Raw genomic sequence first — 72,089 nt, forward strand, 5'->3', positions numbered from 1 at the left:
TAACTGAAGAACAGTTGTCCTACGACAAGGACAGAATGTTGAGGTTAAATGGACGAATATGGGTTCCTGTATATGGAGGACTTCGGGATGTTATCCTCAAGGAAGCCCACATTTCCAAGTATTCCGTCCATCCTGGAGCTGATAAGATATACCAGGATTTAAAGGCAAATTATTGGTGGATAGGCTTGAAAAAGTCTATAGCTGCTTATGTAGCTAAATGCTTGACGTGTGCTAAAGTCAAAGCTGAACATCAGAAGCCGTCAGGTTTGCTGCAACAGCCTGAAATTCCCACTTGGAAATGGGAAATGATGACGATGGATTTCATCACCAAATTGCCTAAGACACCGAAGGGAAATGATACTATATGGGTCATAGTTGATAGACTGACTAAGTCAGCACATTTCCTGCCCATTAGAGAGACCTTCAGCTCTGACATGCTAGCCCAACTGTACGTGGATAAGATTGTGTCTTTGCATGGCGTACCAGTATCTATTATCTCAGATCGGGATACTAGATACACATCTCATTTCTGGAAGAGTTTCCAATAGTCTCTGGGCACTCAATTGAATTTCAGTACGGCTTACCATCCTCAGACGGATGGGCAGAGTGAGCGTACTATTCAAACGTTGGAAGACATGCTGCGTGCATGTGTAATTGATCTAGGAGGTAGTTGGGACAGGCATTTACCGTTGGTCGAGTTCTCCTACAATAATAGCTACCATACTAGCATTAAGGTTGCGCCTTTTGAGGCACTATATGGTAGAAAGTGCAGAACGCCCATTTGCTGGGCAGAAGTAGGAGATACGCAATTATCAGGTCCTGACTTAGTCTTCGAGACAACGGACAAGATTTTCCAAATTCACGACCGCCTGAAAGCTGCTCGAGACAGGCAGAAGAGCTATGCGGATGAAAGGCGAAAACCTCTCAAGTTTGAGGTTGGCGATAAAGTTTTGCTCAAAGTATCACCTTGGAAAGGGGTGATGCGATTTGGCAAGAAAGGTAAGTTAAGCCCAAGGTATATAGGACCATTCGAAATCATCAAATGTGTAGGATCAGTGGCTTACAAGTTAAACTTACTTGAGGAGCTCGATGGTATTCATAATGTATTTCACGTCTGCAATCTGAAGAAATGTCTGGCCGATGAGTCGCTAGTCATACCACACACAGATGTGCATATAGACGAGAGCTTAAAATTTGTGGAAAAACCTGTGTCGATTGAGGATCGACAGGTAAAGAAGCTTCGGAGAAAGCTTGTGCCTATTGTCAAGGTGAAGTGGGACGCCCGCAGAGGTCCTGAATACACGTGGGAGCTAGAATCCTCAATGAAAGAGAAATACCCTCATCTGTTCCCTTAAATCTCGAGGACGAGATTTCTTTTAAGGGGGTGAGGATGTAACACCTTGAAAATTTGTGTCCAATAAAGTATAAACACGTGTCATAAATTCTGAACGTGAGAAAGAATATTTTGGAGGAACTAAAGTTGACAAACAGGGAACTATGTGAATATAAGGGTCCAAAGTGTCAACAATGGATAAATATATTTTAAAATAGCCCTGCATAATGTTTATACCTTCCAACGAATAAATCATGGATCATACGAAGCGAAACATAAAGGAAAGTGAGGAATTACAAACTACAGGGGCTAAAAGTGTCAACATGTGCAAAGTATACCTCTGAGTGACCTTTTGGCAGACCCGAAGCTTTGTAACGGTAAAATATACTCACTAGAATATGTGGTTAAAATTTCATAAAGTTTCGTTATCGTATGAGAAAGTTATGATCAAATTCGTGTTCGAGGGGTTAAAAGCGTCAACATTGAATTCTATGGCCTTATGAGTGGTTACAAGGTTAGTCAAGGACTTAACTAAGTTAGTAAAAGTCCCAAGGCCCTTAAAAATCAAGTTAGAAGGCTGGAAATGCAATTTAAGGACTTAAAACCACGTTACAAAGGACCAGGGACTGAAATTGCAAAGTTTGAAAACTTGTTGACTGATCAGACAGGTCAAGTGGCCGGCATTAGAATCCCTGGTAACCCCAGGCGGGCCGCATCAGACTCCCAGCATCAGATTTCGTGGACAGCTGCCATTTCAGGCCTGTTAACCGACTTTGAGAGCTTGTTTTAAATACCAGGGGCTGCCCCAATGGTATTTCATGCATAGGGGGCACCTGTAATGATCTTGTATCATGTGTAGACTTGTTTGTCACCATCCTATGAGATCAAAATTAGTATATAAGGGACTTGAAGTTGTGAACAATTCATGCATTCATTTACAACTTTGCACAAGTTCACTTCTGGAGCTCTCTGGACAGCAAGCGCTCTTCCTTAGTCTCTCTAATCACAATTAGGACTCTTGTAAGTGTCCTTAACCCTTCCTAATTCGTTTTAGCTTAGTTAATTAGCTAAAAGTCAAATCGTCGTAATTAAGGTTTGACTTCGTGATTAATTAAAATGTGCTCTGTCAAATCACGAATTAAAAGTACCTTTAAGTAGGTAATTATGTGGGTAACAAACTCTTAAAAGGGTATTTCCAGATTCCCACTCTAACTATGTTAATTGTCGAGTCAAAGCTTGTTATAAAAAGTCAACAGAAAGGTTATTTGTGAATTAATACATAATTAGCAATGTAGGTTACATGCAACCTGTTTGATCATTAAAATAACTTGGTAATTAATGTAAGAACATGTTCCAACATGTTCAACTCGACAATTTTCAGTTTAGGCTCGGTTTGGAACCGAAAGTCACAAAGTTTGACTTCCGCTTTGACTTTCAGTTCTGACCCGTTTAAGCCAAGATTAGGATTGCCTTAGAGCTTCTTTTGAACCTATTTACATGTTAATATAACTCTCTGAGATTATACAACTTGGTTCATTAGATATCCTATTCACATGCATGTTTCCGTTAATCGCTTATATGTTGACCATTATGCCCATTTGACCTTAAAACGTGATTTTTGAAAATGTAAAAGGGTAGGCACCTTAGCTACTGATATATAAACTTGCACCCAAAATTTGAAGTCAGTTTGAGGTCTAGATTAAGAGTTATGTTCAATAGCGTAATTAAGAGCTTCTTTACTAATTAAATGGCGTAAATTACATATAGCCTATCAAAACCCAAATTTTTATACCAAACTTTTTACCCACTGTTATAAAATAATATTTTGGGATTTTTGGAGATTTTTATTTATTTTTAGGCTGAGCATAACTTAGTGTTCTAAGATTAATTCGGTTTATGCCGGTTTTGCCCTTTTGAGCCATAAAATGAGTTTTACAAAACCTTTTGACCTCAAACCAATTTCTACTGATTTGTTATGATAAATAAATTGTTTTAAGCCTTCTGGAATATTAAAAATATCAGCTTTTTACAGAAAACCCGGAAATGGCTCCAAATCGCCTTTTTAGGCATTTTTAACGCATAAGTGTGCACTAGAACCTTATTAAGCTTAAGGGATTGAACCTACTGATGTAATTAGTGAATTTTTATATTTTAATCAGTAGGCAAATGTTTTGAACTCAGAGTTCCAGAATTGACCTTTTAGGCACATGTGAAATTACCAAAATGCCCCTACGGTGCATAGTAAGGTTAAAGATAACAAATTTCACATAAATTTGATACCCTACTGTTATAACTTAGTAAATTAAGTATATTTACTAATTTAATCAGACCTGTAACTCAGGTTATCATTTTAACCCTTTTACACATTATAAAATGACCAAAACGCCCTTATAAGGCATAGTTTTGGTTTAAAATCATTTGGGGCATAATGGAAGGTATCATTCTGATATCACAACATATTTTAAGCATATTGACTTCAGAAACTTGTATTTGACTCTTATGGTTACTCGTTACGCATTATACGCGTTCGGATCGGCTTATGTGACTAGTTTGGCCATTTTAGCCGAAACGGGTCAAACCATATCTTTTTGGTCTCAAAATCCAGAATGTGATTATGTTACCCATTTAAAACAAGTGTGCAAGCTTGTTGGGACAAAATCACATTCTAAAACGGTCTTCGCCTTATTGTGCGCTTAAAACCGTAATCTTCCTTTATAACTAACCGGTCTAAGCTTAAGACCCGTTAGAATTCTAATAGGTTATTAAAACCTTAATTTCCAGATCTAGGAGCCCAGTAAAAGCTACGTGCATTCGCTGTTTTTGAATTATACTTTGCGCAGGTAAATACGTTTAACTTATTTTCCCTATACGGGCTTGGGGTACGGTATATAAAATACCGCTTGGTCGGGGAATTGACCTTAACCGGTCTTGGTTATGTGCAGTCAAATTAACCCGTTTGAAAATGCTGTTTTGTTTGTTAATGCCTTTGGGGGCTTAATGACCATGTCCCGGATATCCTTGGCATCATTCAACGAATGGCCACGACCTTAGCACTCGGGTGTAGGCGTACACCTGTAGTGTTGTACAACATGTATAATCGTCGGTACGAGAGAAGTCTCGCGGCGGAATTATATTAAGTGGTGTGTCTATTAATCTTTAACCCGGCATGACCCCGGGCTACCGAACGCAGAACGAACATGTAATTCTTTTACAAGATTATTAAGCAAATAATTATCCCAAGTTATAAAAAGTTATATGCCACGAGCATTTAAATCAATTTTAAACATTTTCAAAATGAGTCAGTTGAATTGTATTTACCAGTGTAAACTGACGTATTTTCCAAAAAGACTAAGTGCAGGTACTACGCGTAATAGGCTGGTCACTCCTTAAGCATCCATAGAAGTCTCGCAAGCTTAGGATGCAAGAAGTCTGTTGAAATGAAGTTTCCTTTTTATTTGATTCTGCCTGTGGATTCTATTTCGACATTTTGTGATACTCGAATATTACAATAAATTAAGTTGAAATAAATCTATCTTTGCTTCCGCTGTGCATTATAATTTGTGTTGTTTGACTATGATGATATCAACTACGTCACGGTAATCCCCCACCGGGCCCACCGGTGACACGTGGAAATTAGGGGTGTGACAGGATTCCACCCCATTTCTCTACATTTACAACAAACAAAAAATCAGTAACACAAAACAAACTCACGCTTAAAACTCGCGGTGACGGTTCACGGCGGCGCCGCCGCAAGCGGCGGCAGTGGGGGTTTTCCGGAGGTGGTTTTGTGGCGTACCCGCCCCCCCCCCCCGATCCTTGTTCTCCGACCAGACACCCCCCACCCCCGATCCTTGTTCTCCGACATTGTCTTTATCCGGCGAGTTAACCGGTTTGGGGTTCAACTTGGTTCAGGTTCGAGTCAGTTTTTGGGGGTTCGAGCAGCAGAGAGTGAGATGGAGACTCGGACCACCGGTTTTCGGTTCGTTTAACCGGCGGTCTTTGCCATTATCCGACGGATTCACGGTAACACCCCTCCCCCCCCCCCCCCGCTTATTTCTTGTATTCTTCTTTGAGATTTGATGAATTTGATGATGTCTTGTTTCTCAAAATGTGGAAGATGTTGATGTTTTGGCTTGGGTCTCGGTTCAGACTACTCGGTCAATAGAGCCAACTGGTCAGCAGGTTTGGTTGACTCGGTCAAACCGAGTCAACTCGCTGAGTCAACTCGGTCAACAGCGGTCAACTCGAAGAACCGGTAACAAACTAGAAGTAGCAAGTTAATATACGTTAGTTTAGTTTTTTCTTTTTTTTCTATAGTTATACGCGAACCGAGCTCGAACCGTCACATTTAGTAATTTGTTTTCATTTTGCAACTCGACAAAACATTATGTATATATATTGTTGAACTGTTGTGTTTTGATAAAAATATCGACGTTTTGATTGTCGGGATCGACCAAGAACAGAGGAAACTCTGTCCGTTTTTCGTAAAATCCGCTATACGAAACATTTATAATTCATAAACGACGTCTATCGATGGTTAAAGTGTATTTTTTTTAATAAATATAAAGTATATTTATTTTGGCAACATCATACGACTTGCGCGACGAATTTATAACATTCCGACAAACTTGATTTACTACCTAACAAAACTCGATAATTATTTAAAATGAACATGAATATTTGTGTTTATTTCAAAACGCCTTCGATTACACTAAACTATTATGCATAAATTTACCCAAAACATGAATTACATGAACAAAATCAAAGGTGTGTACACAAATACGATACTTTGAAAAGACTTGGATTTTTATAAAGTGTCAAAAAAAAACATTTTCTAAATATTATCAACATGTCATTAGAAAGGATGGATGTTCATGCTCATATTTTCAGCTAATATATTTGCATGGCATTTTTTTTATAAATTTATATTTGGCTTTGTCAAGAATTTTGCTAGTACTTTATTAAAAAGTTACTAGTTTGACAGCAGTGTAAGCATTAAAGTTTATGACATTTTATATGAGATAGTAAATCTTATATATTTTGCAGATATATATATATATATATATATATATATATATATATATATATATATATATATATATATATATATATATATATTTACTCAAGTTTGATTTTTTTAAACATAGTCTCTAATGGACTAAAACCTATTTTTAGGAGTTCCATTACAAAGGTAGATATAAACATGATATATGCAATTACGAGTACTGTTTTAAGATAAATACAATGTTTATATTCACTTCAAACGTCAAGATTACGAGTATATGTATATATATATATATTTACTTATTTATTTACGACTTATGAAAGCTAAAGAGAATCGAACTACTATTCATCTACGCCTACTATTCGTGACGACTAATGCGACTTCTCGGACGTATTTACAATTATATTCTGAGTCGCTTGGAAGCTAAGTCGTTTCCACGACTTAGTTTTTATCCCGATTATGAAACAGGATCAAATAACCATAGTTTGATTTTTGTCAATCAAAATAATAACACCTTTTTAGAATCGTTTAGTTAACGATTCGGTAGAGCTCGGACACGTAGTTTAGCTACGTTGTTTTATTTAGAAACTTATAAGATATTCCATGTTAGGAATATTGTAGAATGCACGCTAGCAAGTCAAGTCTTGGAAACGACATCACGAAGTCGTAATTAGCTAGCTTTGCACAAGGCAATCCAGGTGAGTTCATAACCCCACCTTTTTTACGGTTTTACATTTTTATGAATGTTTTCGGGGTGGAAAGACATGCACGTTTTTCAGAAACATGCAAGGTTTTCGATAAACAAAGACTGCATATTTTTTGACAAAGCACGTTGTGCAAGAACATACAAAGCTTTTGAACGAACGAAAACTCATATTTCTAAATCATATTACGAATGAATTATACTAAATATACCGATTTTTACAAAACAAATGTGTATTATCGAAATGTGAATGATTTTCATGACTAGGGGTGGATCGTCTGGTGATAATATAGAGAGACTATGGAGTTAGCCGTAGAGGCTGGGGAGGTTCAGCCTTAGAGGCTGGGGTAAAATACATGTTACAATTATACAAACATTTTTTTATATACATGGTATGGTTAGCCTAAGGAGGGTATACTACTTAGATTATGTGAGTGGTGGGTACAACACTTAAGGCCATTAATCCTCATTATAGGACCGAGGGACATGAGTGATAGATCTATTTGGGTGAAGCGAGCCCACACCCATGAGGCCGGGGCGGCCCATAGTGGTGACTGTGTCTTACAGCCGAGGCCCGGTAACAAATTTGCTAGGTTTGAGTTTTCCTGCATCACTTTATACATACCAGTGGCTTTGCAACCCATTGGTGATCTCTTTTTCCTTATTGCTACATACCAGGGACATACATACATACTTACAGAAATACTTGATTTATACAAATTAAATATCATGTTTTATACAAATTCAAGGAATAGGATTGTGCGGGCTTGGAGTCAAAGTCAGGGTGGGCATTGACGGTTATACGAACATTACAAATACGAGAATTTACAAATACATGGTTTTACGAACATAATGCGTTACAAATACAAAGTTTCCATATAACTTGGCAAGAAAATGATTTCTAAATTCGTTTTCTCAATCTTATTTCACAAACCGGTTATTTAAAAGATTTATTTCAAATCTTTTACAAACAAACTATGAACTCGCTCAACTTTATGTTGACTTTTTCGCATGTTTCTTTCTCATGTTGCTTTTCAGAAATCATGGCACGGTTGGAATAGGAGAACCATGTGGAGTCGAGTGATTAGTGGCGTTCATTTTCTAAAAGACTTAGATTATTTGCTTCCGCTGTGCAATGAAGATACCAGTCCAGACACGCCAGCTCTGATAATTTCGAGGTGTGACAGATTGGTATCAGAGCTATAGGTTACAGCGAATAAGGTTTTCTGTAGGAATACCTAGGCTCTAACCTCACCTTTATCTGGGACTTAGACTATTGAGACCTTGAACACATACAGAACGCCTAGTACTCGAATATGGTCTCCAACCGTTGCCGAAAAACAAACAGTCAAAATTTTGTTTTTAAACATACGCTATTGTGGTGTTTCATACACGGTGCATAAAACAATTACATACAGTACGCAAAACTCTGAGAGTTTAGGAAACATGCATTTAAGACCTTCGAAAACTTATGTTGAAGTTCATTAAAAGTCATCACGTAGGAACCACGAATATTAACTCGGGCACACACTATTATCCATATTATCTATGATATTTTAACTTCCCGAGCAGGCAGCCTACGCATAACAAAACGGTAGTGCACGAGAATACATGGAACTCAATCTTTACGTCAACAGATGTCGGGGTACATCACATTCTACGAGAAACGAAATGCTAGTGCACAAGAATACATGGAACTCAAATTTTACGTCAACGGATGTCGGGGTACATCACATCCTACGTGAAACAAAACGCTAGCACGCAAGTATACGTGAAACTTAAGCTATACATCAATGGGGGTTGAAGTACGTCACATACGACATTCGAGGTGAAGTCACTGCAAAGACACTATGGAGCAACTCAACGATGATGCTAATCCTGTCAGCACGAAAACTATCGATTAGGAAGTGGCGGTTTGGCACGCGGTCCTACAAACGATACGGGTCATGCTAAGGAGAATACGCATGCCTTCGTATTCCCCCTATCTTATTAACGACGAATACACTATGTTCGACATTCCATGGTAATGTCACCTAACAACCGGATATCACATGCAACCCCAGGTAAAGTCCTCAAATTTCTTTTATTGAAATTTCGACTTTCACATTTACTGAGTAGATTTTCGTATCTCTACTCCTCTTAATGGTCATTGTATCACGATTATTTCTTTCAGTATAGCGAACACTAATTGCTTCATTTCTTGGAAAATTTATATGTTACGCATGCATCGTTTGTTACGCATGTGGTTTCGTTTCGAATAAGCGTTTCATTAAAGTTAAAATATTTTTTCGCTAAATCTAATTATTGATTTGTGATTCGAATGACCCACATTATTGTAACTGTTGGCTCCTTTGTTATCAAGTCAACACATGGTTTTTCGTTGTGACCATGCCGAAAGTTTTCTTGTCGATACACGTATTTTGTCGAATTGCGCTAAAACCAAGTTCAATTGTTTGAACTTGTCTGTTACACATATTCAATTCAGAACATCATATGATGTATTGGGAGCATCATATTCAAAATTCGTTTTAACAAGTGTTTCATTTGTTCCGAGTCGAAGTAAACTTGTTTGGCATTCGACTCCATTAAATTGTTTGTTTATTTCGACACCTTATGGTGGTATTTTCACTTATTTGAAGCTTGCGCTAAACTCATTTACATATCTTATGCACGGATTTAATTATTTAATTATTGATTTAGATTAAATCCGCTTTGATTTATCACATTACAACAGTCTTAACACAATCGTGTGATAAGACAAGGGTACACAAAATTTATTTCATATTCCGGTGTACCTCCTAACAGTCCTTTCAACATCGATCAAATGTTTTGCGATATTCATTGCTTCTTCGTCTTCGATCAAAAACGTTATTTCTTTGATGATTCAAATTTCAATTGAAAATCCTATGATGTTGTTAGAAACAAATCTTCACATTTACTTCATTACGCTTTCAATTGACTGCAAAACACAGGTGATACTTGTTCGATCACCCCTATTATTGAATTGTTTCATTCATTGCGACACCTTGTGGCGTCGGTATAACTTGCAGCTTGTGCTGATCACGATCGAGTGTTTCATGCAAACTAGTACATTTGAGATTGTTGATTCTAAGTTCATCCAGTGGATGTTATTGCTTCTAGAACTCATTTACTTATTGTGAACGTGCATATGGAATTCGATTGGTCGAAGTTCCTGCTCATTGTTGGATCCCTGTTAACATAGTCACATTAGTGACTGTACTTATACGTCTTGTTTCCTTTGACATCGACTTTTGAAACACATTTCTTTTTAACTGTTTGGTTCCTATTGTGGAGGAATGTCCTTGAATTCACATGATTTGAATAAGTCTTGATCCGATTTCGTGGTCATCCACTTTGATACTATTCGTATTTACCAACACATAACGTAACTCAAAGGAGTTAACGTAGTCTAAATTTCGAGGACGAAATTTTTGTAACAGGGGGAGAATGTGACACCCGGTGATTTACGACTCTTAATTACGCGATTAACAAACATTAGGATGATAATAAATAGTGTTTAAGACGCAAATTAACTTAATTAGGCCTTTGGAGTGCCTAGAAACGGCTAACCGGCCTTACAAGGCGTGAACGGTGGTTTACGGAAAAATCTGCTGAATATGTAGCGACAACGAACTAGAACCGTATGAAATACTGATCACGCCGACAAATATAAAACTTTTACGATATAGTTTGTTTCGAAATTAAATTTTAACTACTCTAGTCGAAACTAGATCGAAAAACGGTTAAAATAGCAAATAAACGTAATTGTTCGCGAATTTTTTTACCGTAAGCAACGACCAAGCACGTCAAGCACGATCACCGACACTATGTTGCGTCTTCTTATTTTAAAACAATAAATTACGACATTTTTACGAGTTCGGATTGCCAAAACGGGTCTCAGGCCGCTTAAAACACGAAGGTTGGGCTTGTGGGCCTTTGGCCCAAGCCCATTAAGACAAAAGACTAAGTATATAAAGGGGATTCCACCCCATTTCTCTACATTCCCTATACATACAATTTAAAGATGCATACGTCAGCCGGGAATAGTTCCGGCTCTTTATTGGCCGGCATGGGCGGCAAAGGGGCACAGTGTCAGGTAGCTGTCTGGCACTCCCCTATTGGCCCACTTAATTTACAATTTTATCCCCGCTTTAAAAATACGACTTTGCCATCAGTTCAAAGTTACGCTTTTGCCCCCAGCTAAAAATAAAAATACGCTTTTACCCCCAGCCACAAATTACTATTTTGCCATCAGTTCCAAATTACATCTTTGCCCCAACTTAAAAAAAAATTTACACTTACCCCCAGCTAAAATTATTATATAACTTTGCCCCGACTTCAAAAAAAAATTGATTTTGCCTCAAGCTAAAAATTACGATTTTGCCCTTAGTTAAAAGAATATGATTTTGCCCCCGTTTCAAAAATTATGATTTCACCCTCAGCTTTTTAGTTGTTTTATTTATTTTTTAATACCACAATATTGTGTTTTCTACACTTTTAATATACCATTGCAAATTGTTTATCAAGTACTACGTTTTATTATAAATTTTATTTAAAGCGGAGTCAGTCTATGTAATTTTACTGAAAGGTTTTTTTTTCTTCAAAAAAACCTGTAATTATCCCTTTTGATTATACGTGTCAGTTTTTCCTTTAAACCCGTTACATTTTCTATGTATAAGCCGGGTCATATATAATACATTATGACTATATGGTATAAATTTAACTTACTATACAGTTTGATCCAATCACAATGCTTATATATGTTGCATTGAGTTCAGTCTAATACGTCAAAATGCGTGTTTTCATATGGTTAACACATCACATAACGCTTAGATTAATTCATTCAATGTTTGCTATTGACGAGGTATGGTACTGGACCCGACCCGAACAGTCGGACTTTTCTGCTATTTATCACTTTTATATTAATTATATATTATTATTATTATTATTATTATTATTATTATTATTGTGTACTAATCCCCGAAGCCTAGCGCATTGTAGTTTATGCTACACTAGGCTGTGGGCTCGTAGAGACAACCCCTAACTGGGCCTGGCCCATTGAGGTTAGGGTTTCCCATATCTCCTATATAAGGAGGTCTCCACCTCCTCATTAGGGCATGAGATATAGGGCAACACTTTTGTAGCTGGAAATAGGGGATTCTTTCTCTACCGGTCGTCTCTACAATTGCCCATGTTTCTCTCTTATTGTTTACAGGTCTAGGATGAAGTGCAGAAGACGAGGTGTGGCAATATTCGTATTCATCACCGTAGAAGTTCTGACCCACTCGGGTCCATGCTTCTTCATTGACGCCATCCGTGGGACCTGACACGAACCACACCTCACTATTCCTTCCTATCCCAGATTTCTAGATCTGTAGCTTACATAAAGTCCACCTTTGTTCAAAGGGGATATTCAGTCCCGGGTTAAATAAAGTGCACCCTTGCAGTTTTATAGGGTTTTCACAAGCCAAAATATTGAGATCTATCTTTCGTCGGCTTATATGCCATGGAATCAAGTAAGTCATTTACCCTTTTTTACATTAATACAAGTAAGTCATTATTTATTATTTACATGCTCAGAGAGTGTCAAATAAAAAAATCGAAATTCTCAGCATAATTATTTCATATTATTGTTGACATTTGGGGGGTTTGGAGGGTGCACTAATGAGATCTTGTTTTCAGCTTTGAACATTCGCTCCTTTTAGTTTGAATGCTACCTAATAATGACTTACATGAGGGTATGGCCATTATTAGAGCATGGACAATTGTAAAAAGCTTAGCACCCCTTACAGCGGTAAAAAGCTAATAAGGCTAAGAACAAGGATATCCCCTGTGCATCGTTTATATTTAAAACACAGGGAGTAACACGAATTTTATCATAAAATTCTCTTTAAAAAAATATATATATAATAAAAAATAAACCTTTCTACTACACACGCATCTAATAAAGTGGTTTATTTTTGGACCACGCGCTCGGCTGAAGAGCATACCTGGATAGGTGGACACGCTACTCTGCGCGTGGTAGAGGAACCACGACCAATGCATAACGAAGCTTGACATACATGGTGGGTAGTTTCTGCTACTAGATTCGGTCCGCCTTCACCGAGCAAGCTCCACCGTGCGGGTGGCGGACTTGGCTGCGGTTCACGGGTTACACGACATACACACGTGGAGGAGACTAAAATAAACAAATTGCCGCCCACCCCCGGCTCGTGACCGTCTTGGTCACATAACCTCCGGCGAACACCAGAGCTGACCATGCCACTCCATGCGCAATGGTAATTAACATGCCTCCGGTAACGCGTACATTGAGGACCTGCCTCCGTTAACACGCCCGTGCGAATATGAACCCCTCATGCCATGCGCAACCGGGACACGAGACACCATTCGCGCTTACGTGGACATAAAACCAGCCATCGTGCGCTGCCTAACACCCCGTCCACTGCACCCTGCTGGGATATCACACTTCACCATGCGCGCGGACATAGCCGTGAGCCATATCATTCCGCCATCTGCAGCAGATAACCATCATGAAACACTTCTACTTAACTATGGGCCACTTGATTCACATCACCAAAATCCGCGCCGCTGTCCTTCGATGAAAGTCGTACACATGCATGTTACATTTATAAGCCTAACTCTCTTCATATAAATGCTCACATGAAACCCATAAGCGTTCATGTTACGAGCCAAAAGGCTTTCTAATCTTTAACATTTGTGGGAAACTAAGAGCACATGTCTCGTCAAACCTTGTTGTTCACATGGATACTTTTCAAACCCATAAGCGTTTAAGTAATGTATGCGCGTAGTTCCTCTTGCAAATATATTCGTATGAATTCGAGCCTCTGTTTTCTAAACTTTTCGTTTTCTACAAAGAGTCATCATGTAAATAATTTAAATATATATATATATATATATATATATATATATATATATAATAAAGGAACGAGTCAAGATTTATGCCATTACCCAGCGATGACTTCCGTTGCGGCACCATTCGCGACGCGCACTTCTTTTGCCATTTTTGGCCTGATACTTCGTCACAGCTTGTCTTGTCAACTTATACTAGCATTAGGCGTGGCACCTCATAGCACACCCGCGTTCGACAATGCAATTTACAGGTTTGGCCATACATTCAATCGAGAAAATGCGTCGAGCATTCCTCACGCACACCAATGAAAGGCCACGCTCGTATCTTAAGGTGACAACTTTTTTGGTCACGTCACCCCGGCGGACAGCGTTTATTCACCCCTGGCGGACAACTTTATTTGTCGCGCCTCCCCGGGCGGTCAACTCTCTTGGTTGCGCCACCTTTAGCAGACGATCTTCTTCAACGCGCCAAACTCAGGCGGAATCTTTTATCCACACCACCACAATCAGTAGTGGACAATTTTCATGATTACGCCAACTCCGGCGATGACTCCCTTTGCTGCACCATTCCTAGCACACATTTCTTTTGCCATTTTTGGCATGATAATCCCCTCTCAAGCATTGGTTGAAACACGAAACGCCGCACTACAGGGCACTCTCCAGCGTGATTCGTTGTTTAACCAGCACACTCTTAGACATCATACCGGTTCGGTTGTGTGGTCAATCTTGCCCACGCCACCACCAGCGGAAGTTTTTATTTAACTCGCCACCACCGGTGGAAACTTTTATCCACCCCGCAACTGAGGCAGTCGCTTTTCATCCACCCACACCTCTTGCGGACACGTTCATTCGTTTCGCCACCCCCGGCGGACAACTTTATTCGTCACGCCACCCTTGGCGGACAACCTCTTAGGTCACGCCATCTCCGGCATACACCTTTCTTGGTGACGCCACCTCCGGCAGACACCTTTCCTGGTCGCACCACCTCCGGCGGGCACCTTTATTCGTCGCGCCGCCACGAGCGGACAATTTTCATTCTACCCGCCACACCGGCGGATTTTTTCGTTCACTCCCACCATCTCCGGCGGGTATCCTCCTTGCTCGCGCCATCTCCGGTGAGCACGCCTTTAGTCACGCCTTTGGTCACGCTTATAAATTTACTTTTACTATAGAACAAAACACAAGAGTACCTATTGGAAATTCTCAGCTGTCAGGCAGAAAGATATATCTTCCAACCTTATTGCCAATCATTATAAAGGGGGTTGTGGCGCATTTAGTCACGCCACCGCTGTAGCGCCTACGTCGCCACTCCTTAAGTGCGTATGTCGCACACACACTGGCGTGTCGCTTTAATTTGTGTTACTAAATCCTTTAACGGAACCAGGTCACTTATAACGGTCCAATACTCTCCTCTTTATACTACAACACATTTTACATGTGTCGTGGCTTTATAGCACGAGATCGTACAACCTCTATTGCACCACTCTTAAACATATATGAGCATATATCCATTTCACTAGGACTACGGGGTGTCATGTAACCGCCCCAGCATCCGTATCATCTTCCACATCGTGGACATGCATTTTACCCAACATGAGATCATTTACATCCATAGAGCCGGTACTTGAAATTTGGTGGCATAGATCATCCATACCACTAAAAAACGACCGAAACTACATAAATAGTATTGTTGCAGTACAATACCACCATGGGCAGGATGTGTTAAAAAGCAACCAAGCTCGATTATTTCGACTCGTACATAGAATGGTCCTTGTCTAAGTAGGACGCGTTTTGGCAAACCTTATGTATACATACAAATAATGCAATTCTCTCCCTTGTTATTTCAATGCTACTAATGTTTATTTAAGCAGCAATAGACTGGGAGACTAGCACGGCGGGCTAACCACTCACGCCCCAGCTACAATTAAGTCTTAAAAGCTGACATTTTGTAAAACCCAGTGGCACCTCGGTAGGAATTGACATCCTCAAGCTAGACCGTCTTCTTGATAATGTCTCGCCACCTCCAATATGACACATCGAGCACATGACTCTCCTGCTAAGATTATCTAGCAACATTGAAGTAAGGAACGGGGATAGTGTAACACTATAAGCACTATAGAACGTAGTCACCAAGACCAAGGGTCTTGGTTCGGACATTCGATTTACACACCTGAAAACCCCTCTTCAACAACGAGATTTTGGTTGGACAACTTCTTGTCAAACCTTCTTACTGGTAAGGTGGTTCTTGTCTCCATTTACTCCTTCACCAAGCTATACTTCAGTAATGATAAACCTAAGCTGGAGTTCACTAAGCTAAGCTATATATTTCGGAATGCAATTCCATGTACAACCCTCTTTTATTGCTTTATTTAGTTGCGCGACACACTTTTATTTGTTCAAACACGCTTCGCATCTCATGGCACGCCTTTGGTTCACTTGACTATATACATATATCTATATGATGATCCGTATATAACCTGACGTGGCGATGCTACCTCAAAATTACAAAATTCTAAACGCATAAGTGGAAACTTTCATTGCCCACACATGCATTGGGTCACGCTCGATTGGCCATCTGACATGTTGCATGCGCCTATATAATTACTTTTAATACTTAAGTCCTAACATGCCTAGCATCGTCAAACTAGGTAATCCGCTCGGAACAACATGGCTATGGGCGGACATGGTCATAATATTTACGCAGGCTAAACTATACATCGGATAATCCTTATTCAAGTACGCGGACCTAGCTAGGCGCCTACGCACAACGCTCACGGGTGACAGGTCCTTAATCTCATCCTTAAATATGGTACTCTCATATAACCTGATAGCTTAACGGAATACTCCATAAGTTATATATTTGCTTTTCAAAATGACCGATAATGCTTTCATATATTAAAAAAGTGCCTATTACAATGGCCCACTAAACAAAAAGTGTCGATAAAGGTTTCACCTCTATTTTACGCACACTTATCTACAATACATTTAAATCGACTAATAAGCATGTCAGAGTCTTGTTAGCATGTTATACTTCATGTTTACTTGTTGATTTCTTTTTAGTACTTATCAAGTTCAACACTACTAACATACTTTAGCAGCACTGAACTGGGGGACTAGCAGGGTACAACGCCATTACGCCTTAAAAGTGATCAGTTTTTCTCAGGCTGCCCATTAAGGTGATATCCACCGCACATTATCCCGCACCGTTTCTTATATAATGTGGATGTTTCAATACGCCAGACAATATTTATACTTCACATCATTTGGCCTACGACTGTACCACTTGACACGTATAGGCAATTTGGTAGTCAAGACAAATGAACGACAAAACTAGTATACTTGCTTATTCGAATAAGTATTCCACACGCTATGCGACAGGAAAAATACTTATTCGGATAAGTATTCCCCACACCAATATGTGGCACGGATAACAGAAAACCTTCACGCCATAGTCGGCGAGGTCATTTAAACAGACATGCCACATACTATAAGTATTTCCCACGCCAATGTGCGTCCGGGCAAAGGACGTAGTAGCTTACATAAGTGCTCATTCACGCCTAGCGCGTATGAAGCATTTTATTCTCTCCATAAGTGCTCATTCACGCCTAACGCGTATAAAGCATTTTATTATCCCAACAAGTGCTCACTCACGCCAAGCGCGTAGAAAGCACTTTGTTGTTCAAGTGTTCATTAACGCCGCGCGGGTTATAAAGCACTTTCTGATATCTACAAGTGTTCATATAAACATTTGTAAACACAACATACCACCGCATTTAAACTGCATATCGCGGTAAAAGACAACTCTGACACGAAATATTTTTCATAATAACAAAGTCAGATGATCAAATTATACAGCGCTAAGAGTGGGCATCTTGGTAATAGGTTATTCAACCACTACTACTCCAGTGGGTATCTTGGTAATAGATGCACAACCACTAATGAAAAACCAAGTACTTGTCTCACAATTACAAAACATTGTGGGGAACATAAATAACGCTCTAAGCACCCTTCCAAGGTCACTAAGCGTAGCAAGCACTTCTGCAGGGGTGCATTGTATAACATTCTTCCCGACTGCAACGATGATTGCTATAGTCGGATCATCAATAACGATGGCTGGTACAACTGCCAGCAGTTCTACATTCGCCTAAGGTGGCATAACATACGCATGCGCAACTATGACCACCAATGGCTGCACAATACGACAACGAAGATCCCGATGACACGGACGCGTGGCAGGGACCGTCGTCACATCAACATCAACTCTCTCAATGAGTTGAACCCTGTTAGCGCACCATATGTTAACCAACAAAAGTCACACCACAGGGTGGATATTCTACAGTAGCCCACACGATTATGGGCGTACCGCTAAAGCAAGGCCACGCCTGCAAAAGTCATCCAAGGGCGAGGCACTTAACCGCCAAAGCTCTGCCTGTTCCAAGACTCATGCATGAGACCTAACCGCATACGCGCAACCTTAAAAAGCTCATGGTAATGCGCCAGTACAAATGGCAATTGTCTATAACCAATCAGCGTGCGTCATGTTTACCCAACCAATTTCCACGATGAACAATCGTATACTATTCATTGCTCCATTATCTCTACTCACAGCCAACGACAACCACAACAAACGTGGCCAACAACTTTCTCGCACCCGGACGGCATGTAAGCCTAAAATTAGTGATCTTCACTCCCGAGCTCCCAATAAGTCTAAGTGCTCCTCCCACGCTTGCACGCGGGAGCAACACTAGACTGGGGGACATGACGAGGTATGGTACTGGACCCGACCCGAACAGTCGGACTTTTCTGCTATTTATCACTTTTATATTAATTATATATTATTATAATTATTATTATTATTATTATTATTATTATTATTATTATTATTGTGTACTAATCCGCGAAGCCTAGCGCATTGTAGTTTATGCTACACTAGGCTGTGGGCTCGTAGAGGCAACCCCTAACTGGGCCTGGCCCATTGAGGTTAGGGTTTTCCCATATCTCCTATATAAGGAGGTCTCCACCTCCTCATTAGGGCATGAGATATAGGGCAACACTTTTGTAGCTGGAAATAGGGGATTCTTTCTCTACCGGCCGTCTCTACAATTGCCCATGTTTCTCTCTTATTGTTTACAGGTCTAGGATGAAGTGCAGAAGACGAGGTGTGGCAATATTCGTATTCATCACCGTAGAAGTTTTGACCCACTCGGGTCCATGCTTCTTCAGCTATGAACCCGCGCAGCAACGCTCGCGGGCTTTATTACTAGTTTACAACAAACAAAAAATCAGTAACACAAAACAAACTCACACACGCCTCACGCTTCTCTCTCTCTATCCGATATGGGTAACCGGACTCCAGCCGGCAAGACCGGCGGAGCCGGTGACGGTTCACGGCGGCGCCGCCGCAAGCGGCGGCGGTGGGGTTTTTCCGGCGGTGGTTTTGTGGCGTACCCCCCTCTCCGATCCTTGTTCTCCGACCAGACACACCCCCCACCCCCCCCCCCTTTCAACTCAGAAACGGACCACCACCACCACGAACCGGTGGTGGTGCGGCAGCTACAAGCGGAGAGAAGAGAGAGAGCAGAGAAGAGAGAGAGAGAGCTGAGAAGAGTGAGAGAACCGGCGGTCGGTGCCATTGACCGTCGGACATTGTCTTTATCCGGCGAGTTAACTGGTTTCGGGTTCAACTTGGTTCATGTTCGAGTCCGTTTTTGGGGGTTCGAGCAGCAGAGAGTGAGATGGAGACTCGGACCACCGGTCGGTTTGTTTACCCGGCGGTCCTTGCCATTATCCGACGGATTCACGGTAACACACCCCCCTGCTTATTTCTTGTATTCTTCTTTGAAGATTTGATGAATTTGATGATGTCTTGTTTCTCGAAATGTGGAAGATGTTGATGTTTTGGCTTGGGTCTCGGTTCAGACTACTCGGTCAATAGAGCCAACTGGTCAGCAGGTTTGGTTGACTCGGTCAAACCGAGTCAACTCGCTGAGTCAACTCGGGTCAACAGCGGTCAACTCGAAGAACCGGTAACAAACTAGAAGTAGCGAGTTAATATACGTTAGTTTAGTTTTTTCTTTTTTTGTATAGTTATACGCGAACCGAGCTCGAACCGTCACATTTAGTAATTTGTTTTCATTTTGCAACTCGACAAAACATTATGTATATATATTGTTGAACTGTTGTGTTTTGATAAAAATATCGACATTTTGATTGTCGGGATCGTCCAAGAACAGAGGAAACTCTGTCCGTTTTTCGTAAAATCCGCTATACGAAACATTTATAATTCATAAACGACGTCTATCGATGGTTAAAGTGTATTTTTTTAATAAATATAAAGTATATTTATTTTGGCAACATCATACGACTTGCGCGACGAATTTATAACATTCCGACAAACTTGATTTACTACCTAACGAAACTCGATAATTATCTAAAATGAACATGACTATTTGTGTTTATTTCAAAACGCCTTCGATTACACTAAACTATTATGCATTAATTTACCCAAAACATGAATTACATGAACAAAATCAAAGGTGTGTACACAAATACGATACTTTGCAAATATATATATATATATATATATATATAGAGAAAGTATAATGTACTTCAAGGCTTAACCTACATTAACATACATGACAAAAAAATATAACGTGCGTTATTATCATAGAACGTGCGTGATTATAGTCCCATGCGTGATTATGTGGTCCCATGCGTGATTATGTGGTCCTATGCGTGATTATACCCCTGATCCAACGGTTACCATTGTCTCCTACATGATGTATGATAAGGTTTTTTGTATGTTAACCTTACTCTATATATATATATATATATATTTACTCAAGTTTGATTTTTTTTAAACATAGTCTCTAATGGACTAAAACCTATTTTTAGGAGTTCCATTACAAAGGTAGATATAAACATGATATATGCAATTACGAGTACTTTTGTAAGATAAATATAATGTTTATATTCACTTCAAACATCAAAATTTCGAGTATATATATATATATATATGTATATCTTTACTTATTTATTTACGACTTATGATAGCTAAGGAGAGTCGTACTACTATTCATCTACGCTTACTATTCGTGACGACTAATGCGACTTCTCGGACGTATTTACAATTATATTCTTAGTCGCTTAGAAGCTAAGTCGTTTCCATGACTTAGTTTTTATCCCGATTATGAAACGGGATCAAATAACCATAGTTTGATTTTTGTCAATCAAAATAATAACACCTTTTTAGAATCGTTTAGTTAACGATTCGGTAGAGCTCGGACACGTAGTTTAGCTACGTTGTTTTATTTAGAAACTTATAAGATATTCCGTGTTAGGAATATTGTAGAATGCACGCTAGCAAGTCAAGTCTTGGAAACGACATCACGAAGTCGTAATTAGCTAGCTTTGCACAAGGCAATCCAGGTGAGTTCATTTTTTTTTTCATAACCCCACCTTTTTTACGGTTTTACATTTTTATGAATGTTTTCGGGGTGGAAAGACATGCACGTTTTTCAGAAACATACAAGGTTTTCGATAAACAAAGACTGCATATTTTTAGACAAAGCACGTTGTGCAAGAACATACAAAGCTTTTGAACGAACGAAAACTCATATTTCTAAATCATATTACGAATGGATTATACTAAATATACCGATTTTTATAAAACAAATGCGTATTGTCGAAATGTGAATGATTTTCATGACTAGGGATGGATCGTCTGGTGATAATATAGAGAGACTGGGGAGTTAGCCTTAGAGGCTGGGGAGGTTCAGCCTTAGAGGCTGGGGAAGTTCAGCCTTAGAGGCTGGGGTAAAATACATGTTACAATTATACAAACATTTTTTTATATACATGGTATGGTTAGCCTATGGAAGGTATACTACTTTGATCACGTGAGTGGTGGGTACAACACTTAAGGCCATTAATCCTCATTATAGGACCGAGGGACAAGAGTGATAGATCTATTTGGGTGTAGCGAGCCCACACCCATGAGGCCGGGGCAGCTCATAGTGGTGACTGTGTCTTACAGCCGAGGCCCGGTAACAAATTTTCTAGGTTTGAGTTTTCCTGCATCACTTCACACATACCAGTGGCTTTGCAACCCATTGGTGATCTCTTTTTCCTTATTGCTACATACCAGGGACATACATACATACTTACAGAAATACTTGATTTATACAAATTAAATATCATGTTTTATACAAATTCAAGGCATAGGATTGTGCGGGCATGGAGTCAAAGTGAGGGTGGGCATTGATGTTGATGCATTTATTGTCTATCGCCTTCGTCAATCCGAGTCGTAGTGAAAAGCCGGAAGAAATCAAGCGCATAATGTCATATCTAGTTAGAAATGGCAAGGTGGCAAACTTGTAATTAATGAGAACTTTCATTAAGTTGCCTTGACCATATAAATAGGAGGTTATGTCATGAGTTAGTTAGTTTTTTGGAAGACTTCTCTCACATTTGTGTTGGTGGAGATCCAAGTTTAGAGGGAGAAAGTGGTGTAATCGTGATTCTTGTACCGTTCAAGTCGTATTTCTCAATGGAATCACGTTAGTAGTATGTTATTGTGTGTTCGGTCACGCACGGTCACGGATTCCGCACGTGAAACGTTCGTTACGCAATCGAACGGTCTCAAAACCGGTCCTACAATTGACGGTTATACGAACATTACAAATACGAGAATTTACAAATACATGGTTTTACGAACATAATGCGTTACAAATACAAAGTTTCCATATAACTTGGCAAGAAAATGATTTCTAAATTCGTTTTCTCAATCTTATTTCACAAACCGGTTATTCAAAAGATTTATTTCAAATCTTTTACAAACAAACTATGAACTCGCTCAACTTTATGTTGACTTTTTCGCATGTTTCTTTCTCAGGTTGCTTTTCAGAAATCATGGCACGGTTGGAATAGGAGAACCATGTGGAGTCGAGTGCTTAGTGGCGTTCATTTTCTAAAAGACTTAGATTATTTGCTTCCGCTGTGCAATGAAGATACCAGTCCAGTCATGCCAGCTCTGATAATTTCGGGGTGTAACACACTATGGGAATGCGTGAGCGTCGGAGCTTCTTGGTCTCTCGGTCCATGATCTCGACAGACTTTTCCACGAAGTGTAATGTTTCATCCACTTATAGATCCTCAAATGGTACATGTAAATTCTGCTCGGCCAGACACTTTTTGAGGTTCGAAACATGGAAACTCGGGTGGACATTGCTAAATTCCTCCGGTAGTTCGAGTCTGTATGCCACTTTTTGAGGTTCGAAATCACCGTACAATCATACAATAAGAAAAAAGCGATAATATGTGCAATCATACAATAAGAAAATGATAATATATTAAAGTAAAACAAATACATAATAGATTTGTCCTATTCTTTTTTTCATAGCTTGATATCAAAAGTTTTTTTTTCGACCACACAAACCATAACATTGTTCAATATACTGGGCCCATTCGATTGCGTAAATCCATCTTGGCAAGCTTCAATTTAGAAAAAAAAACATATTTCAACGGTTGCAGTTGCGACTAGTAAAATAAAGCTAACTTCACTACCCAATAAACTAAAGGACAAGAACTATGTATTTCGGTTTCTACCATAAGACAAGCAAGATCACTTATTTAACTATAATATTGTTTTGGGTCTTGGGCTAACTTTATCAAATTATATTTAGAGTCTTATTTCAATTCTGTTATTGTTAATTTGGACTTATTTTTATCATTCGGGCTTAATTATCTTACAAGTTTTTGGTTGTAAAATGTTTAGGCCTATAAAAATTGGATTTTAGTAATATCTAGTATCTAATTTATTGGTTAGGGGTATCCTCATATTTTTTTAGAGATATTCTTTATATAAAACCGAAAAAAAAACACTATGAGTACGGGGTTGAGTCGTAACCAATATTACGGCTCCTAACAGTATGGTTCCGCCTCTCACGTTATGGGACCACTTCAAGCCCACTTCACCTTTCCATTTCACATGATCTTGATAAAACAAAAATCGGAATAAGTGGGGCCTGCCGATTTGTTGACGACTTATATGGGAAGCTGTCGGATAAGGCCCTCCATGCAAATTCTGTCGAGCTTCCAACCATTTATTTTTTAATTATTATTATTATATTCCACACGCCGCCCACACTTTGCATCTCACGCGCTTTTGTTGTCCATGTAACACGTGGTCTTTTAAACTTTGTTTCCATTTTTCACTAATACCCCTCAAAGTCAAAACTGTCCATTTCATTCCCCTTTTACTTTTGAGACTTGATTTTAACCAACTTTTTTAAACGTTTTGGTATATTCAAATTGTGAAGTTGTGTCATGTTCTCAAATTGATTAACCCGAAAACAAAAGCGTGTTTATGTTTGCGTTTTGGTTTATGATTCAAAATAACAAATTAAACAGTTAATGGCTCGGTTACAAAAGCGTGTTTATGTTTGCGTTTTGGTCTAAGATTCGTAATAACAAACTAAATAGTTAATGGCTCGGTTTTACAATTCTACTCTATTTTTTTTTTATTTGTGATCCATATGGTGCGTTTAGATGCTTCCATACCGTACCTCACTACCTTGTGGCTAGTAGTTTGGTTTACAGTTTATATTTACAGCTAGTCGGAAAAAGGAAAATTTCATACTGTACCGTTGGCTAGTAGTTTGGATTACAATTTATTTATATTTAAAGCTTGTCGGAAAAAATAAAATCCAAAACCATGGGCTTTAAGCTGTGTAACCTTTAGAATCATTTTAATTTAAACTATAGTTACTATACTCGCTTTGCTTGACAATACAACACAAGGATCCAGATAAGTTTTACTTATTAGAATATTATTATTGTTACGTTCCTTTAGATCATATTTATATGATCTCATTATAAAGATGCGATATAAATCAAAATCAAAACCTTAAATTATTGTTTAATTCATAGAACAGAATGGAGTGAAATATGAATAAAATTAGAATGTTGATTCAATTTCTTATGTTTTTGTTTCAACAAACGAATGAATTAGAATTGAACAATAACATAATGAATGAAATCCACATTCCAATCCCAAATGACACCTAAGTTCCAAATCAAATTTCAATTTCTACGCAAATTCCGATTTCAGTATCTTCCACGACACCAACGCTACCTAAGAGTAAGCCACGGTTTGGTTTCAATTCTCAACGGTTTGATTTAGATTTACTAACGAAAACCATAAAGTGTAAAGCCATAGATCTACAATATTAGATACCGGATGCAGTCACATTAAGAAAAAAAGCCTACAAAATGCGATTACAACTTAAAGGCAAATGTTACGGAACAACAACAATAGAGAAAATTACTCCAAATGTTGCAAAAAAATACAGATCCGGTGAGGTATTTAACTATTTACAGTCTACGTCTCTACGACGCCGTCGTTTCTTCACTGATCGCTAATCAAACCGCAAATGTTCCTTCTCGATTGCTAATTTTAACCGATTCTACTTTTCAATATCGCAGATCAAAGTCACATTGATTCAGCCGGTGGCGGAAGGTTGAGATCGATTCCGACACTTTCATGAGGCGACGCCGGTGACCGTAACGGTTTCACATCAACGACAGACGATGAGTTCGAGTCATCGCTAACAGATTGCCGGAATTTAGATCCGGATCGGTCGTAACCGGAGCTCTGGAGAGGTTGAGCTTGACCGGAAAGGAATATCCCGTCGAAATAATACATCTGATTCGACTCCGGCGAGAAAAAAACCGTCACCGGAGGATAACGGAACATATTGTTCTGGTGAAACGGTAACTGAACGGCCGACGGAACATTCACACCGGTAATGTTCTGGTGTAACGGAAACTGAACGGGAGACGGAACATTAACACCGTTATTCTTCTGGTGTAACGGAAACTTAACGGCAGATGGAACATTAACGCCATACGACAGGTTCAGATCTAACGAAGGCTCAACCGATTCCGCTTCTCGACTCGCTGTTGACTCAACGGTACTGTGTTGACTCAGTAAACTCGTACTGTGTTGACTCGCTAAACTCGCTTTTTTCAACAAACAAGTAGTATCATCATCGTCATGTACAGGAAAATTAGTTTTAGCCTTAGAGCCACGAAACTCACGCGCCGCCGCGTCGTACGCACGCGCTGCCTCCTCCGCGGTGTCGAACGTACCTAACCAGACGCGGCTTTTCTTACCGGGATCGCGAATCTCGGCGGCGTAGCGACCCCACGGGCGCTTCCGTACGCCTCTGAAATGTGGTTCTTTAGCTACGCCTAAATTGAGGTTGTTACCGTTAAGTTTAACGGCGACCGGAGTTCTGTTGTTGGGAGACATGGGGTGTAAGTTAACGGTGAGTTAACGATTGAAGTTGTTATGGTTATAAAAAGTTTTGTGAATAAAGGAAACGAGGGGTTGGTTGCTTATATAGGGGGAAATGGGAGAGAATGGGTCAACGGATGGAGCGTAGATGGGGGGCAGCCGCCCATAAAGGAGGGGGTTACGTGGCATGGCGGCATTGTATTTTGTTTTTTTAAATATTAAAAGATATTGGTGTCTCAAAAACGGCTGAATTTCTCAAGTAAGAAATCTGAAGTGTTGTAACGTACTATTATGTTTTTATGAACTCTAGAAGTCTCAAGTAAGGGTGAAGGGGGTGCTCACCTAATAGGTGAGTCCCCTCTCTTACGCCAAACCAATCCCCGTGTGCCACGTCAACTCCCCTCTTAAACTCCTCTAACACCCCAATTTGATGGCGCCACTCCCCTCTTAGGTGAATTGGTTTTTTTAAAAAAAAAAAAAAAAAAGAAAAGCTGTGATTGGTCCCTTCTCCCTCTCTCCTCTCTCTCTCCTCCCCCTCTCTTCGGTGCCTCCACCCCCATTTTCTTCCCCGATTCACTCCCCCGCCTTAATGGCGGTACCCCCCTAATCGGCATCTCTCCTCCCCGATTGAAGTCCCCGAAGACGCCCCGCCTGCCCTAAGAAATGTGAAGCGTTGTAACGTACTATTATGTTTTTATGAACTCTAGAAGTGAGAAATGTAACGTGTGATAACGTACTATTATGTTTTTATGAACTCTAGAAGTGAGAAATGTAACATGTGATAACGTACTGTTATGTTTTTATATCTGGAGAGCGGTGATTTTATAAGGTTGTGTATCTCGTTCTCTTGTGTGTAGTAGATTCTATTTAGATTAATATTAATCTAAGTTTGATGTTGCGTGATAGCATATGGTGTGTTCGTTTTACATTCTCCTATATTGTCACCAAATTTAACAGTCACATAACAAGACTTTAATGTATAAGTGAGCTTAAGCTGGGTATTAACCAATTTCTATAAATACATTTATATGGATAAAAACATAGGGAAAATCCCCCCTATTAGAGTTAGCATTCTCGTTTAATTTCAGTTTTTCTAATTTTCCAATGTTGTGGGTTTTGTATGCCTGTTGCTGGCTACTAGCACTTTCACGGTTAATAAAAAATTCCCGATCGTTCAAAATAAAATTAAACATGTTAGATGGATATGACAACATAGTTCTTTGGGTTATGGCCAAATTGTCTATTATTTATATCTGAGAACGAGTCCATTAAACTAAATAACTAAAGTTAACCCTTAATAACACAAAAGCTCACATATGTTATCAAATGGTATGAAATGGTGACAGTTAATATCACTAAAGCATAATCATTTATATACATATAGCGAAATTTGTAATGTGTGAGAGGTTGGTAGTGAGGTGATCGTCCAAACATGGAAGTCCCTAAAATAATGTTGTGGGTCTTTCAAATACACATCGATCCTAACTCGTGACTGATTCGTGTTTCTGGAGTCATCTTCTCATTGAGTTGTAATAGGACTTCGTTAATGGTCATCATAAATTGGTTGTTGGTGTGAGATTAGTAGAACTTCAGCGTTTTACTAAATTCGTTATATTTTGGAGAGATGTTTGTATTCCAATTATCTTGAAGATTGTAATATTTAATACACACATTCACAACTACAAACATCAAAAAGTATACCCAAAATAATGTTGTTTATGTGTTTTTATAATGGTTATATCATTTGCCATTGTTTTAAGACTGTATAGAATATAGATCGATCAATCGATTTTGCTCCACCATTGTTATATGGGAAAACACTTTGGACTATTACCATGGATTTGAAAAGAGGCATGTGTGTTCATTTTATATATGTGAACCTTCAAGAATTTATAGAATTGCCTAAGTGAATGACAAAGAAATTTAAAAATAATGACAACTAATTTCGTAGACTTTGCCTTCCATGATGCGTTGAGATTTAACAAATACTAATCAGTCTATCAAGTTACAAGGTTTAAATCTGTAGTACCATCTTGGAGTAGGTGTTTAAGTTCACAAGAATCTTCATTTAATACATAAGCAAATATATATGGTTGCGTATATATACAGATAGACATAGTTACACACGAGTTGGAACATACACAAATATGTGTGTATATATATATATATATATATGTGTGTGAACACATTTATAAAAAATTCTAACAATTATATACAATACTTTATATAAGTTATAAAAATGATAAACAACCTCACAACAAAATCAAAGCCAGAAAAGGTTGAGCTGATAAAAGACAGTTGTGAAAGACATAGTAACTTCGTAATGATTGTATGCAACATTTTTTACTTATCATTTGAGAAATACTATGTGTAGATACATTTTGTTAAGCTAAGAAGATATTCTTACATAAGATGGCATAATTTACACCAGATTGTATGTTGAGCCCTTAGTTTTATAATTTCAACAATCAAGTCCCTAGCGTTGCATAATTTGAACAATTGAGTCCCTATTGACAATTTATGTTACTTCAACCTTAGAAAATCTGTGAAATTACTTAAATGCCCTAGGGACCAAATGTGTAAATTTCAACCTAATATGATCTATGAACCCTAACCATGTCTCAAGCATCATTATCGTGAGCTTAATTTGGTTAGCAAAAGATAATCATGTGAGTTTGTTCTTGTGCCAGACATTTTCAATAAACCCAGTGGGATTTCGTACTTTAGATATAACATAGTTAGAGGTATGAAACTCAGACATACCAACGGTGTTGCAATCATTCTCATATGAACCATTGGTGTTACAAATCTTGGGAGTATTCCTGACAAAAACCCTTTACCTATAGGTCAGAAAAAAAGGGATTAAACCTAAACTCCTTCTTGTTACACCTGTTCCCACGAAGAACACGGATTTAAACACCACCCCTGTTTTGGTTGAGTTTTTAGTGTTATATCTGGGTTTCCTATACAATTGTTCATGTTCTTTGATAAAAGCAACATCATGGGCGACATGGAGAGCACAAGCATGTTCCAATGATTCACTAGTACTTTGAGAAGAAACACAGATTAGCTATTTAGTTCCCACACCGGATATGGTGGTTGCCAAATTCGTCCTCCCTTTTTCCAAATCCACAGTACCCACGGTTGTATGAGTTTGATTCCCACCTGATTTAGGTTGTTATAGATCGGAACCACCAAACAGGAGGCGGGTTGTCTTCAATAAATCAACCCGTCAAGGGTTTTCCACGCATCGCATACTACAAAAAGGGGGGGGTGTAAAGGAACACATACACGTATCATACACATTGTTGTAACGGGTAAGTTGAATGTGTGTGAATTTGGGGGTATTCATGGAGATAAATGGAAATTGCGGTTTATGGAGATGATGGAAGGAGGGTTAGATGTCAACGCAAGGGTGAATAATAGATCTGTTTTGGCTAATGAAGATGATATGAAATGAAGATGAGATGAAAGGGACATCTGGTGTTGAAGATAAAATTTCATAAAGTTTTAACAATAATAATAATAATAATAATAATAATAATAATAATAATAATAATAATAATAATAATAATAGTGCAAAAGACAATATACCTCGGTCAACTAACGATTGACTAAACCCCTTCAATTAATAGGGACTCAATTGTTGAAATTGTGCAACGTTGGGGACTTGATTGTTGAAATTAAAAAAAAACTAGGGGCTCAACATGCAGTATGGTGGAAACCTGAGGGACTCAAATTGTAGTTTAACTCTTTAATTTATTTTCACAACAATTATATGCAATGATGAATACGCATATTAAAACCTTGATTATCGGATCAAAGGTAAGCATTCTCATCACCACATACTTCACTCTCTCATCTCACGGTTTACATACATATCGATTCATACAAGAGCATTCAAATTATTTTCTTTGTCCACATTCATATAAGAGCATTCACATTCGGATGCTCACTAACATCCATATAACTAAACTAAAAAATTCAAAATTATTTTTTTAAATTATTTTTATCCATTAAAACCCCAAACGTCCCATCCCTAATATATATCTTTGTTAAATTTAATAATTGAAGAGATATAGTCCCAGACCTTCCATGGGTCCGGGAAAACCCATATCCTACATGCAACCTAGACTACTGGACATGTCAAGTAGTCTGCGGGGCCCACACTTCACGTGGAGATACTCCAGCATGTGGGAGAAAAAGGACAAGATGAAAGTGACGTGTAGCCAATAACGGTCTGTAGTCCCTATACCATGAGAACTCTACTAATGGTTATCGCAAAGGAGACAAGAAAAACAAGTGACAATAACATCTAGCCAATCACGCGTCACGAATTCACACCCCTCTAACCTCCAATAATGGTTGTTACAGAAAAGACAATAAGGACATTATGAAAGTGACATGTAGCAAATGAAAGGTCGCAGTGGGTGTCCTAAAAGCAACATATAGCACATGAAAGGTCGCAGTGGGTGTCCTTAAAGCGATGTGTAGCAAATGAAAGATGGCAGGGGGTGTCCTGAAAGCGACGTGTAGCAAATGAAAGGTCGTAGTGGGTGTACTGAAAGCGACGTGTAACAAATGAAAGGTCGCAATGGGTGTCCTGAAAGCGACGTGTAGCAAATGAAAGGTCGAAGTGGGTGTCCTGAAAGCGACGTGTAACAAATGAAAGGTCGCAGATGCACACCCACCTCTGCGGATACCAACAATCAACACAAAAAGGAACCAAATGAATATTCCTGATAGCGACGTCTCACCGAATCACCTCCCACTCCTTCGGCTACGTATACCACATTCCATCAAGGTGAAATCACTTTGTGCTACCTACCCTCACTCTCACTTTCAATTTATTGTCTCAATAACAATACTTATTCTCATTCCGGATGGTGGTTACAAGAAGAACCCCTAACCTCTCCTTCTCGTAACAAGTTTCATTATGTTCTTAGTTTTACAAATCCATTGCAGTTTTAGAGCTCGTGAAGATCGGATCTCTCCATACCCAGTTAAGCATTATCTAGTCGCCCTGATTAGATCGGTGTTTCTTCAATAATATATTGTCTTTCTTATATTTTCAGATACTCACAAATACATGAAATAAATAGCAGAAAACCGAAATAACCGAACCATGTCCGAAATAACCGAACCGAGACAAAAAGCGACGGTTCAGTTTTCGGATTTGTAATAAACGAATATTTCGGTTTGGTTTTCGGATAACCATTTCAATAACCAAAAAAACGAATAGATAGGTTACAATAGTAGGCCTTGTCCATATATTTTTATTTGTAAGTTTAAATTGTTTAAGTATTCAGTAGAAATTATTAATTTTATTTTTGAACGTTAAGTATTTATAACAAAACGTTAACATGTTTATTTATAATTGAAATGATTTATTTATTGTCTACAACAAATAACAAAATTTAATATAAATATTAATAATCTTCAAAGTACTATAAAAGAAAATATGTTTATATAAACATTTTGAAGAAACATAAAAATAGATTAGAAGATTAGATATACACGAACAATATTAATTAAGAAGATTAAAAATAATAACTTAAACGTAAACATGTAAAAAAGATTCTTAAATTTTAAATTATACGTTTTATTTTTTTGAACCTTACATATTTTGTTCCAAAAAAAAAAAAATGAACCACACCGTTGTAAAAACAAAACAAAAAAAAAAAAAAAAACGAACCGAACCGAACGGTTTTCAAAACCCGAAAACTAACATTGCAGTTTCGGTTTTGATTTTTCCCAAAAACCGAATTAAACTAAACCGAGCCGTTCACACCCCTAACGCAGGTATGGGGAGTGTGCCCCTGAATTTCAAAGAGAGAACCCAAGAATATTTTAAAAAGAAAAAAAAACTCAACCCTCTTATTAAAACCTATATAAAGAAGCAACAAGTTTGTGCATATGTTGATTGTACATATGGCTTTGGGAGTCTTTCAAAAAAGAAAGGAAATTTTCATTTTTAACCCTAAAGTTTTAATGTTCGACAATTTAAGTATAAACTTCTAATTTTTGTTTCATTTTTAACCCTAAAGTTTAAATATTTGACAATTTACCCTAAAGTTTTATTCTTTGACAATTTAAGTTTAAAATTTTTAATCTTTATTTCCTTTTTAACCCTAAAGTTTTAATCTTTGACAATTTAAGTTTAAAGCTTTAATATTTGGTAATTTAACCCTTTGATTAATTTTATCTTTTACTTCTAATTCAAAAGTTTTCATCTTTTGCGATTTAACCACTTTGATTTTTTTTACTTATGTGTTGTAATCTTGGCTTTGGGGGGTTTTTAAAAAAAAATGGTTATGCATATGGTTGCTGTAACCTTGGCTTTAAGGGTTTTTCAAAAAAAAAATGATTTTTTTTACTTTTCACCCAAAACTATTTGTTTTTTTTAATTCAAAACTATTTGTTTTTTTTAATCCAAAACTATTTGTTTTTTTAATCCAAAACTATTTGTTTCATAAATTACTTTTAATCCAAAACTATTTGTTTTTTTTTCTACTTTTAACACAAAACTTTTTATCTTTTACAATCTATCTTCACAACTTTTTTTACTTTCAACTTTGGTCCTTTATAGTTTTCATTTTCCGTAAATTTTTCGCTTTATGCTTCGTTCAAAATTTTGTGACTTAACACATCGCAACGTGCGTCTTTGGTTTAGCGTTTTTACGTTTCATTCTAAATTTTGCGAGTTAACACGACGCAACGTGCGTGTGTGGGTGAACGTTTTTACATCGTTTATTTTTTTCCCGTTTGACAGGTTCAACATAACGTGCGCGTCCTAAATCGATTTAGTTATAACTAAAGAATCCCCGCCGCATTGCGGCGGATCGTAATTCTAGTTAACAAACTATAAATAAAAAACAATATGCATATAGGTATGTACCTTATGCTTAGGGTGGTTTTCAAAAAAAATTTGATGTTTCATTTTTAACCCAAATCTGTTTGTTTTTCTACTTATAACACAAAAAGTTTTCATCCTTGCAATTCAACCTTACAACTTTTATACTTTCAACTTTAGTCCCCACACTTTTCATATTTCGCTGATTTTTCATTTTAAATTTTGCGAGTTAACACATCGTAGCGTGTGTGTGTTTCAACGTTTTAACATTTCGTTTACGCTTCGTACTAGATTTTGCGAGTTAACACGGCTCAACGTGCATGTGTGGTTCAACGTTTTTACGTCGTTTATCTTATCTCTGTTTGACAGGTTCGTTACAACGTGCGCGGTTCTAAATCGATTTAATTATTATTTTCTATGTTTTACGTTGCAGTCTAATTTCTTTACATTAATATACCGTAACTTCAGTATTGGTTGTTGATGGCGGTGGTGTGGTATTGGTGCTATTCGGCACGGTTTTACGCCCCGCCGCATTGCGGCGGATGGTAAATTTAGTTAGATCAAGTTTCTAACTTTTTATCCCTACTCTCTTCTTATAAGCTCTCATATACCACACGTTACATATAACATATCTCCAAATTTTGTTATCATGTCTTTTTCTAGCAAGTTTCTTAAATTCTATAACTAACCACAAATTAGAGTCGGCTAGAAAACAATCTAACTCGATTGTCAACACTCAACACCAACTCTATAGATTTATGCTTCAATATTAAACTTATCAAAATAGAATATAAAAATTGAAATGTCAAATAAATAGATAGCATATGAAATTATAATGAAAATGTTGAATAGAAAATTGGCAAATGGTGAGTGGTTGAGGAGGGAGGTACGTTGAAAGCCCATTGGAGGCTGCGGTGACAGGGGCCCACCACCGACATACCCTGTCTAAATCCCACCTTACACGCTAACAAATACGTAATAAAATCATAGGAAAAATAAGGATACGGAAATTAGCTTCCACATATTTACGTTGATTTATCATGGAAAAATAAGAAAAACAAATTGAACACAAGTGGAATTTCTCAGCGTGATGCGACCTGGGATGCAACTTTAAGGGACGGGGATATACTTGTTCCCGTCAATACTTCCGTTAGAAGTGTAATTGAATAATTACGTGTGATATGGGATAATACGGGTTCTAAACATGATGTTAATTGAACTCAATTGTGCATATCATATGATTAAAGGTAGTTGACTTTTGAAAGTCAAACTAACCAATGATAATGTTGAATAATAATTTCGACATAAAATCCGTAAGATGGATTGAATAATAATTTCGACATAAAATCCGTAAGATGGAACCGTCTTAATTAAAGATGACTAATCTATCCGTCTTACGAATTATGATGATAGTTTGACGCTTGACAAGCTAGGTGGAAGCTTGGGAAGGAAGCGGGTCAAACGAATTAAGTATGAAGGAAAAACGTATTTAGGATGCAAGGTAAGTAAAGCTTACACCTTTTTGTAGGATACGTATTTATTTTATAGGTTATAAATACGACAAAGGTAATATCCGAAATATAGGTTCCGACGCGAAATGATACGGGTCGGAACAAATAAAAATGACAAAAACTATGTTTAATGGTAAAGGGGACGAAAGGGTAAATTGGTCATGAGATGAAGTACATAAAATGAGATTTCGAGTGGCTACCTCACACGGTAAGCCAAAACGAACAGTAAGGTTAACGGTAAAATTAGTCATGAAGTGACTAAAATTCAACGAGTTTTCTTTAATGTTACCTTATAATGTAACTCGTATTGAGAAAGAGGAGTAAAATGGTAATTAAGTCACGTGTTGACGTATGTAAGTTGAAGTTAAAAGATACCCTATGGCATAAGCCAAGATGGGTTAAATACGTAAGAAAAAGAAATTATGAAATAGGATCTTGTGTTAAAATCCGTAATTGGTCGAATGTGTGAATTGGTAGTTAAATACCATGTCTTTATAAATATAAATGTTTGGTCATTTAAGCCAAACGGGTCAAATGGTGATGATATCACCATTTGACAATATCGACTAACGGTTGGTTGTCGAGTCATATCTTCACAAGAGTGAATAGCTATTGGATAATTGCGCCGTTATTAAGTAGCGGCTAATAATAACAAGGTATAAAAACGGGTCTATACTTTGACTCAAGCCAGGTACGCATAAATAAGATTATAGTTAAACATGCGATTTTGGTCAAATATCTTAGTGAAAGTCCTTCGTCATAAAATAAGGGACTAAGGTTGACCAAAACGCCCTTGATCGATAAATCGGGTAAACGACCCTTAAGGGTTGTTTAGGAACATGTATTATGATCATGTAAGCCTTTGATAAGCATAAAAGTTATAGGCATAAGCCTTTGGGTCAAACGCCTAAAAATGGGTCTTTCCGTAAAATGACTAACCGAATGGTAGTATTCGGAATAAATGGTTCACTACATTAAATCCACCACAAAAATAGTTGTGGTGGAAGATAAGTAAATATCTTAAATGTGGAAAATATGACGTGTGAAAAGAAAGAGGGAGATTCAAACTTAAAGGTTTAAATCCTCTAAACAGGTCAAAACGAATTATGCGCATAGCTTGGGTGTTGGCCGCGTAATTCATAAAAGTTATGAACCCGAGCTAAAGATTTTGAGTTAAATGCGTTGGTACATGCTTAATGATTATTTTGAAACAAGTTGTGGTATTAAACATGAAGGGGTCAAATATGTTGAAATTGAATATAAAGCCGAGTGCTTAAAAATTTAGAATTTTGTTAGTTCGGATGTCTGATTTAAACTCCATATGATGGAGAATCGAATTACGATTACGTGGGAAGAAACGGGTCGTGAATCGGATGATTATATTGAAAGTTATGAAAGTCACAAGTTGTAACAAGTGAAAAATATGGAGTTGGGCAACTGCAGCTCCAAAGTAAGAAACATTTTGTCGAAAAGAGTTCTTGGCGTCGCGCGACGGGTGGAAGGCTTCACCGTCACGTCACGCGACGACGGTCGCGGCCCGCGACGAAACCAGAGGATCCTGTCGCGCCACGCGACGAGCATAAGAGCTGGGAATTTTGTTTGTTTTGTTTATTTGACTTAGAGAACTTGGTTTGATGCATTATAAACTATCAAAACTAATGTTTGTGGTGGTTTGAAATATAGGTGAATATAGTAAGCTTACGGGTGAAGATCAAGCTCGTAGAAGGACCGAACACGATCAGAAATTTAAGCTTCCGCAATACGCTTCGCCGTCACAATTTGAACGACGACATATTTATATTAAGGCGAAATGTTTTAAATTCTTAAATGTTTTAAGAAACACGTATTATCAATGTATGTGTAATCGTATAAGCACAATTATACTCGAAATATTTACGTAAATAGTATAAATAATTAAGGGTCTTACAAGTTGGTAATCAAAGCTCAAGGTTAATGAGTAAATGTGTTCGGTTTTAGACTTGATCGCATAATCTGGTAAGTTATGTTTATATTAATGGTTTAGCATGATAAAGTGTTGTAAACAACACATAGGGTTATCGTGTAATACACGTTACCCTTATTAAATTGATAAAGGATCGATATACTTAACGAAATTTGAAATGTTATTGTAAAGAATATATACGGACAAAAGATCAAATACACATACCCTTATCATACAAAATGTACAAATATGGTGAAAAGGTAAAAAAATGCGGTGACATTTTCGTAATTATTTACTCATGGAGTAATTATCAAAATTACCCTACAAATGATCTTGTAGGGTAATTTTGTAAAATGTTCTTGTAAGGTAATTTTGTAAAATGTTCTTGTTGGGTAATTTTGATCTTGTAGAGTAATTTTGTAGAGCATCTTGATTACTCTACAAATGATCTTGTATGGTAATTTTGATCTTGTAGGGTAATTTTGTAGAGTATCATAATTACTCTACAAGTGTATCAAAATTACTCTGCAAGTTTCAAAATTACTATACAAGAACATTATATAAATTTACCCTACAAGATCAAAATTTCCATACAAGAACATTTTACAAATTTACTCTACAAAATCAAAATTACCCTACAAGATCATTTGTAGAGTATTTTTTATAATTACCCTACGAGCAAATAATTACGAAAATGCTACCGTGTTTTTTTTTTTTTTTTTTTGCTTTTTCATGCCTTTCGTATGTTTTGTACGATAAGACTGTTTGTAGGTGAACTTAACTCATATATACAAATCACTTTAAATTATACATGAAATGTTGTTGTATAGAATAAATACAAATCACTACAAATTATACAAATATGACAACACCAAGTCACCAACAAACATTTGGACCACTAGGGTCATTTAAGTCTCTCCTCGTAATTGAGCGACCAAGTCAAGTGTGAAACATATTTGTAGTTTAACAGATTGAGTATACGAATATCATACAATTAAGGGCCGACATATTAAACGTATAAAAAGTTAAGGTTGTTGACCCTTAAATAGTTAGGATCCCATTACACCGAAAAAAAGTAAATAATTTATTTTTTTAATTTATAAGGCTATGTGAAGTGTGGTGCGAAGAGAAAGCCACGTAATCCTTTCACGCCTTAAACACCCTTATACTTGATTTAAAGGGGCGGCCAAAGGTAGCTTAGTTAGCCTACTAATGGCCGTGACTAGTGACATAAGTGGGGCCTATCTTTTTCTAACCAATTACACATATTCATTTGTTTAAATACAGACAATGAATTAGTTATTATAATGTAATTAGAACCATAACATCTTTATAAAAGTGTGATTAGTTAAAAGCTTCTTGCCTACGTGACATTTTAACTAACAAGTTTAACAAAATCGGTACACGTTTATTTATATCTATACTTCTATATTTGTATCTATATCTATACTATATAATAAAATAAAACTATGAGGGACACGTGCCATCCATTAAAACATTTACTTTTTGGTTTTCATGCCTAGTATGAATGTTTTTTTTTTAATTAGAGATAGTTATTATATCATTAACTAAATTTTTAAAATAATGTTTACTTAAAACCTTTGCCAAGTTCAATATTATATTGGTTAGAGTACTAAAAAAACAAAAAATAATGATGATAATTGTTTTTATGAGTGATTTTTAAAAAATCTCAAATATTTAATATGGCTGGATGGTAAGAATGATAAAAATTACAATATATTAAATTAATAAAATAAATAAATGGTAAAAAAATCAAAGTTAATGCCTAGTTTAAAGAAATATTTAAAAAAACTTAACAAAATTTGTAACTTTCACGCAAATGTTATTTTTTTTAAATACATCTTAACTACTGTATATGTTAACAAATTAGATTACACGAGTTTATTCAACAATGCAATGCATATGTTTTTTAATATAACATTTTTATTATTAGTTATACAAATATGACAACACCAAGTCACCAACAAACATTTGGACCACTAGGGTCATTTAAGTCTCTCCTCGGAATTGAGCGACCAAGTCAAGTTCGAACATATTTGTAGTTTAATGGATTGAGTATACGAATATCATACAATTAAGGGTCGGCGTATTAAACGTATAAAAAGTTAAGGTTGTTAACCCTTAAATAGTTTAATGCATATGTTTTTTAATATAACATTTTTATTATTAGTTATACAAATATGACAACACCAAGTCACCAACACGCATTTGGACAACTGTCAAATTTGCATGCATCCGTACAATTATTAAATGATGATTAGTGCTTAATGACTGTGCTGATTTACAATTTATGACTTAAATTGCTTTCTGATTTCTGCATTATACTTAAATATGCATCACATATTGAAAATGACATATGATTGACCGCATGCAAACATATAGAAATAAATGATGCACAAAGCACAGTTAGCACAGTTAGCGGATAACTCAGAAAAATGCTGACAGAACTCAGCACATAGACAGACAGTGTTTTGAGACCCAGTATGGGCCAGAGACTAAGTACTACACCAATATGGTGTGTAGGGAAGTAACGACCACAAAACTGCATTCCTAAGTGATAGTTTAAATACCGGAAAGTGCCTAAAACTCACTCAAAATGCTGAATTCAGCAAAAATCAGCTTTTTTTACAAGCTAGTAACATGCAAAAATATGACTAAATGGTCCTGAATGCTTTCCTAAGTGTCGGGAATTAAAAGTGTCACAAAAGGGTACATAAAGAACACTAAACGGTATAGTTTAGCACTTTAACGAACCAGTATCTAACCGAACAACCGGACACTACCCGAAACACCAAAATTACACTAGAAGCATTGTTTTAATGTTTCCAAGCTACTTACAATCCCCGAAAATCATAACACCTACAAAAATATCTAGTAACCAAGTACTTAACTTATACTTGATTTCTAACTACAAACTAACTAAATTGTTACAACCTAAGCCTACTACCCCCCCCCCCACCTATCTCACGGCCCACATGGCCTATTTGGGAGATCTTATTTGATCGTGCTTGATCTCATGAAGATTTGATTAAAAGATATGTCATGTACTTAAGGGAACATATTATCCATTGGATTATGAAGTGTTGGAAGATTATAAGAATAACCCAAGGACCATAACCATTTCCTTCTCACTTCTCACCACACTTGAAAAACCTTCTCCTCCCCCTCCATACGCTACGACCAAGAACTCCCCAAACACCACCATCATCTTCATTCACTTCTCATTAAATCTACACATATACAAAGGTGTTAGAAGCTATACAAAGAAGCTTGGAGCTCTTGAAAGTTGAAGGACCTCTCTCTAGTGCTTTTATCCACTTGTTTTCTCCTCTTGATCATCCCTAGCCTTGTGCTAGTGGTAAGAACACTAAACTTTCTATTTTACATCTATTTCAAGTGGTTAAAAGATGTTACATAAAGTTAAATCCACACCGGAATACGACGCCAATACATGGCAAGTTATACAAATACGAATATACCCATCCTTGTGAAGGATATCCATGTTTAAATACTTGAGAAGTGTTAAGTTAAAATATTAATTATTTTAACAAATAATTAAACACTTGGAATATTAATGAAGACACCTTGGGACATAACTCAAAGACATTAATCATTACCAAGTCAAGGCACGACCCGCTCGTCTAATGGACCGTAGTACGCATGTAGGTAGTCGTGCGTTCTAGAGGAAGCTTTGAGATTACATCGGATACAAGGAACGCAAAACTGTGAGTTCATGTCCCCCTTTTCTCTTAACTGTTTTCGGTTTTATAACTCTCGGGGGTGAAATACATGTTACATACTGATTACAAATGGTATGATTAGCTAAGGAAAGTACTGCTAGATCACGTGAATGGGTAGGCGATTAACTTAAGACCATTAATCTTTGTATAAGGACCGAGGGGCATGAGTGATTGATCTATTGGGTGTTGCAAGCCTCACCCATAGGCCTGCGAGTTGGCCGCATGTGGTGCCTATGCCGTTCCGCCGGAGGGGCCGGTACGAAATACGCATACAGGGTTGAGTGCTTCCTATGCCATGTCACTTATATTAATGTATTAGCTACACATTAATTGATCTGTTTTTCCTTGTTGCTTCATACCAGTTTACAAGTACATACATACATACATACAAAGGTTTTCAAGGATGATTCGTACACACATACTAAACACATGAACTCGCTCAACTTTTGTTGATGTTTTCAAACTACATGTATTTCAAGGAATTAGTAAGTGGATCTGGTATGCATTGGAAGTTTTATGCACCGATAGGAATAAAGATGTCATCCATGGTCTTTGGGTTTGGTCAGTGTGTCTTATTCCTGGACGAGACACGTCTTCCAAGCCTTAGTTACATCTAATATCTTTTGACGAGTCCTTAGTGAACTCATAAACAATTTGTATGGTTTGTAAAACTTGAATTTGAAGTCTACGTTTTAAACAATGTTGTTATGTTTTAAACTCATTTAATGGATGACAAATCTATGGTTTTATCATATAGTTGTTGTTATGATTGAAGGCAATGGTATTAAGAAAGTCACCCCATAATCACGCTTCCGCAAAAGTCAGGGTGTGACAGCTTGGTATCAGAGCTTCGATTGTAGCGAACTAGGATTCCTTCTCGAGTCTAGACTACAATCATTAGGGCTCTCACAAAAACGTTTTTACAAACATGTTTTCATTGCATACACGAAACGCCCAGATCCAGGAAACAAACATTTTTACAAACAAAAGACATGAAACACATTTCAAAGTTTATGCTTATGATTCAGTCTGAGAGACTGGGAAGTGTAGTCTGAGAGACTAGGGAGTTCAGTCTGAGAGACTGGGAAGGGTAGTCTGAGAGACTAGGGAGTTCAGTCTGAGAGACTGGGAAGTTTAGTCTGAGAGAGTAGGAAGGATAGAAAGTTTCATGAAGAATAATGTGAATACACGATTACATGATGAATTGTCCTTATTTGCAATATATTAAGTGTTAGTGATTGCTATGAATATGCATGCTACGATTATTATGTACCGGCACACATGTCACCTTCTCCCGAGAGTGAGGAATCGGACATTGACGACCCTACGGCCACCGCCACAGATAATGAGATTGTACCTGCGCCGGAGATATTTGCGTCAGACACTGAGAGTGATCCTGATATGATGACCGAGGACGGGGACGACTTCCAACCGTCCGCGCTGCCAGATTTTGGTGATGATTTACCCTTGCTGATGGTTTCCCTGACAAGAATCCTTCTGTCATTATTGTTTTGGCCCATGACCACCTTATCATTTGGACACCCCGATGGCGAGCACATCATGACTCCGACCCTCGACGCCGTACCTCTCGTGGTTATTCCTCCCGAGGATATGCCTTTTGACGATTTGTTTGATGACGACGTTGATTTGTTTGCTGATGGTTTCCCTGACAAGAATCCTCCTGTCATTGCTATTCTACCTCCTGAGATTCCCGTCATTGAAGTATCCCCTGCTTCCATTTTGCACTCGATTTCAGACTCCTTTGAGTCTGTGACATCTGCAGCCTTACAGACGGTCAGGTTATCGCTTCTTTCTACTGACTCGGACGACGACACCGCTATGACTACTGCACTATCACACTGCTCGAGATCCCACACCTTCACACGACCCAGAGCTTGCTCCTGAGCCAGCTCCTGTTCCTCTTAGGTCAGCTTGATGTTGCACCTGCTGATCCTGAGCCCTTGCTTGATCATGACCCTATTTCTTTTGGTTTACCAGACATTGCACCCCTTATACCGGACCCAGTACCTGCACCTGATGGTCTTCTCTTTTGCTGAGACATTTGTTCCTGCACCCGCACCCGCTGATGTTGTTCCTTTCTTCCTACGGAGTTCGACGTCCATCGCACCAGTTTGCCTATTGCTTTCTTTCAAGACATACCCGCACCCCATCCAGGGGAAGGTACCTTTGGCCAGCACCTGCCTAACGGTCTTTTTGTATCAGCAGCTTTTCCACAAATCCTTCAGGCTGTACTGTTCATTTCTTCACCGCTGGACGAGCCATTCCGATGGTTCCTATCATGCCCTATGCTGATTTCAGACCCCTACCATCCCTCACATTATGGAAGCTACACACGGGATGAGTTTCTCCTGTTACTTCAGCTACAGTTCGAGGTTTTGAGTTATAGAGTTTTGGAGCTTGAGCTGACATTACATCCTCCACCCTATCAATGCCAGTATACTTTGATCCTCCACATTCATCACTATCTCCTTTTGCACTCTCACCTGCTGCTATTACACCCTTCATAGGTTTTGATGCTCATTTCTTTACTATCAAGCATCAGATCAGATACTTACTTCGCCGTATATTCAAGCTCGAGGAGAAAGTCGCACATGTTAGCAGTTTGCTTTTCTTCACTCCTCCACCTCGGACACCAGTGTACTTGGCTTTTGGTTTTATGCGAATTGCATTACTTTTGGGGAAAATACACTACTAAACTTATAGGACGAGGGTAGGGTGACCCTGTGTCCCTTTTGATGTAATGCACTTTGTAAGCAACGTGATTGTGGTCGGTAAACAATGAAAGCTTGATGCGTGTCAGTGTGTATATGTTTTTAATAAATAATTAAGCCCTTTTTACACTTTTAACCAAGTTTTAAATTTATAAAACACGATATTCACTAACACTAAACACACATATGGGCAAGTGCACCCATCGTGGACGTAGTATAGTGTTGGTAAGATACCGAGGTCGTCCAAGGACACAAGAGCTTTTAATACCGGTTTATCCTCAACGTCTAACCAAATCAAAAAGTTAGAAAAATGTTTTAAACTAAGAAAAATAAAAACTAACTAAATGCTGAAAAATAAAATAAAATAAAAACAGATAGACAAGATGAATCACTTGGATCCGACACGTGTATTAGTATAACCTTTGATTATTTTTGCACTTTTGCACTTGTTTAAGAGATTATCTTAGTTATTGTAGTAGGCCCCTCTTTTGAAGGCGACGTTACCCTCAACCCAGTAGTTTGAGTCAGCAAGGATACAATCCTAAAGGGTCGGATTATTGAAAGATAATGAATTAAGTTATTAATGCAAATTATGGTAGGCCCCGCTTTTGGCGGTGACGTTACCCTCGGCTAAGTAGTCTGAGTCAGCAAGGATACAGTCCTAAATAGCCGGGTTATAGTATTAATAGTAGTTAGCTTATGAGGGGGTCAAAGAGTTTGGATCCCCGCCATCCAATACCTATGGGCATTGAAGGAGATCCTACTAAATTTGACCCAGGTCCCAAGCAGGACCTCTAAACGCTGAACAAGGGCAAGACCCTTACCAAACCGTTCCCTTAACCCCCGACCAGGTAGCCAACATACCTCCATATAGACCGTGGAGATATGAATGGTGAAAATCTTTTATTTTATATAGACAGTAAAATAATGCCAAGACACCACGGACAAACGATAAGGAAAGATCACCTTCAACATAAGTAACTAGTTATTAATGTCATTAATACAAAACCAAATAAAAAGTGCAAAAGATTAAAAATAAAAAGTATTATACTAAACACTTGTCTTCACCAAGTGATGTAAGAGACTTAGGCAAACATGGCCTTGATTGTCAAGAACTCTTACGATCAATCTTGGATCCCGAGACGACTCACACACTCTACGATGGACAATGGATGATGGTGGTGGATGATGGTGTTATGGTGGTGGTGGGTGGTGGATGAGGTGTGAGAGAGGTGGTGTGCTAAGGGATGAGAGAGAATGAAACCAAGCTCCTCTATTTATAGGCTGGACAGAACGCTGGACACGGCCCCGTGTCCGCTGGACACGGCCCCGTGTCCGCTGGACACGGCCCCGTGCCCGTCTGACACTCTCTCTCTTCATTAATTGTAATTGCGAATTACAATTAATGCGCCTGCTGTACTTTCAACACGCCCCCGTGCTCGCTGGACACTGCCCCGTGCCCAGCAATGGAAGCTTCTACTGGTTTGTCTTATCTGCTGCTTCCTGGGCACGCCCCCGTGTTCGCTGGACACGGGGCGTGTTCAGGCTCTGTTTTCTTCTCTTTGTCTTGGGAGGTGCCGTTGAGGGTCCGGGCAGTCCACTTTTGCTCCTTTTCTCGTAATTATGGTAGAATTAGTGGTCTTTTTGCTTCTTTTGTGATTTTGAGCTCATTTCATCCTGAAAATACAAAAGGAAGACAAAAACACTCTTTTTCCAACATTAGTACTTAAAAAGGGTTAGTTTTATGCCTTAATTGATGTGTTTTATATGTTGCATTTTACACACATCAAATACCCCCACACTTGAACTTTTGCTTGTCCTCAAGCAAAACTCTTTTAATGTGGCTTACACTCCCAAATGGAATAGGTAGAAGAGAAGTTTTTTTTTTTTTTAGCTTGTCCTAGAGTGTCGGGAATCCAAGGTTTGTATAGGTTTTATTTTTATTTTATTTACAATCCTATTCGTCATGATTTATTTTGAACTTTTCATAAGATAAACTACTTATTTGGGCATAACATGCCTTTTTAAAATTCCATTTATATACAAGTTCACATACCTCACGGGAGATCACTCAATCACTCGGCCGAAGGTGTATATTTAAGTGAATCGCTCGAGAGCGGCACGGACTTACGTTTTCCATAGGCTTGCCAAGCGATCAATCCTCCTCCTTTTTAACTTTTTACCTTTGTAAATATCAAGAGGACTTTTGGGGTGAAGGCTTGGGTTTAAAGGTGGGTAGTTGGTTAGTGGTTAGTAAAAAGGGCGAAAATCGTAACCAGTGTCGGTTTTCATAAAATACCTTATTTTTAGTGACATTTATTTTTGAAGTATTTCTCCAAACAAGCTTTTGTAGCTTTTGTTTGTTTTTGACTTCATTATTCATATTTTTTTTTCGTCACGTAAAGGGTATGTTTATGAAAAACCGAGCTTGTTACTAAAATAAGGGTGAAAAAATGAAAAAGGTTTTTGGTGGGTAAAAATTTTTTTTTTTTTTTTGGGTAATGAAATGAAAGGTTTAGGCTCAAAGGGGTTTTTCTTGGGGGATTTTGGGTAGGTAAAAAAAAAATGAAAAATAATGGTTTTGAAAGAAAAATAGTTAGTCCTAATGCCTCCATCATTTACTTACTTGGGTTTAAGTTGGTAAGGACCGGGAATGTATCGTCGTGGCAAGTTCTAGATTTGTAAAGACCGAGCGGCTATTCACACAAAAAACGAAAAGTGAGCATTTAATCTAAATATGTATATTTTTATGCTCAATAAAGGCTCAAAACTCACTTTTGTGGGAATGGGTTTTTAATGTGACCAAGCATATATAATCGAATTTTTAACTAGACTTGTTATACCGTTTCATAATTTTCTTATGTTAGTTCTTTTTATCACGACGCTATCGGTTGTAAAAAAAAATATAACCCTTTTATAACTTGTTATTCCCAACTTAAACTAAGACAAGTAAATAAAAAAATGAAAAAAAAATTTTTGAAAAAATTTGGGGTGTTTAGCGGTTCCAATAGAGTTTTGTGTAAGGCTTGTTTTAGGATTTTGCAAAATTTCAAGGTTTTAGCATTCCCCCCCACACTTAAATTACACATTGTCCTCAATGTGTCCAAAAATAAAGTTTTTGGTTGATTAGAATATGTAAAAGTGTGTTTAAAAACAAAGTTTTGTGTTACTGGCGCTCTGGACACGGCCCCGTGTTGACCGGGCACGGCCCCGTGGTCAAGTGCCAGTAACAAAAATTAGAATTGAAACAGAAGCCTGGACACGGGGGCGTGTCCGCTGAACACGGCCCGTGTCCAGTTACCTGAACTGGGTGATTTCCTGCAGGGGGCTCAGCACGGGGCCGTGTTGGTTGGGCACGGCCCGTGTGGAGCCTTCTGTTAGGGAGATTTTTGTCGGTTTGTTCTGTTTTTCTGCATGGTTCCATTTTTTCTCGTTCCCTTTTTCATCCATTACCACCATGAGTGTGATTTATTCTGCAAAAACTAAAAGATTAGACTAAACTAAGGATAGGTCCGCGGAATGCCTCCGTGGTGCGCCACGTTTATAAGGGTCCTTGGCTAGACCCGATTCCCGGTCACACGTCTTTTGATTGGAGTGCCTTGCCTCCCAAGTTACACCGTCGGAGAGCGGCATCCAAGCTTGAATCAATAACCTTCATGTAGTGGACCGGGTCGTCATCCTCTATTCTCTTCCCAACTCCAAACTTTACCTCATCGTCCCCATATCTCAAAGTTAGTGTCCCGTCATTCATGTCCACTACTGCTTGTGCGGTGGCAAGGAAAGGCCTCCCTAGAATAAGGGGGACCTCGGTGTCTTCCTCCATGTCGAGTATGACAAAGTCAACAGGATAAACGAATCTGCTTACCCTTACCAAGACATTCTCGATGACACCTTGCGGGAACTTGACCGATCGATCAGCGAGTTGTATGCTTATTTTTGTGGGGCTTGTGGTTCCCAAGCCAAGCCTTTTGAACATTGAAGAGGGCATGAGGTTAATGCTAGCCCCTAAGTCGGCCAAGGCATTGCGGACGGGAGATTCCCCTATTGAGCATGGAATCGTGAAACTTCCGGGATCGATCTTCTTTTGGGGTAGTTTATTGAGTACGAGGGCAGAGCATTCTTCGCCTAAGTTAACTAATTGCAAATTTTCAATTTTCTTTTTATGTGTAAGGAAGTCCCTCATAAATTTAGAGTATTTGGGCATTTGGGTTAGGACTTCGATAAAAGGAATATTGACATGCAATTGTTTTAGCAAACTTTCGAATTTTGCGAATTGCTCATTGGTTTTCTGACGAATTAACCTACCGGGGTACGGAACTCGAGGGGCCTTGGTAGGCTCTGTTGATGGGGGAGTGTCCTTCTCCTGCAGATGCGTTGGCGTTGATTCTTCCGTTGCTGGAGGTACTTCTGCAGGCCCTACGGTGCGGTTTCGTAGTGTGATGAGGTGAACTTGCGCCTTTGGGTTGGTTTCGGTATTGCTAGGTAATGCGCCTTGTGGTCTTTCGGAAAAATTTTGAGCTAGTTGATTTATTTGTTTTTCTATGTTTTGAATGCTAGCTTGTTGATTCCTAAAATTTGATTCTAATTGTAGGAATCTTTCCGAATTTTTCTTATCAGTGTCGGAGACAAGGCGAGATATGGTATCTTCGAGCCTCTCTCTTCCACTTTGTTGAGTGAAATTTTGCGACTCATTTCTTGATTGCTGAAAGTTTGTTCGTTGCGGTTGTTGGTTACTACTATTGCCGGGCTCCCTCCAACCAAGGTTTGGGTGGTTTCGCCATCCTTGGTTGTAGGTCCCCGTTGGAGGACCCGACGGCCTAGGTCTATTATCAATGTAGTTTACCATTTCTTGTTGATCGTCCGTTTCTTTCATGCAACTCCAATTTTCATGTGACCCACCACACCCTTCACAAGCCATGACCGAGACTGTTTTGGTCATTTCTAATTTTTTTATTTTTGAAGAAAGGGCCTCGATTTGGGCTTGTAAAGAGGTGCTTTCGTCTACCTTATGGGCGCCCGGGGCGATAGATTTATTTCCCCGGGGAGTGTGCCACTGAAAATTGGTTTGAGCAATTTCCTCAATCTGATTATATATTTCGTGTGGGCGACGATTACCTAAAAGTCCCCCGGAGCTAGAATCAAGTGTCTGCCTAGTATGTGGCAACAACCCATTGTAGAAAGTGGATACTTGTTGCCATATTGCGAGGCCGTGATGGGGACACTTGCGTAATAGCTCCTTGAACCTTTCCCAAGTTTCATATAAGGATTCCCCGTCCTCTTGTGAGTATGTGTTAATTTCAGCCATTAATTTAGCAGTTTTAGAAGGAGGGAAATACTTATATAGAAATTTTTGGGCTAGTTCATCCCAGGTGTTTACCGATCCAGCTGGGAGGGTGTTGAGCCAAGCTTTCGCTCGGTCTTTTAGTGAGAATGGAAACATACGAAGGCGGATGGCGTCGTTTGATGCTCCATTGATCCGAAAGGTATCACATATTTCTAAGAAATTAGTTATATGTAGATGGGGATCCTCGTCCGCGAGCCCGTGAAAGGTCGCGGAGTTTTGGAGCATTTGTATCAAGTGCGGTCGAAGTTCGAAGTTATTGGCTTCGACATTCGGGGCATTGATAGCGGCACCGAGATTACCTACGGTGGGTCGTAAGTAATCCATGAGGGTACGTTGGTCCGCCATTGGGGGTGGATCACCCGAAACCTTCTCTTGGTTTTTGGCTTTTAACCTTTTTCTGAGAAAGCGTTCGGGTTCTTCTAATGGTTCCTTTATGTCTTTATTGGAACTGGAGCTCATACACTACGTGAAGTTGGTGTCGGGTTCCAAGTCCTGCAATAAAAACAGAAAAGAATGTTGGTCAGAAGGTTCACCACGGCCCCGTGTCTAGCGAACACGGCCCCGTGGTCGGAGTTACAGTGGTTGTTTTTCAGATCCCAGTTACTGGAAGTTGGACACGGCCCCGTGTTGCACCGACACGGCCCCGTGGTCAGCCTTCTGTAACTTGAAAAACAAAAACTGCCAGTAACGTTGCTGAGCACGGCCCGTGTCCGACCAGGCACGGCCCCGTGCTGAGCTCTGCAGAAGCTGAAAAATCTAAAAAAAAAAAAAAAAAAAATTCCTAAAAATTAAAAAAATAAAAAGATGATTAGGCCGTTGATTCCTAACTTTCTTAAAATCCTTGTGTCCCCGGCAGCGGCGCCAAAAACTTGATGCGTGTCAGTGTGTATATGTTTTTAATAAATAATTAAGCCCTTTTTACACTTTTAACCAAGTTTTAAATTTATAAAACACGATATTCACTAACACTAAACACACATATGGGCAAGTGCACCCATCGTGGACGTAGTATAGTGTTGGTAAGATACCGAGGTCGTCCAAGGACACAAGAGCTTTTAATACCGGTTTATCCTCAACGTCTAACCAAATCAAAAAGTTAGAAAAATGTTTTAAACTAAGAAAAATAAAAACTAACTAAATGCTGAAAAATAAAATAAAATAAAAACAGATAGACAAGATGAATCACTTGGATCCGACACGTGTATTAGTATAACCTTTGATTATTTTTGCACTTTTGCACTTGTTTAAGAGATTATCTTAGTTATTGTAGTAGGCCCCTCTTTTGAAGGCGACGTTACCCTCAACCCAGTAGTTTGAGTCAGCAAGGATACAATCCTAAAGGGTCGGATTATTGAAAGATAATGAATTAAGTTATTAATGCAAATTATGGTAAGCCCCGCTTTTGGCGGTGACGTTACCCTCGGCTAAGTAGTCTGAGTCAGCAAGGATACAGTCCTAAATAGCCGGGTTATAGTATTAATAGTAGTTAGCTTATGAGGGGGTCAAAGAGTTTGGATCCCCGCCATCCAATACCTATGGGCATTGAAGGAGATCCTACTAAATTTGACCCAGGTCCCAAGCAGGACCTCTAAACGCTGAACAAGGGCAAGACCCTTACCAAACCGTTCCCTTAACCCCCGACCAGGTAGCCAACATACCTCCATATAGACCGTGGAGATATGAATGGTGAAAATCTTTTATTTTATATAGACAGTAAAATAATGCCAAGACACCACGGACAAACGATAAGGAAAGATCACCTTCAACATAAGTAACTAGTTATTAAAGTCATTAATACAAAACCAAATAAAAAGTGCAAAAGATTAAAAATAAAAAGTATTATACTAAACACTTGTCTTCACCAAGTGATGTAAGAGACTTAGGCAAACATGGCCTTGATTGTCAAGAACTCTTACGATCAATCTTGGATCCCGAGACGACTCACACACTCTACGATGGACAATGGATGATGGTGGTGGATGATGGTGTTATGGTGGTGGTGGGTGGTGGATGAGGTGTGAGAGAGGTGGTGTGCCAAGGGATGAGAGAGAATGAAACCAAGCTCCTCTATTTATAGGCTGGACAGAACGCTGGACACGGCCCCGTGTTCGCTGGACACGGCCCCGTGCCCGTCTGACACTCTCTCTCTTCATTAATTGTAATTGCGAATTACAATTAATGCGCCTGCTGTACTTTCAACACGCCCCCGTGCTCGCTGGACACGGCCCCGTGCCCAGCAATGGAAGCTTCTACTGGTTTGTCTTATCTGCTGCTTCCTGGGCACGCCCCCCGTGTTCGCTGGACACGGGGCGTGTTCAGGCTCTGTTTTCTTCTCTTTGGCTTGGGAGGTGCCGTTGAGGGTCCGGGCAGTCCACTTTTGCTCCTTTTCTCGTAATTATGGTAGAATTAGTGGTCTTTTTGCTTCTTTTGTGATTTTGAGCTCATTTCATCCTGAAAATACAAAAGGAAGACAAAAACACTCTTTTTCCAACATTAGTACTTAAAAAGGGTTAGTTTTATGCCTTAATTGATGTGTTTTATATGTTGCATTTTACACACATCAAAGCTCAATTGCCATGTCCCCACTAAGCACGTTGTTGATCTGCATGTGTGTGCTATAATTGTGGTACTACGTGCTTGCTTGTTTTGTTCTGATTAAACATGTTCCTATCTACAAGTTGCACTATAGTTGTGATGTTGATTGTTATAACGATTGCTTAAATATGTATATGTATATATATACACATCTCCTAGGTCTCATTTGTTAAGAGATGCTTATGTGCTTGCGACCTTAATGAGACCTGACCTAACCGTTCTTCTTCTTAGAAGATGTCGCTTCAAGGGAACACCGATGCCAACAACCCTCTGCCGGCGATAGAGGCGGAATTACAAGAGCGCATTTCACAGGCCATCGCACAGCACGAGGCCCTTCGCTCTGAACGCAGTGGAGGTACCTCAGGAAATAACCCACCCAACGGCTGCACCTACAAGCAGTTCTTGGGCTGCAAGCCCCTGGATTTCGACGGCACTGGGGATGCCTTAGCCTTCGTGCGCTGGGTTGAGAAGACGGATTCTGTTTTGCGGTTGAGAAAATGTGCCCCAGAACATCAGGTCACGTACATTTCTGGACTGCTTCAAGATGGGGCTCTGTCATGGTGGAACCTCCAGGTTCAAACGTTGGGCGAGACTGCTGCGTATGCTTTGACATGGGACGAACTGAAAGAACTAATGCATAAGAAGTACTGTTCGAGAGCAAAAATCCAGAAGTTGGAAACTGAGTTCTGGAACTTGAAGATGGAAGGTCCAAAGATAGCTGAGTACATGCAGAAATTCCATGTTCTGTCGCGTGTTGTCCCCTACATGGTAGAACCAGAATTTAAAAAGATTGAACGTTTCATCGGGGGATTGGCACCTCAGATTCTAAGCCTGGTAACAACATCTAAACCTCCAACAATTTCCGCAGCTATTGACTTGAGTGTGGCGCTCACTGAAGAAGCGATAAGACTAGGAAGATTTTCAACCTCTGAGGAGAAAAAGGAGACTCATGTGGAGTTATCTGGAGATAACAAGAGAAAGTTCGGAAACTTCAAGCATGGTACTCAGACGAATAACAACAACAAGGCCAAAAAGGGAAAAGAGTACGTGGGTAAACTACCTAAATGCGACAAGTGTCGATGTCATCATACCGGGCGATGTAAAGATGGAAAGTGTGATAACTGTGGCAAGGTGGGGCACTGCAGGGAAACGTGTTGGCACAAGACGGGACGTGGAAAGAGAGGTCAAGGGTGTTTTAACTACGACGACGTGGGGCACTTTAGGAAAGATTGCCCAAGGGAGATTAAACAAGATCGTGGGAAAAATGTCTAACACCGGAGCTAGGGAAGCACGCCAGGATCCAAACATGGCCATCGGTACGTCTCATAATAGTCAATGTTATGTGTCTGTTCTATTTGACAGTGTTGTCAAATTTTAGCTTCAGAATATACTTGTTTTAGTAGTAAGATAGATATCCAGTACTCGATAGAACTAGCTCAAGGGAAGCTTCGACGTGGTAATTGGGATGGATTGGTTGTCGAGCAATCAAGCGGAGATTATTACCCGCACACCGATGGCAAATGAAGAAACAATCATGATTCATGGAGGTAAGCAGAATACGCCCCTACAGCTTCCAAATTGCTTGAAGGCACGAAAGTTGTTGCGTAATGGATGTGTTGCTTTCTGGGCTCATGTCGTGGACAAGGGAACCGAAAAACCAAAACTCGAAGATATCCCTGTGATAAGGGAATATCCTGAAGTCTTCCCCGAAGACTTGCCAGAATTATCTCCTCAACGACAAGTCGAATTTCGCATCGATTCGATTCCAGGCACCATGCCTGCAGTCAATGCACCTTAGCGACTTACACCTTCGGAGATGCAAGGATTGTCAGTGTAGCTTCAGTAGTTGATAGAGAAGGAAGATAACAGACCAAGTTTTCCGCCTTGGGTAACCTCAGTTTTGCTCGTCAAGAGGAAGGACGATAGCTTTCGTACGAACATCAAACTACCAGGAGCCGAACGAGCTAACCAACAAGAGTCGGTGACTCTTGCTAAGGATTAACAAATTACTTATTTAACTAACTGTAAGGATCCGACTACTATTTCACGACTGATCGATGATCGAGTGTCACTAGCTGTGAATTCAGGAAGAAAGTATACCGGGGAAATTGTGGGACAATAACTTGTTTTAAACTTACACAAAAATGGTGTTTCCTACACGATGCACAAAACAGTTTTACACAGAATACGAAACTTTGAGAATCTAGAAAACATGTACTTAGGACCTTTGGGAACCCAGGTCCAAACTCGGAAAGGTTGCTTAGGAACCACACCTGTTAACTCAAGTAAACCCCATTATCCCGACATATATGCTATTTCAGTAAACCAAACAGAAAGTACTCAAATTTCTTTAAAATCTTCACTTTTACTTCTAGCGAGTAGATGTTTGCATCTCTACTCCCCTTAATGGTAGTTGCATCGCGTTAATTTTCTTCGCTGAGAGCAAACACACATTTGCTTCGATACTTGGTCATTTCTTCATTTTAGCAAATACTCATTGTTTCATTACTTGAAAACTTATGTGTTACGCATGCACCATTTGCTACGCATGCGGTCTCATTTCGAATAAACACTTCATTAAAGTTTAAATATTATGTTGCTAAATCTAATTACTGATTTGTGATTCGAATGACCTACATTATGGTAATTGTTGGCTTCCTTGTTATCCAGTCAACACACTTTCTTGAAACTTCTTTTCTTTCAAGTTACATTCATGATTTATCTTCGTAACCACGCTGAGATTCCCTTGTTGATACATACATTTATTGTCAGATTGCGCTGAAACCAAGTTCAATTGCTTGAACTTGTCCATTTCACATATTCAATTTAAGACGCCATATGATGTATTGAGAGCATCATATTCAAATTTTGCAAAGGGTCTTTTGTTTCGAGTCGTAGTAGACTTGTTTAGTCTATGACTCCACTAAATCGTTTGTTGGTTTCGGCACCTTGTGGTGATGCTTTCACAAAATTGAAGCTTGCGTTAATTTCGTTACGCACCTCATACACGGATTTAATTGTTTATTGACTTGCTCTAAATCCGTTTTGTTTATCACAATTAAAGCGGTCCCAACACAGTTGTGTGCTAAGGCAAGGTTACATAGATTCATTTCATAGCACGGTGTACCTCCTAACGATTCTTTCATGGTCGATCGAATGCCTTGTGGTATTTATTACTTTTTCATCTTCAATCAGAAACAGTAGCTCTTTAATCTTCCATATTTGATTGAAAACCCCATGATGCTATTTAAATCAAGTTTTCGGAGTTGTTTCAATACACTTTCCTTTTATTTCAAGCACGGTGAACTTGTTCGGTCACCGCTATTGTTGAAATATGTCAATCACGACACCTTGTGGTGTCATTACAAATTTGTAGCTTGAGCTAATCATGGTCGACCGTTCCACACAAAATACACATACTCTGTTTGACCTGTCATTTAAAACATTCCTAATGCAACTACAAATTAAGACAATGATACACCAGATTCGCTTGTATTTCACTCGGTGTATTTTCGCAATTCAAGAATGTTTACACACTAATCCTTACCATTTATTTATTCGAAAGTTGACAGATCATTTTCATAATCAAGTTGTTGATTTTGAGTTCATATAGCAAATGCTATGGTTTGTGAAAACTCGTTTGCATATTGTGACCGACTGTTTGAGAATCCATTGGTCAAAACTCCTTGTTGCACCCCTGTTAACTAAGTTACGCTAGATTATACATCTATACATCTCGTGTCCCTTGACATCAAATGCTAGAACACGTACCTTTTAACTATTGGGTTCTTGTTGTTGAAATACATCCTTGGATTCACCTGATATGAATAAGATTTGATTCGGTTTTGTGGTTATCTACCTCAGTATTATTCATATACATACAGACATAATGTAACCCTAAGGAGTTAAGGTAGTACAAATTTTGAGGACGAAATTTTCTTAATAGGGGGAGAATGTGACAACTGTCAAATTTGCATGCATCCGTACAATTATTAAATGATGATCAGTGCTTAATGACTGTGCTGATTTACAATTTATGACTTAAATTGCTTTCTGATTTCTGCATTATACTTACATGTGCATCACATATTGCAAATGACATATCATTGACTGCATGCAAACATATAGACATAAATGATGCACAAAGCACAGTTAGCACAGTTAGCGGATAACTCAGAAAAATGCTGACAGAACTCAGCACATAGACAGACAGTGTTTTGAGACCCAGTATGGGCCAGAGACTAAGTACTACACCAATATGGTGTGTAGGGAAGTAAGGACCACAAAACTGCATTCCTAAGTGATAGTTTAAATGCCGGAAAGTGCCTAAAACTCACTCAAAATGCTGAATTCAGCATAAATCAGCAAAAATCAGCTTTTTTTTACAAGCTAGTAACATGCAAAAATATGACTAAATGGTCCTGAATGCTTTCCTAAGTGTCGGGAATTAAAAGTGTCACAAAAGGGTACATAAAGAACAATAAACAGTATAGTTTAGCACTTTAATGAACCAGTATCTAACCGAACAACCGGACACTACCTGAAACACCAAAATTACACTAGAAGCATTGTTTTAATGTTTCCAAGCTAGTTACAATCCCCGAACATCATAACACCTACAAAAATATCTAGTAACCAAGTAATTAACTTATACTTGATTTCTAACTACAAACTAACTAAATTGTTACAACCTAAGCCTACTACCCCCCCCCACCTATCTCACCGCCCACATGGCCCATTTGGGAGATCTTATTTGATCTTGCTTGATCTCATGAAGATTTGATTAAAAGATATGTCATGTACTTAAGGGAACATATTATCCATTGGATTATGAAGTGTTAGAAGATTATAAGAATAACCCAAGGACCATAACCATTTCATTCTCACTTCTCACCACACTTGAAAAACCTTCTCCTCCCCCTCCATACGCTACGACCAAGAACTCCCCAAACACCACCATCATCTTCATTCACTTCTCATTAAATCTACACATATACAAAGGTGTTAGAAGCTGTACAAAGAATCTTGGAGCTCTTGAAAGTTGAAGGACCTCTCTCTAGTGCTTTTATCCACTTGTTTTCTCCTCTTGATCATCCCTAGCCTTGTGCTAGTGGTAAGAACACTAAACTTTCTATTTTACATCTATTTCAAGTGGTTAAAAGATGTTACATAAAGTTAATCTTGAAGAACACTAAGAAACTTGAAGATGAAACATGAACATAAGCACAAAACTATAAGAAATCATAAGAATACGTATTGTTAAGTGTTGTTTTGCTTCTTGATGGTTGATGATTTGTGTTAGTGATGTTAGACATCATATGAAACCTACTAGATTGTGATTTAACACATGATCTAGTAAGTTAAGGTGGTGATCTTGTGAAAGACCAAGATCATCATACTTTATGTTTCTCATGAACTTGAAGAATGAAAATGATTTTATGAATGATGAAGTATGTAACATGTTACTAGTCATAAACTTGGATGATTTCAAAACTAGTTTTCTCAAGAAACTAAAGTTATACACAAGATTTACTAAAACATTGTTTTAAAAGAAACTAATCATGTTTCTAGTGGTGAATCAAGTATAAAAGTACATGGTTAACAAGAAAAATACAAGAAGATTAATTTTTGAAAAATCATCATACAAGTTGTAAAGATCGAAAATCTTCAAGAATGATGTTATTAAATAAAGACAAAATTGCACAAAACAACGTTTATATTATACCTAATCTGCACTTTATACCTTTCACTATGAAATCGGCCAAACCCAACCTTTATGTTCATGTTTTGTTACATGTTATAACCTTTACAACTAACCTCGTCTAAAAACTCAGTTAAATGCCCTCACATGCATTGCACATGAGGGCATTTCTATAATTTTAAACCCCTGTTCATCCTCTTCCATAAACTACACTAATTAATTCTAAATTACAGAACCATCAAATCATCAATTGCGGTTATTAAAGTCGATCACCATTTAAATGTCAGAGTCGATCGGAGGGTATACGTCGGAAACACCGACTTGATGGAGTCATTCACGGTGGGGTATAGGCTTGATGGAGAATCGTCACTTGACATCGGAGTCCGAGTTGAAATGGGCATTTATATTTCCACATTAATGTTCGAATTTTTTGCAATAATAGGTGGTTTGAACAAGAAAAAAGTGTTATTAGGTGCTCATGCATATTGTTTGCACTTTTAGGTAAGTTGTAAGTTGATATAGCGACCTTCAATGAATTTTTCTGCAAAAGCTGCCAAAGATGTTGAAGGTTGCAGATTGATACAGCGACCTTCTGAAAGTCGCTGTTTGATGTTACAACCTTATTCAAGATCGCAGTTTCATGTTACAACCTTATTCAAGATCGCTGTTTCATGTTACAACCTTATTCAAGATCGTTGTTTCATGTTACAACCTTATTCAAGATCGCAGTTTCATCTTACAAACTTATTCAAGATCGTTGTTTCATGTTACAACCTTATTCAAGATCACAGAATGGTGTCACAAGCTTATTAAAGATCGCAGAATGGTGTCACAAGCTTATTAAAATAACTGTCATCTTTGCAGAATACATGCAACTTTCGTTTGCTAGTAATATAGGTGACTGTTTCACCTTGTTGTCCTTTTGCTGCATGAAATGTGAGTGGTTAATGTAAAGGTGAAATGACTAAACCCTAGGCTCTCACATGATATGGAATCAAACCTGCTAAGTTGAATAGTTTTGTGTAAGAAAAATACTGTTGTGTAAGAAAAATACTGGCTTTCACCATGAATTCAAAAAATGATGCACAGATTGAAGTCTTTACATATGAACATAAAGCAAAGCACTCGAGATACATTTTCAATATCAAACGAAGCTTCAATCCTTTCATTACCGATAAATATTCAGTCAACCTTTATCAGCCGAAGATGAATTTTGAATGTCATCCTGGTCCTCTTAATGCAGCGGTGTTGTTCTTGGACAAGAATCACCGTGCGTTTGAGGTATTCAAAAATCCAACAGCGTATGATCAGCCATTAAATATTAGACGATCAGATCGAACGTTCTGGCAGCATATGAAAGAAAATCCGGTTGGTGGAAGGGTAGAAGGTTTAATACATGCAGCAGGATTCAACGGGATACTGCAAATTGGGTACAAGTATGTAGACCACGCCTTAATAACTGCGTTGGTTGAGAGATGGAGGCCAGAAACTCACACGTTTCACCTTCCTTTTGGAGAAACGACTGTGACATTACAGGATGTCAACGTGTTGTGGGGGCTACCAATAGATGGGTTGCCTATTTCTGGGGTTGACATTGGTATGTCGATGTATGCTGTACGAGACAAGTGTCAACAGGTGTTGGGGTTTACCCCTGCGGAAGCTGATGTGAAGGGCAAAAGGGTTAAGTCCCTCCGAGTTTTAGAACAAATAACATCATCCAATTTTTCTGAAAATGAAGCATCAGATGAAGATTGCATTTTTCGTGCACGTCAAATAATATTTTATTTGATAGGGTGCACAATCTTTCCTGATAATGCAAACCACCTGATTGATGTCAAATTTTTAGAATTTCTCGTAGACTTGCCCGCATGTTCGGGATATAGTTGGGGCAGTGCTGTGTTAGCTCTCCTTTACAAAAACCTTTGTAATGCTGCAGCACCTAATGCTATAGCCATTACTGGGTCAGTTGCGCTTCTACAAGTGCGGGTTTGGGAGAGGTTTCGTTGTTTTGCTCCTGCTGTTGGCCTGTTCCAGTACAATGCCCCATTAGCTGCTCGGTAGTGTGAATTGGAAATAATTAAATTTATTATTTGGTATCTATATAACACTATGTTATTTTTTTGTTTATCCTTTTAGGTGGAAGGGAAGCTTAACGTGTACAGATGTTTCCACACATTGCCTGAGAACATATAGATCTCAGCTGCAATCTATGACCGAGGCAACGGTATGGTTGTTAGTTGTTGACATATAAAATTTAAGTTTGTTTGAACACGTTTCTAAAGATTGATTTTTTTGTTTCAGTTTAATTGGAGACCATACGACGACATTGTGGGTAGACTCCCCGATATATGTCGGAGTGGTATGGGAATTTGGCGGAGTTGTTGCCCTCTGCTATGCTACTCGGTTGTGGAGCATCACTATCCTCAACGAGTGATGAGACAGTTTGGCATGTTCCAGTATATACCTAACCCAATTGCCATAGATCATAATGAGCATGTCAGGCTTCATTCCATGAACCGGAGCGGGAAAACCGGCTGGAACTGGTTAAGTCGTTACGCACCGTATGTTTGTCAGTGGGAGGCACGTCATCGAAACGTGGTCACCGGGGAACTCATGACATCTGTTGGAGTTGCCAATGATTACATGTCGTGGTACATGGAACATACCGTGTTATATGTGTCTAACCCACAGTTGTCAGCTGGCCCTATGATGTGCGTTAGTTGTGATATAATTTAGATGTATATTTAAGCCCTTTTTACACTTTTAGCCAAGTTTTAAATTTATAAAACACGATATTTACTAACACTAAACACACATATGGGCAAGTGCACCCATCGTGGACGTAGTATAGTGTTGGTAAGATACCGAGGTCGTCCAAGGACACAAGAGCTTTTAGTACCGGTTTATCCTCAACGTCTAATCAAATCAAAAAGTTAGAAAAGCTTTTTAAACTAAGAAAATAAAAACTAACTAAATGCTGAAAAATAAAATAAAAATAAAAACAGATAGACAAGATGAATCAATTGGATCCGACTCGTGTATTAGTATAACCTTTGATTATTTTCGCACTTTTGCACTTGTTTAAGAGATTATCTTAGTTATTGTAGTAGCCCCCTCTTTTGAAGGCGACGTTACCCTCAACCCAGTAGTTTGAGTCAGCAAGGATACAATCCTAAAGGGTCGGATTATTGAAAGATAATGAATTAAGTTATTGATGCAAATTATGGTAGGCCCCGCTTTTGGCGGTGACGTTACCCTCGACTAAGTAGTCTGAGTCAGCAGGGATACAGTCCTAAATAGCCGGGTTATAGTATTAATAGTAGTTAACTTATGAGGGGGTCAAAGAGTTTGGATCCCCGCCATCCAATACCTATGGGCATTGAAGGAGATCCTACTAAATTTGACCCAGGTCCCTTGCAGGACCTCTAAACGCTGAACAAGGGCAAGACCCTTACCAAACCATTCCTTTAACCCCCGACCAGGTAGCCAACATACCTCCATATAGACCGTGGAGATATGAATGGTGAAAATCTTTTATTTTATATAGACAGTAAAATAATGCCAAGACACCACGGACAAACGATAAGGAAAGATCACCTTCAACATAAGCAACTAGTTATTAAAGTCATTAATACAAAACCAAATAAAAAGTGCAAAAGATTAAAAATAAAAAGTATTATACTAAACACTTGTCTTCACCAAGTGATGTAAGAGACTTAGGCAAACATGGCCTTGATTGTCAAGAACTCTTACGATCAATCTTGGATCCCGAGACGACTCACACACTCTATGATGGACAATGGATGATGGTGGTGGATGATGGTGTTATGGTGGTGGTGGGTGGTGGATGAAGTGTGAGAGAGGTGGTGTGCCAAGGGATGAGTTGAAATGAAACCAAGCACTCCTATTTATAGGCTGAACAGAAGGCTGGGCACGGCCCGTGTCCGCTGGACACGCCCCCGTGCCCGTCTGACACTCTCTCTCTTCATTAATTGTAATTCGCCATTACAATTAATGCGCCTGCTGTACTTTCGCCACGCCCCCGTGCTCACTGGACACGGCCCCGTGGTGGGCAATAGAAGCTTCTATAGGTTTGTCTTTTCTGCTGCTTCTTGGGCACGGCCCCGTGCTGGCTGAGCACGGGGCGTGTTCAGTCTTCTGACTTCTCTTTTCTGCTTGGGAGGATGCCGTTGAGGGGTCGGGCAATCCACTTTTGTTCCTTTTCTTGTATTTATGTAAGATTTAGCTGTCTTTTTGCTTCTTTTGTGAATTTGAGCTCATTTCATCCTGAAAATACAAAAGGAAGACAAAAACACTCTTTTTCCAACATTAGTACTTAAAAAGGGTTAGTTTTATGCCTTATTTGATGTAATTTATATGTTGCATTTTACACACATCACCCTACGAGCGGTTTTCAAGACGAAGGAGCAAGGGCCCAAATGATGGTATATACAAGTTTAAAATTATTGAAAGTTACCTTTATTATTGTTAGTAAAAAAATTAATTATTAATTATTTTTTTGCAGTCGGAGACGATGGGTCTAATTCACCAATCTGAAGATGTGGACGTTATTCATGGTGCGGCGTATCGGGCCCTTAAGATGTCTAATGTTCCACAATACACACAATATCCGACTCATCTGTCACAGGAGCCGGTGGACCTTGTTTCATATCCTCGTACACAGAGGGTAGGGAGGCCCCGACGTCGTGGTCGTGGTGGTAGAAACGTTCAAGTGGCCGGGACATCAAATTAGGGCCCAAACTTCGAAACAGGGGGGGATCAGGATCCGGTGGTAACGAAGATGTAAATTTTGCGGGAAACTTTGGTAATACTGATATGGGTGGATCATGGCAGTCAGTGTTGGCTACGGCATGCTCCGAGGGTTTTGACGTCGGTGACTTATTGAACCCCCAACAGAATGATATGGGTAACAACAATCAGTTTGTAGACCCAAACATAAGTCAGGCGGGGTTTTTTAGCCCCTCGTCCCATATGATGGGCCCCAACACAAGTCTGGCAGGGTTAGTTACCCCCGCGTCACAGATGATAACATTTATGCCGGATACCCAAACAGACTATCAGTACTGGCCCCCAAACCAAAGTAACGAAGATCACCGGAACCGTTATGCAGATGTTGAACCAAACCCCTTAGACTGGAGTCTCGACTTGAACCTGTTTCCACCACCACCGAATGACCCATAGAGTGTAATACTTTGTGAAATAAATATATTGTGTATTACATTGTGAAATAAATATATTGTGTTTTTTGTTTTTGTTATTTGTGCAATATATTTTATTATTATTTTATTGTTCTAAGTAAATTGATACTAAAAAAACACATAAACTAACACAATCATGAGGTATTTATATTTGTTTATCATTAAGGGTATAAAGGACATTTCACAATTTTTAACTAATAAGCATTTTTATCAAAAAGAAAATGTAATTTTAATTCAATTTCCACCCACTATAAATACCCCTACCATAGGGAATGAGAAGTCCACAAAAACCACAACCACCTTTATGGCTAACCAAGGTGACAATCAAGTAGCTGATGAGCAAAACAATTCGCATGTGGTCCAGAGAAAGTCATTTTCGATTCTAAACAAGTTAAGACGTCCAACCGGTCGTTCTAGCACTTCGTCTTTTCCAAAGCCGACCCAGGTCATGCTAAATAACCGTGGGTCGTCCGCTCAGTCGAGTAAACCTGGTGGCAGCCCTCCAGAAAGAAAAAATTTTACATTTCCAACTGAAAATTCCGAAAATTGGTCAAGGGATGCTGTTGAGTTTTACCTAAACGGGGATTCCCCTTTTTGTTATTCTCGCTTTTTAGGGGAAATACAGCTACCTAGAAGCTTTTGGGGTAGCCTACTAGGCTACGAATCTAGTGCATGCCTAAATGACATTGTAAACCCAATCCTACCAGTATTAAATTTTGATTATACAAATCACTGATTAGATATATTTTTTTATGGCAGCATGTTCAAGCGTGGACGTTAAGGCTGATGCGGCTTCGACAATCTAAACTTTTAAAAGACCCGTCAAGGAAATTGCGTTGGACGGTTTTACCTCCGCAATTTTATGAAGACGTGTGTTATACGAAGGATTGTTTAAGAGCGGTAGACATGGCGGGAAAGAAGGAACCGTACCCTCCATTTTGGGAGGTAGATTATTTGTATATTCCGATATGGATTAAGCAGGAGGACTGGTTACTATTCCGTGTTGATATGTTTAACATGGAAATAACACAATATTGGACTGATAAAAGATGGGGAAATGAAAAAAGACGGCTGGTTGAACACGTGATGGACATTTTTCCAATTTTCTTCAAGCATTTTCTTGACCAAATCCACTATTGGCGAAACTCGAGATACTGCACAAAGAAAAAAGTTTCATTTGGTTATGTTCAAGATGGTGTGCCTCAGGAAAATGGTAACATTGCTAATTCAGGGGTGCTTGTCTGTATGATGATGGAGAACCTTGTAAGAGGCAAGTCGCTCATTGATGAAACTGACGTAGAAGAGAGTTGTATCAACTACCGTCGCCACATGGCTAACGAGCTCTATAGATGGCGTTGTATGTAGGATGAATGTTGTTTTTGTTTATGAATTGTGCTTTCGTACTTTCTTTATAATAAAAATTTAATGTTTCCTCATATTCCAACATATTAGGCTTTTTGTCAAAAAGGGCCAACCTTGCGTTTTCTGGGTCTGTTATCTCACCGGTGCGTCGCAGTTCGCCATCACCGGGTTTCTTCGTGTCGTATGCTAGGGTGAATAAGGACTTGGGGCATTGGCGTTGTCTCGCCAGAGGTCATTTCCTCTCGTTTTGAGGGGGGGCAAAACGGCCAAAAAGCCAGTTTTGACTTTTTGTCAAAAAGGGCCAACCTTGCGTTTTCTGGGTCTGTTATCTCACCGGTGCGTCGCAGTTCGCCATCACCGGGTTTCTTCGTGACGTATGCTAGGGTGAATAAGGACTTGCGGCATTGGCGTTGTCTCGCCAGAAGTCGTTTCCTCTCGTTTTGAGGGGGGGGGGGGGAACGACCAAAAAGCCATTTTTGACTTTTTGTCAAAAAGGGCCAACCTTGCGTTTTCTGGGTCTGTTATCTCACCGGTGCATCGCAGTTCGCCATCACTGGGTTTCTTCGTGTCGTATGATAGGGTGAATAAGGACTTGGGGCATTGGCGTTGTCTCTCCAGAGGTCGTTTCCTCTCGTTTTGAGGGGGGCAAAACGGCCAAAAAGGCATTTTTGACTTTTTGACAAAAAAAGTGGAAATTGATATTTAATAATTTAATACAAGTACGATAAACAATTACACGTTTTATTACATGTAAGGGTGAATAAGGACTTGGGGCATTGGCGTTGTCTCGCCAGAGGTCGTTTCCTTTCGTTTTGGGGGTGAAAAACGAGCTGCATAAAACTCATCCGCCATCTCTCGTCTGTATTTCGCGCAAGCCTCGACAACATCTCCCCCAATCCCGACGTCCTCGTCACTAACCAGTTTTCTTAACAACATACAAACTGACACCCCTGAATCTGGTCCTGGGTTTTCCTTTTGATGTTGGCAAACTTCAGTATGTGTCACCATTGTGTTTTCCACATGTGGGCGTCCAGAATGTTCCCAGTATGCAATTTTTTCCAAAAATTTTTTGAATAACGATTCAAATTTTATTAGGGTTGGGTATACCCTAACTTGAATCAAGCTTGACCCATCAGAAACACTTGAAGTACACGTCCCAGTAAAATAAAAAGTAAGGTGAAGTGTCCGCATATCAACACGAACCATGAACCAGTCTTGAAGGTCAACACAGATTGGAATATAAACCTGAGACAAAAATAAATAAGTTAAACGTATTTGGTTTAAGATATACAGTGGGGGATGTAAGTGTTACCGTATCGATGTCCCAAAATGGAGGGTAATGTTCCTTTAATCCAATAGCAAAAGGTAACGCACGATGGTTAGGATTCTCTTCCAAAAGGTCGAGAAATTGAGGTGGGAGAATCGTCCATGGAAACAGTTGTTCTGGTCTTTTGGATTTTTTATTAAAATCCATCTGAACCTCATCATTCTCGTCACCCACCCACACACATGCTACAACGGTGAAAGTTTTATAACATAAGAATAAAACTAAATTTTCGGAGGGTTTTAATAATTTATACTCCTTACCAGTGGCGACAAGTAACCGTAGTTCTCGTATCCAAGTTGGGCACCCCAAAACTCGGACTCGAGTTGTCTCCTTCCAAGGAATCCGCTATAACAGAAAGAAGAATCTCCGTTATGATAGAACGCCATTACATTTTTTGACCAGGATCTAGACTCTTCTGTTGGGTAATAATACCAGCGTGTCTTTCTGGGGATCTTCTCAAGGGGGGTATCAGGGACTTCCTCCAGCTCCAATAACGAGTCTTCTGGGTCCCCCATTTGTTGTGTGTCGTTGGTGCAATTCGAGATGGGGGTATGGGTGACTATTTATCCAGAGATGTTATACTAGGTCGCTGTTTCATTCAGAGATGTTATACTAGGTCGCTGTTTCATTCAGAGATGTTATACTAGGTCGCTGTTTCATTCAGAGATGTTATACTAGGTCGCTGTTTCATTCAGAGATGTTATACTAGGTCGCTGTTTCATTCAGAGATGTTATATTAGGTCGCTGTTTCATTCAGAGATGTTATACTAGGTCGATGTTTCATTCAGAGATGTTATATTAGGTCGCTGTTTCATTCAGAGATGTTATATTAGGTCGCTGTTTCATTCAGAGATGTTATACTAGGTCGTTCTTTCATCTATAAAAGGCCCTCCATTGGTACCACCTCATCACTCTTCTTTGCAATACCATTTCGTAGTAATGGATAAGCGCAATGGTAAGAAACGGTTACCTCCTTTCTCCCACTTTCAAAACAATTGCTTGACTGAAGAAGACATGAAAGCTATTTTGGAATGGGAACTACCCCCAAAGGTTACTGTTCTGGAGGAAGGAAAGAAATCAACAAAATCGAAACCTGTCGAGGAAGGAGGATCGTCTTCCGGTGCAGTTGTGAATCAGCAACTGGCGAAACAGAAGGACGTTCGTGGAAGAAATAAACAGGTTGAAGAAATCCCCGTTGTTAAAAAAGTTTGGACCTATGACAATCAACAGTTTGATTTCAACCCTAACCCGGAGGAGGATTACGACCCAGAAGTCCTGAAGGAAGCTTGGAACTATGAGGAAGAAGAAGAAGATTGGTCCTGTGTTTGGCAGAACCCATATTCTGGAGAAGAGTCAGACTCAGAACTATCATCTAGAGGTGACTGCCATTGGAAATAGGGTTGCTCCTTTTCTATCATGATGTTTGTTGTAGTGGTGTTTACTTGAAAGTTTTTTGTCCTTTCCTATATCTTTAGTGGAAGAAGGTTATTATACTTTATTGTATCAGTAGGTTATTTTACTAGTATTATAATAACTACCCACCCCTATACTTCTCCTGTCTATAAATACCACCTATCACCCAAATATGTCTTCACATCTTTAACTCACCCCACCAGTTATTCGGATGGCAGATGGTGATAACGAATTACACATTCATTTTCATTTGCATATACATGAAGGGGAGCCAAACCCTGCAAATGTTGAACGACAACCAAACCATATCTCTGTTCAGCCACAACCGAACCGTAACACTGTTCAACCACAACCCAACGTTAACTCTGTTCAACCACAACCCAACCGTAACTTTCTTGAACCCCAAACCAACCGTAACCATATTGCTCGACAACCAAACACTAACAGTGTGCTCCCCTCCACTAAACACCTGCATGCCCCTCCCAGACCTTCACCCCTCCCAAATCAAAATCCTACCTCCTTTATGCAACGACCTCAAAGTCCTTGGATTGTGCAGAACCCTAACCCTGCATCGTCAAGGGTTTTAGAACCATACCCCCCGATATGTAGGTTTGGATGCATCTACCATAGCTTGTTCTACCACCAATACGACAGTGATCGTGACTCTAATGCGTTATCAGATGATGTCGTCGTTAGTGATGATCCATGGGAACAATATCACAACATTGACAGCGACTCTGATACATCCTTTTGATTCCAGAGCATGACTAGAATGCGTTATCAGATGATGCCGTCGTTAGTGACTTAGGGGTTCCTGTATTGGTAGATGTATTGTGTGTTCGTAAATTCTCCTAAATTAAAATAAACCGCGTAATGTTCTTTGATGGTTATATTATTGTGTTGGTCAGTGTAAAAGATTGTGAATTTTGTGTTTTGTGTTTGTGAATTTTTCTTAAATTAACAGTCGTAAAAACTCATTTTTTTGGAACACATGTCTTAATTGTTAAATTACACCAATTGAGAATTCAAACAGAAATACCAAACACAAAACATAGGAGGATACACCTAACAGTTAACATTAAAACCACAAAAAGATACTAACTTAACGTCGGCCACAGACCTTCCTGTTGTGCCCGGTTTCTCCGCATCTGCTGCATCGACGTGCCTGGGGTTCATCGTGGTAGTTAACATCCATCTCGTTTCGAATTCTTCTTGAACGAACCCTGCCATGATGTGTTGTGACCCTCGAAGGGTCCCCTTGAATTGTCCAGTCCGCTTCTTCCCACTCATCTTTGTGTCCCAGGGTGAAAAAATGACCGCTATACTGTTCCTGATAGGTGGTGGTGTGGAATATGGAGTGGGTAACGTCATGTGGTTGCTCACCCCTCCAAGCGCAAACGGAGATAGCATGGGAACAAGGGAATCTAAGCATTTGCCATTTCCCGCATGAGCACCGGTGGCGTCTGTATTCAACGGTGTACTCGTTTCCACCGTCATCATTGGTTTCTTCCCTTGAAACCACCGCGTAACGACCTTCTCTGACATCGTAGACGGACACTTCATGTTGCATGGCTACGGAATGCAACTTGTTAAACCTGGACCAAATTCGAGGGGGTAGAGGGGTATTGCAGCTTTGGGTCATCTGCGCTTGGCGAGCATACTCTGATACGTCCTTGGTGAACGTATAATGAATCAAGGCTTTTACTGGCAGCAGTCTTGCTTCCCGTAAGACATTATTCATAGACTCAGATATGTTCTTCGTAAGGTTACCCCAACGACGGTTTCCGCGGTCATGAACAATAGTCCACTTGCTTTTGTCGATGTCGTTCAGATAGTTCCAAGCACCCCGATTTAACAGCTGCATTTCCCTCACAGCCCAAAGATACTTTCTTCGTTGACTTGTGCTCCCGATCATCCAACACAGCTTCCTAAGAGATTTGGTCTTGAACCTACCACTAAAATTGCTTCTGACATGCCGAAGACAGTAACGGTGGTAGGCGTTTGGTTTCCTCCAATCCAGAAGGTTCTCCATCGCATTAATTATCCCGGCATGATGGTCTGATACAACACAAATTCCACTGTTACAGTCTTTGGTGACGTATTCTCTCAAATTTTGGAAAAACCAACACCAACTATGAACCGTCTCTTCGTCAACAAGAGCGTACGCCACTGGCATTATGTAGTTGTTGGCGTTTTTGGTTACCGCAACCAACAACTTACCACGGTACCCTCCTTTCAAGTGTGTGTCGTCCACAGAGATGACAGGCTGGCAAAGATGAAACACGCGAATAGAAGGACCAAATGCCCAAAAAACATATTTGAATGTTGGATGTCCTGGAGCCGAGTGCGGGTGATGAAACCATGAAACCACCGTACCAGGGTTTCGAGACTGAAGCCGTAACACGTACTTTGGCAGCTCCTGAAAGTTGCTTTCCCAGGTTCCATATATCCTCTCAATTGCCTTTCTTCGTCCACGCCACGCCTTCGTATACGTAACATCGACAGACATCGCTTGCTTTATATGCGTCCTGATGTGTTTCACCTTCAACGCAATGTCTGTACGAATTTGTGGCAAGATGTGTGCAGCGATATCCTTAGATCTAAGGCACCTGTTGTTGTTGCGTACCACCGTGGAATAACAAGTGTGGGCAGGCGCCCAGTTGGTAATTTGCCAAAGGTGTTGGTGTTTCTGTTTTGATGCCGTTGCACGCCATTCACACAAAGGAGCATCAGAGAAAGGGTTTTTAAAATTTTCGTTTCTCGTGTAGCATTTAACTTTGTATAAAGTTGATTTGCTATCGATCACAAAAATTTCCCTTCCACGGCGAATGTTCCATTCTCGGATAGCAAGGTCCACCTCCTGTTTTGACTTGAAATACATGCCGAGACGTATCTGTTTTACTTTTGGATTCCATACGTCCATTGGATTATCTTCATAATCCGGACACATGTAATCCCTAAGTTCCTCGTCCTCGTCTGGGTCGTCATGTGTCGCTGGAATGATAGGCCTCGGCTGAGCCAGGGTCAACTCAGTGTTTTGGTTGACTGCAGCCACGTCGTCAGAAGTACCATCGTCGGATGGTGGTGCCTCTTCACTTTCAGAACTTTCTTCGGTGCTGCAACTTTCCGAATCATCAAAACTGTCATTATTGTTGTCACCCACCAGAAACTGGGAGGACGGACCTACTATGTTATCAACAGGAGGCATCAAGTGGTGTTCTTGAGTTGTTTGCCCATATCCCTCGTCATCTTCATCAGAATCTTGGGTGTCAACAACATTACGTTGTGTAATGTCATGCAGAAGGTTTGTGAAACTCATGTGTTGGACAGGATTGACTGCCTCCCACTAAACATAGATCTCGGCAATGAAGTTGGTTTCCAATACTTGGGCTAAATAGTTCATTGTTTCAATACCATCATCATTGAAAATTTTTGTTGTCTGAGATATGCCCTGAAACGTGTACCCTAGTAACAATGAAAGGCGCACCGATTCTTTCTGAAGTTGAACATGATTACAGATTGAATCCACCAATTCGTCATACGATGATTTATGTCGCATAAGGAAAGAGGTTGTTAGCATGGATTGGTCAAACCGAACAGCCCCGTTAACAAAGGAAAACACACCGCCCCAATATAGTCTTACGAGGTATGGCCGAAAAGAATCCATGAACTAAGAAAGTGAAATGTTAAGATATGTTAAGGATGAGTGGGTTGTGTAAGCTGGATTTCGTTTGTTAGGAAATGTTAAGGATGAGTGGGTTGTGTAGTGGGTTGAGAACCTACTACAACTAGTATTTATAGTGTTGGAGTAACAAGATAGTTGGTGGAGCCCACCATCTTCTGGATGAATATACATATAATAATATTTTTTAAATATTCAAAAAAGTAAAAATGGTAGTTCTCTTAAAACAACTTTAAATACATTGAAATGGTTATTTGTTTCAACTAATCAGTTAGTCGGATTTTATTGTTCGTTTGAAGTGGTTCTATTTTTTTTTCAACCATCATTGAAATTAGGGTTACAACAAGGCATGATACAACACAAAATTTAAAAAGGTTATTTATTTAGTAATTCAACAACATTACAACATTACAATAGGATCTATCAAACTCGCAAATTACATAAATGTAGTACTATTATAATTACATACAGGCAGAAATACAATGTTCACTTCTTAGTATTTTAACAAATCATTTCTAATTGCAAGACTATTTGTCGGGGCAGAAGTACAATGTTTACTTCGTACTATTTTAACAAATCATTTCTAATTGCAAGACTGTTTGTCGGGCTTCCAATTAGAAGTAAAATACAGTGAATCCCGTCCCATTTCTTCTTATATCGAGCTTCCTGATGCAACTTTTTATGCGAAGGAAATGAGAGGTCGAAGGTTAAGGATGCTGAAGGTTCTGCATGGGGCTGATTCCCCCACCAAAACTTGCAGAATAATTTACGGGAGGAGGTGGTAGATGACAAATACCTCAGCGTCTGCTAAATCTTTCATAAGACTCAATAGCAGACGTTGACGCAACCACAACAACAAATTTCATTATCTTCGTACACCTTACGGGAGGAGATGGTAGATGAGAATAATCTTTCTCCTCCACACAAGATCTTCCCACTTGATATACGAAAATTAAAACTGAGAAAAACATCATGACGAATGATCCAAGAGAATCATCATACATTGACCAAATTTTCCTATCGGCAGAAATATCAACCAACGAACATTTTTAGTAAAGAACATGATACAGAGACACAATTTAAATTTCAACATTATATTTTTTTAACAAACACAGTATGTTCTTCACAACACACGAATTATTGTGCATCTCTTATGTGTAGTTGGGTTAGAAAACATAACATTTCAAATTTCAGAACCCATATACCATTGTTATATGAAACAGCAACCTTCTTCAACATTGTGACACCATTCTGCGATCTTTATTAAGCTTGTAGTATGAAACTGCGACTTTCAATAAGCTTGTATTATGAAACAGCAACCTTGAATAAGCTTGTAGTATGAAACAGCAACCTTCAATAAGCTTGTAATATGATTCTGCGACCTTCAATAACATTGTAGTATGAAACTGCGACTTTCTATAAGGTTGCAAGACAAAACAGCGACTTTCAGAAGGTCGCTGTATCAAACAGCAACCTTTAGCATCTTTGGCAGCTTTTGCAGATCATGGCAGATTTGGCAGAAAACTTCATTGAAGGTCGCTGTATGAACTTGCAACCTACCTAAATGTGAAAACAAAATGTTTAACCACCTAATAACACTCTTTTCTTGTTCAAAACACCTATTATTGCAAAAAATTCTTAATGTTCAAAACCAATTATATTGTTTGTTTCATAACATAGCTCGTTCCACCAGAAGGCCACGAATCAGGAACTCTCATATCAAGCTATTCCTTAAAGAATGGGCTGAAGAAATCTTTCTGCCATGATGCACTCTTGCTTGATGTGGATACAGTCATGCAAATACAATCTTATTTAATACTTTATATGACTATCACCTTTCTTATGAACAAATCTTCCTGCCATGATCAAACTATAGTATAATAATAGTGATATTTGATGATTAATGCTTTATGGACGAAACAGAATATGGTCAATCAGACGTGAAACAACAAACCACTTTCTCATCATCGATAAGTATCTTAATAACAGAGTATAGTGAATCAGATGGAAATCTAACATCACCATGTTCATTTCAAAACAACAAACAAATTCAAATATAAGAATCCATTAGCTTTACTCATCATTGATAATCAATTCAATCGTTGCTGAAACGTCGTACGACGCCATCGTTGATGAGACGACGGTTGGACGCTCTCTTCCTGGAGCCTGTTACTGCTTTGTCGGAGCCTGTAACTCACCGCCTTTAACCGTACTGATGAAGCTCGTTTCGCCAGAGCCTGTAACTGCTTCTTCGCCAGTGAATTGTTGTTCAATGGAGAGATTGAACGGTTAGAAAAGAACTTCTTTTTTGCTTTGTGTGTGTTTGTAGAATGTGGAGAAAGTGGAGATTGAACTGCTTCTTCGCCGTTGTGTGTTTGTAGAAGGTAGAGAATTGGGGTGAAGGGTTATTGAGTATT

At 39.0% G+C, this 72,089-nt stretch overlaps 3 protein-coding genes across 3 annotated transcripts; 1 reads left to right on the plus strand and 2 right to left on the minus strand.

Moving 5' to 3' along the window:
- Window positions 1-25,134: 25,134 nt before the first annotated feature.
- On the minus strand, window positions 25,135-26,313 carry LOC110915843 (ethylene-responsive transcription factor 4). The gene has a single exon (XM_022160586.2). It carries the CDS (start codon window positions 26,243-26,245, stop codon window positions 25,424-25,426), a length of 822 nt encoding a protein of 273 aa, XP_022016278.1. The 5' UTR covers window positions 26,246-26,313; the 3' UTR covers window positions 25,135-25,423.
- Window positions 26,314-57,448: 31,135 nt separating this feature from the next.
- On the plus strand, window positions 57,449-59,380 carry LOC118487230 (serine/threonine-protein phosphatase 7 long form homolog). Its single transcript, XM_035983879.1, has 2 exons — window positions 57,449-58,893; window positions 58,971-59,380. The coding sequence occupies exon 1, from the start codon at window positions 57,735-57,737 to the stop codon at window positions 58,728-58,730; it is 996 nt and encodes a 331-aa protein (XP_035839772.1). The 5' UTR covers window positions 57,449-57,734; the 3' UTR covers window positions 58,731-58,893; window positions 58,971-59,380.
- Window positions 59,381-67,092: 7,712 nt separating this feature from the next.
- LOC110919745 lies at window positions 67,093-69,309 on the minus strand. The gene has a single exon (XM_022164004.2). It carries the CDS (start codon window positions 69,307-69,309, stop codon window positions 67,093-67,095), a length of 2,217 nt encoding a protein of 738 aa, XP_022019696.2.
- Window positions 69,310-72,089: the final 2,780 nt, after the last annotated feature.

This window comes from Helianthus annuus, chromosome 15, assembly GCF_002127325.2.
Source record: "Helianthus annuus cultivar XRQ/B chromosome 15, HanXRQr2.0-SUNRISE, whole genome shotgun sequence".
Lineage (NCBI taxonomy): Eukaryota > Viridiplantae > Streptophyta > Magnoliopsida > Asterales > Asteraceae > Helianthus > Helianthus annuus.

Excerpts from the sequence above, each read along its gene's own strand:
- LOC110915843 (XM_022160586.2), bottom strand. The coding sequence starts at position 26,245 with ATGTCTCCCAACAACAGAACTCCGGTCGCCGTTAAACTTAACGGTAAC.
- LOC118487230 (XM_035983879.1), top strand. The coding sequence starts at position 57,735 with ATGAATTCAAAAAATGATGCACAGATTGAAGTCTTTACATATGAACAT.
- LOC110919745 (XM_022164004.2), bottom strand. The coding sequence starts at position 69,309 with ATGAGTTTCACAAACCTTCTGCATGACATTACACAACGTAATGTTGTT.